At 37.9% G+C, this 66,538-nt stretch overlaps 1 pseudogene; it reads right to left on the reverse strand.

The window, feature by feature from the left end:
• Positions 1-44,843: 44,843 nt before the first annotated feature.
• Positions 44,844-59,444, reverse strand: LOC125164805 (intersectin-1-like; annotated as a pseudogene).
• Between the last annotated feature and the right edge of the window lie 7,094 nt (positions 59,445-66,538).

Here is a 66,538-nt window from a genome sequence, read left to right on the forward strand (position 1 = left end):
ATATATCTGTGTTTTAATTTAGTTCAAAATATTTTGTATTTTCACTTTTGATTTCTGCTTTGACCCATGGGTTATTTAGTAAAGGGTTAGTTTCCATATATTTAGAGACCGTCCAGAGATCTGTTGCTGATTTCTAATCCAATTCTGTTGTGTTCTGTGTGACTTAAACTTTTTTTTAGTTCCTGGCTTTCCCTTCCCTTCACTGTGACCTGGAAATTCTGTGAGAGTAGGATGGACATTGTAAACATTATCTTATTTATTTCCCATTTTTCAGGGAGCACAGTCATTTGTTGTGAAGGTAGGTAAAACTTCTCCTTTACCCTCTTAGGGTCTCCAGCTGGGCCTGAGAATTAAGTTGAATAAGACATAGCAACGGGAGGAAACTATACCAGTTTTACCTTTACATGTACTTGTGAATCTCCAATAGGAAAAGGAAGACCCAAAAAAGAGGTTAGGCTTAAGTGCTCATATACTAGGTTGAACAAAGAGTAGTAATGGGGAAAAAGTAACTAATGTACATGGGGAGGCTAATGGAAGAGTAGGGCCGTTGTAACGAGGTTTGTCTGTACAGATTTCTCTGGGCCTTGGCGCCCTTGGCGCCCTCTCTCATGATAAGAATATTCTTTTCTGCCTAGGATAGGGAGGCATCTTTCCCTTGGGATTTTTAGCTTTCAGGGAGAAAATGCAAAGTCAGCATGCCCTTCTTGCTATCTGCTGTTTTTTCATATGCCTTTAGTTCAAAATAGTCACTATTTCCAAACTAGCATATTGGGGGTAGCATACTCTAAACCCCTCTAGTTCAGACCCCCTGATGTTTAATGTCTTAACTGTTTTTTTATATATTCTGTCCAGATTTTTAGTTGTTTCAGACAGGAGGATAAATATGGTCCCTGTTAGTCTATCTTGTTTAGATGTACAGGTTTACAAGTTAAATATTCTTTTTATGTGCTTTCATTGAAGCTGGTATAGCTGAGTTCCTGATTTAACTCTGTCTCTATAAACAAAACCGTGGCAAAGTTACAGGAAGAATCTATAGGAAGTAGGCAAAACATGTGTTCGGGTGTTGTCTGTCTGGGAGAATCTGGGGTTTAGAAAACAGAGGACAGTGGGATTTTCCACATGAGTAGAATCAAACCACAAAATGTTCAAAAGAAAAAAAAAAGACTAAGCAGACTTCTAAGAACACAATGAGCATTGCGTTGCAGTTGACCATAGAGGCAGAGTGTATAACAGTCAAGCTGAAGTTGAGATGTAGGAACCGTAGGTTTCTAGTGTTTGTGTCGCAATCACAGATGGTGTGACACTGTAAGATATTGTCAAGTGACTTATCTAAGTGTTGTTAGTAAAAATAATATATTGGCCTGGAAATAGATATGTGGACAGCATTCACAAAGGTTCTGATCTAATAATTTTGAGAAAGAACCTTTTTAGAGTGATGTAAAACTAGTTTTGGGAACCACTAGTCTAGATGATCTCTTCAATTACTTTTTGGCTTTAGTGTTATCTATATTAAACATTAATAATGATGATAATAGCTGCTGTTTGCTGGACCCTTGATATACATTGTCTTGGGTACCTTACATACATACCTTCTAATCAAATGGTCTCTCATTTGGATGGAGAGATCTTACTATGGATCTTATTACCTAATTTTCTGAAAGGTGAAATTTCTTTGTTTGCAAAGCCTAGTACTTTGCCTAAGGCCACATATGGAATCCACCTAGAAAATGATCAACTTAGATTTTATTTGCTATATCTAGCATCGAAGCTGTGCTTTCTCTTTTTTTGTCATGGTGCCTACAAAAATACTTTGATCCATATATTCTTGTTTCATTATTATTGGTTGGTTTCAGTCAAATGTATCAATGGTGAAGTATTCTGTAGAGAAAGAGTTTTATAAACCGTATAGAAGAGAAGCATGAATACAAGTGGTCTATAGATTATGGTCAAGTAATTTTAAGATATGGTACTTTATTGAGCCCTTATTTCTACTAAGCTAAGGGCTGTATTACATTATATATTTCAGTGATTTTTTACATATTCTATGGTTTCTTAGTGAAAATTTGTCCATTATTTAGTGATATTATAAATTGAATGCATGTATTGACCTATACCCTTCACCACATCTTGAAAAAAAGAATGATACCTCATCCTTAGGTAACTTATATGCACTCTTTCCTTCAAACCTCTTTTCCCTTCATATCTCTTCTACTTAGGATCCCCTTATTTTTGGAAATGGGTAGTCATGTTATGCAGATTTGAAGAGACTGAATGAGTGTTATACAGATCAGATATAAACAAATAGCCTTTAACCCTATTATTCAGGTAAAGTAGAAAATATTTGTATTTCAGAAGTGCTACCAAGGTTCTAAAGGAGACTACCATTAATAAAAATTTGAAAACAACAACAACACTTTTTTTTAACCCTGGCTAGATTTTTCATGCATGAAGTGCTTTGAGTATTTTAGGGGAATGCTTTGAATTGAGGTCATTGATTTAAATTCTATCCATTCCCTCCCTTTCCTACCCTTTTGCCTTTGTTTCCCCTCTCCCTCTATTTAATGGGAGCTTATCTCAAATTTGAGCTCATCTGAATGGAGTTACAAAGTGAAATTAACCAATTCCCTGGAAAGGAGTGGGGGTAGCAATACTTTAGAAAGCTTGTTAATTTCTCTTTTTCACTCTGCCTCCCTGCTCTGCTCTCAGGCCTCACTTGGAACCCCCGGAGAAGAGAAATTAACAAGCCCCCTGAAGCTGAACCACTACAGCCTTTCAAGGGAATTGGTTAATTTCACTTTGCTGCTCCATTTCGAGCAGCTGGGGGTACTGGTCTTGAGGGAAATAATAGGGACTGGTGTTTGAAATCCCTTTACATTTTTAAGTAAAATTGTACTAAGTTTGCTTATCAAAGTGAAAAATGGTGTTCACCGTATGTCTGCGATACTGGTTTATACACTGGCATGAACTAATAATATTTTTTTTCCTTCATTTTTCGTTTCTTAAGCTCGTTTGAGCTGATCGTCCAGATTCTTTTTGATTCCTAATAGTTACTGTATGGATTGTTTTGTCAATGTAGATGGTTACATTTATGTAAGCAACCAAAACTTTAGATGTTTCTTTTTTCTAGTGTAGTTCTGACAAGAGTACCCTTTACCCCCTTCCTCTTTAAAGAATCTAAAGTACCTTTCTTTGGTCCTCTTGTAGGAGACCCAGGTGTGGTCTCTTAATGCAAAAGCATTCTCCATCAGGCCTGTTTATGGGCTTCACCCACAGGACATCACAAAAAGGGATCAGATGGCCCCTGGTAGCTCTTCAAATTCTCTCATTCCCGAATTCTCTTAACACTTTTGCAACACCAGCAAACTTTTCAATTCACAATCCATTCTTTTCCCAGGTTAATAAATTCATTGAACATTAACCATTTTAAAGCATACTCTTGGGGCATCCCACCACTAACCTCTTTACACCCTTAGTCTTAACCATTTAATTCTTCTCAGTTCTGCTCAAAGATGTTTTAATGATGGAGCTTCATCTTTGGTCATATGGTTACTAAATCGTCTTAGTTCCCACCTGTGAAGAGGTTTCATAAAAATCCTGCTAAGACTCTCAAATGAATTGCTTTTTCTTTCTATGTATGACCCTTCAGTTAGTTCCAGCATAATGAGAACAAACTTGAAATAGGCTTGCAAAAGATAACATTCAAAAACACCACAGCGTTTAAGCCCCTCTCCTGTTACTTACAGGCAGTGCTGACGTTCAGTAGATGCTTCTTTTCTTTTTTTTTTTTTTTAAATTTTTTTTTTCAACGTTTATTTATTTTTGGGACAGAGAGAGACAGAGCATGAATGGGGGAGGGACAGAGAGAGAGGGAGACACAGAATCGGAAACAGGCTCCAGGCTCTGAGCCATCAGCCCAGAGCCTGACGCGGGGCTCGAACTCCCGGACCGCGAGATCGTGACCTGGCTGAAGTCGGACGCTTAACTGACTGCGCCACCCAGGCGCCCCAATAGATGCTTCTTTTCAATATTAATTTACACACATTTCTGTGGATCATCAATTGCTGTTGAGTGCTATTGCATTGTGGACGTATTAAAAAGTATGCCTTTTGAAAATCATAGAAAACTCTGGTCTTGACATCAGAGCCTCTGACAAGTAAATCTGTTCTCATTATCTCACCATCTATCTTGGCTTGTAAAAATCTTGCAGGTTTATGAAGCTTCACTACTTCCCCTTGTTCTTCAACATAAAGCTGCCACTTACTCTAAAACAAGCTTGATAAGATTGTCTTATAGATCCAATTCATTTAAACAGAACACTGCTGCAGACACTAATGTCCTTTTTCTGCAACTCTTCTCTGTCTGAGCTAGGGTATTATGCTCGAGAGTTAGAAGGATGAGGTACAGATGTACTATATGCACAAAATCACCGTTCATTCCTAAAGGGCTAGAGCCTTAAATATCAAGATATTCATTCTAATGTGAATGGAAGAAAAGTGCTGTTTTTGCACTTTCCCAAATGAGGCCATAGTCTTCAACCATCTACTGTACTATCCTTACTAAGTGGACAATAAGAAGAATAATAAACCATGGTTCATTTTAGATGTTAACCCACATCCAAATACCTGAATGACCTTCTCTCAAAGCTGTTTTAAATAAATGGTGTATAAAATACACACCAAGAGAGTCGTAAACGGCCAAGGTGATATTTGAGGCCTTATGGGAGGTACTCATTTCAAAAATTCTATGCTCTGTCACCTCTAATGATCTTTGGCTCTTCATTTAGCTGAGAGTTGGCTTTTTAATGAACAAATGCCGTAACCAGTCTAGATGGCATTCTTATTATGGTCATATATTTTGGAGGGGGTTAGGGAAGAAAATGATATAAGAAGAAGGTGGGAGGGAAGTAAAAGAATCTCTGGGAAATGGAGGGCATCCTTGTCCCCATCAAAGTGATGATACGTGTGGGATGAAGGTGCCTGTGGGGGTGATGCCAGTTCGATGAATGAGGCCTGACATTTTGTACCCCTGAACTTTGGGGAGACTGGATTTACCCGGGCATCTGCTTGACTGCAAGTCTGAGCTAATGGGCACATAGTCCAGCCCATAATCAGGGTGCTTGTATCCTTTCCTGTCAGTTCCAGAAATCTGGATGTCCCCTGGGATTAGAAAACAATACTGGGGCCATCTGAGGTACTCCAGGAAATGCTGGACCAAGTGAATGCCTTCTATAACTTTTGGAATGTCTTGGATGCTTGCAGTTAGGGAAGGAAGGGGGAAAGAATCTGAATCATTTGTCAGATTTCTACTGGTTTTCTTGACCCAGAACTGTCCCCATTGGAGGCATCTCCTGGAGTCGAGGACTCCTTTGTTTTCCAATCTCGATTCAGAGCCTCAGAAACTCTTGGATTACATTGGGATCCTTGTAAGAGTTAACTAGAAATAGTGCAGCCGCATCAAGGGCTTCTAAGTGAAGTAACAAGGAGGGTTGTCACTATTATTACCTCTACCTCAATTGACTTGAGTCATGGAGCAAAGGGATCTTTGATTCTCCTCGGTGATTGATTATGACTTCTTAATGGCCCTATTCATTAAGGAATTATCTCTTCTTTACATTTGAAACAATATATTGGGAATTAAGAACTCTAGTTTATGTTAGCAGCTCTAAGCCCACTTGAAAAATTATATTTGATAAGTCTTTGGGCTTTGAAGGTAGTCACGTACCATTTTAAAACACATTGTGCCAGCGGCCCCAGGGTGGCTCCGTCGGTTAAGTGTCCGACTTCGACTCAGGTCATGATCTCGCAGTTTGTGGGTTTGAGCCCCGCGTCGGGCTCTGGGCTGACAGCTCAGAGCCTGGAGCCTGCTTCAGATTCTGTGTCTCCCTCTCTCTCTGCCCCTCCCCCTGCTCATACTCTGTCTCTCTCTGTCTCTCAAAAATAAATAATAAAATGTTAAAAAATAAACACATTGTGCCAAATGACATGACTCTAATTACACTTGGAAGAATTAGTGACTTTTTATTATCAAACAGAGATATTTGACTTTATACTATATAATGATGCCAGACTAATCATGAAGCACGAATGGCATGTGATAATTGCTTTAGCAAAATTCCATGTGACTTATTTGTCACCTAGGTACAGAGTAGATTTGCATGTATGTTTACAGCATATTAATCACACTTGTTTCCAGCATCTTTTAGAATTCTTCTTTTTTTTTTTTAAATTTGCATAATGTTTTTATTTACTTTAGAGGACCCGATATTAAAGAAAGGTAGCTCACGGGAATTCTTTTCCATATATAGGACTTCAGATAAAAATGGTATTTATCAAGCTAATGTTATATATCTATTTCAGAATCCTGTCATTTTGGTGATTTATAGAAAGAAATGAGTAGATAGCAAATGGTTTAGCCATACACTTTATTTTTTATCCTGCTTTGTGTTTGTAGCCAACGCTATCAGGCAGATGAAATCAGGGGTCTGGCAAAGGTATTGTACAGCGTATCTTTAATTCACAAGTGATGAGGAGGGAAGTTGAAGGAATTTTTTGTGTGCTGAATGGGATTTTTCTGCTGAACAGCACTACATTGTCCGTGAGCAACAGCTCTTGAATATTAAAACAGAACCATTCTGTCTTGTCCTGTTGCCATGGAAGATGAGAAGGTGAATTTGGAAAAGCAAACAGGGAAAGCCTTGAAGAAATGAGATAGATTGTGTATTTGAAGGCAATTTGCCCAGTGGTATCCTTTCTTGCCCAAACTGCGCGCGCGCGCGTGTGTGTGTGTGTGTGTGTGTGTGTGTGTGTGTGTGTGTGTGACGAGCTGGGCAAATAAGCCCTCCTTGCAGTGTTTTGAAGACAGATTAGAGCTGTCATTGTTGTCCTTGAGACAGTGCAGGCCGGGGAGCTATAGCAGGGCGAGACTAGTATGTAACTGTGCACACGTTGGGTCTGTCCTTTCATTGGGGATGGCCAGTACGTTTATTGCATCGTCTTTGGGCCAGAACAAGTGACCTTTTCCATTTATGTGGCCCTGCAGACCTCTGCAGTGCAGTGGTGCTAGAAATATCTGCCCAGGTGTCACATAGATTACCTGCGCTTACATTGCATTGGCCATAGGTAGTCACATGGTCAAGTGTGGTGTAAATGAGGTAGCAGCGGAGTATGCTTTTCCCAAAGAGAAGCACTGCAAGTTACAAGGCAAAAACTGGGGCAAATGTAATCCTCTTTTAGAAAGGGGAGTGGAAATGAGTAATTAGGAAGAATGATGCCATTTTCCTCAATCCTTGTCTGTTTTGAAGGCTTATGGAGGTAATATGGGATGCTTTGGAGGCTGTGGGTCATTCTTCTTAGGACTGGAAGAAAATGGTCTTGCAGTGATGCCCAAACTCTAGTTCATAAGGATCACCTGGACAACTTGTTGAAAATGCAGGTTCTTAATGCCACCTCACCTCCATTTCATCCCCCTCTCACTTCTGACATGGTAGGTTAGCAGTGGGGTCCAGGAGTCTGCATTTTAAGAAGCACCTTAGTGATCTGACACTGGCCCAGATGACCACTGTCTTCGGTCATGTGTTTACCATAAAGTTTGTGGTTGTGAGATAAGAAAAACAGTATTTGGAGAACAAAGGGTTTATATACATTTCTAGTCCTCAGTTTTCAATAGAAGACTTTAGCCTTGTCCAAAAATATGTATATTTTAACATCCCTGTTATTCTTCCCCATTCTCACTTATGGAGCCTAAGAGAATTATAGAAAAAGTAGCAGACATCCAGTTATATCATGACAGAAGATTAATATTATCAAGAGGGAGTTTTATTTGTCTTCTTGTCTTCAGATTCCACTCTGAAGAAGTGGAAACACTAGAAAAAAGTTTTCCTCAGAGGACTATAGGATCACTGACCCATGGGTCCACTTTGATCATTTCAGGGTGGAAGGTTTCCAGAAAAGATAACCTCCCTGGCCTGATTAGATTGGAACTAAGATTCTGCAGAAAGAATAGATAGATATAAAAGGGGACAAGAAAGGATGCCTGGGTGGCTTAGTCAGTTAGGCATCTGACTCGATTTCAGCTCAGGTCATGATCTCAGGGTCATGAGATCAAGCCCATATCAGGCTCTGCACTTGGTGTGGAGCCTGCTTGAGATTCTCTCTCTCCCTTTCTCTGCCCCTCTTCTGCTTGCGTACTCTCTCTCTAAAACCAACCAACCAACCAACCAACCAACCAACCAACCAACCAACCAACAAATAAGGGAAAAGAATAAGGAGAAGAAGGAGAAAAAGATTGAAGAGAAGAAGAAGAAAGTGGGGAGGAGATAGACAAGGGGAGAAGGAATTCCAGGCCCATGGACCCTCTATTTCTCTTAGTATAACCTCTGCTTAGGAAGATTATCCTAGCCTTTCTGGTAATGGACCATACTGGTACTCTATTTGAGATATGATGGGTAGGGGGTAGGCTTGGAGATTCAGAGTGGAACATAATACTACATTTATATCAGGAATTGGGATGGGTTTTGTCCACTATTTTGATTCCATTAATGTCAGGAAGCTGGATGTAATGGGAACTTGTCAGGCCAGTACTATTTTTCTTGAAGTATATCTGAGAGATAACTAAGGAATTGGTTGAGCATCAACCTGTGATCATGCTGGGACTGGGAAGGACTGAGCAGCAGCATTTCTGCTCTGGGGAAAAGGGCAGAAATATCAACTCTCTTGCATTGCAGTCTGGGACTGGAAGTTTTGTTGTCTACTTTTTTCACTTTATAGCCTTTGCATTTTTCCTTGTTGCTATAATCTATTTGAGATTAACATTTATACTATATAATGTTATAATTTAACATTATATCAAGATTAAATTTGTGCAATATTCTACCTAGCTAGTATATTACATTGTTTTAAACCATATCCGCCACTATTTAGGTTGTTGACAGTATTTGATATCAAAAACCTAAAATGAACACTCTCAGGAATGTTTTTCCCCCAGATTTATTTCTTTAGCATGAATGTTTGGTTCATTCCTACTTTTAATGGGAAAATACTTTTTTTTAAAAAAAAAGATGATTTATTTTGAGGTTGGGGAGGGGCATAGAGAGAAAGAGAGACGGGGGGGGGAGAGAGAGAGAGAGAGGAAGGGAGAGACGGAGAGAGAGAAGGGGAGAGAGAGAGAATGAATTCTAAGCAGGCTCTCCTCTTTCCATGCAGAGCCCAATGCAAGGCTCCAACTCATGTACTATGAGATCATGAGCTGAGCTAAAATCAAGAGTGGGGCGCTTAACCAACTGAGGCACTTAGGCACCCTGGGAAAATACTTTTTAAATATGCACATATCCTTTTATTTTTAGCATTTTAATTTACATGGGGCTAGGTTTGTGGTCTTTGCTACTCACATTACCTTCCTTTGCATTTTATCTTTCATTGCGCTTCTCAAGACAGAAAGAGTAAAAAAGAGAGAGGTCTGAGTGAAGTGGGGTCTTGGGACACACCCTGGAAAGCCAAAGCCATTTAAATTTCCTTCACTTAGAGCCATTACCTTACAATAATCCGTTTGGAAATGCAATAAGCAAACCCAAAATAAAAACAAATAATTAAAAGCGAAACCACAACAGATCCAAATTAATGGCTTACTTAGTGTTTTTTTTTTTTCAAGTTAAAAGGGTAGTGACTAAACCTCCAACTGCTGTGGAGGGCTTTGGAGCAGCGGTTCCCAGCCCAGGCATGTGTCACAATTGCACATTTGGACTGCTGTGGAAAAGGAGGAGCACTCAGAGTGGGTTAGGAATTGAGCTTAATCCCAAACCTCCTTTCTCCATATTGTAGCTCACCCACCAGAATCTGGGTATTCTCATTGCAACAGTGCTCATGTGAACATATGTTTTACTGGTTAAAGAAAAATGAAGAACTTTTCTCCCAAAGGATAAAATTGAAAATACTGGCATTCTTTGCTTTGCATATGCATATATGCATATACATATATGCGCATGTATACATATATATATACATGTATATATACATGTGCCTACAAATACATGTATATATATGTGTGTGTGTGTGTATATATATATGTATGTCAGTAACCATGGTTTAGCTAAAGAATGCCAATCCGTCAACGACACAGTTCAAATTTCATTTGCTCCAGTGTATTAACTGCATGAAGTACAAACTGCTGATGGTGTTTTGGCTCCGAAATCTGCGTGTAAATAAGCGACGCACATCACCACCAGCCACCAGTCGCCTCCGTGTGGTTACCATATAGCTGTCTCTCAGTGAACACTCAGACATCAAAGCATGTAGTAGCGTTGCCTCCTTGTCTCCTGGTGGCACACTCACGTGACATTTTACAAAGATGGCTTCTCGAAAGAGGGAATTGCGCACCGTATAAAAGTGCAGCCCAGAAGTGGAAAGCAAGAGTGCAGGATATGACATGAGATGAGAAGATCGCGGCCCAGGCACTGCTGTTTGAGAGCCTCCAGATGGGAGATCGGGGGGCTTACTGCAAGAGACTTTATTCACGTAAATGAGAGTTCTGATGAAGGTGTTGGGCAAAACATTACACACACACACACAAAAAGTCTTGGAGATATTTGTAGGCACTGAAAGAACCAGGAATGAAATTTTGGAAGCTGATCCAGCCTGACAAAGGAGTATGCCAACTGGCCAACATGCAAAAGAGATGCTTCCTTCCTGTCGTTAATTATATGACAAGAAGGCAAGCATTATTCGCTACTATTATATTACTTATACTCTTTGTACATTTTTTAAAAAGAAGTAAAACACTTAAATTTTAAACACGGCTAATGTGTCATATTAACATGTACTGAATCAATATGTCTTACTATCTGTTGTTTTCCTATAAATTTGTAAATGACAGTAAGAAAGCATTTAATGTTTTGCCAAAAAATTGAAAGGCCAAGGCAATCATCATCTTTCCCACTGATTACTAAGATTGCTTTGTACAGTGTCCGTTTCCACAGTGATCCTGACGGTCCTACCCCACTGTGCTTATCCAAAGGACTGCGGTACCTTATTTTTCAGGTGTATAGTAATTTCAAACATTGTCTTGTTTAGTCTTCATGGTAACTTTATGAAGACTGCATTATCATTCACATTTAACACAATGAAAAGGTTTAGAGACATCAAGATATTTGTTTAAATTTACACTTACTGATGTCTGAGCTGAGGACCCACAGTCGTGATCCTGTGTTCTCTCTCCATTACAACACTGCAGAAAATTATTCCCCTGAATTGCCCTTTCTGTTGGCTAACACACTGCCTTACAACGTTTCCCTGGTCCCAGTGGCATCCTTTCTCATCACTTCCCTGTTGCTCAGTCTCAATCAGGACCTTCTCTTTTGGGATTAGTTGCTCTTTTGTTTCAGTGCTATTCGGGGCTCATTATTCTCATTAGTGTTTTTAAAACATCTGACCCATTCTTTTTCCAATGAAACTGATTGTGTGTCATCCTTCAAGGCCAGATTTTTCTTGCTTTCCTAAGTGGTGAGACAATTAGAAATCATAAACTAAAAAAAAAAAAAAAATTTAAAGGGGCGCCTGGGTGGCGCAGTCGGTTAAGCGTCCGACTTCAGCCAGGTCACGATCTCGCGGTCGGTGAGTTCGAGCCCCGCCTCAGGCTCTGGGCTGATGGCTCGGAGCCTGAAGCCTGTTTCTGATTCTGTGTCTCCCTCTCTCTCTGCCCCTCCCCCGTTCATGCTTTGTCTCTCTCTGTCCCCAAAATAAATAAAAACGTTGGGAAAAAAAAAAAAGAAATCATAAACTAATGGAAGAAGACTGCCTACCCCTTTCAGTGACCTGCAGTACAATTCTCAGAGTGATTCTAACTTCTTTGCTTCGTCAGTGATCACCAGTTTTCTCTCCTATGAATTTGTCTTTGCTTTTCATCACTGTATCTAGATCTAGATTCAAGCCCTCAACCTCCCTACTCGCATAATCATTTATTTTACAAACACATATAACATGATGGTCCAGACATGCTTAAGTGCTTTACAAATATTAACTCATTTAAAACCTCTTAACAACTCTATAAGGCAGGTACTATTGTTATTTTCATTTTATAATTGGGAAACTAAGATGCAGTGACTTAAAGTAACTTTCCCAAATTCACACAGCTAGTAAGTAAGTGGTAGAGAGAGGATTTGAAACCAGGTAGTCTAACCCCAGAACCCAAGCTTTTAAGCACTATACTTACTATATTGTATTTCATCCATTATCCGTTCATGCATTCATCAAGCATTCATTGAGTGCATATTGTATCAAACACTGCAGAAGAGGAAAAAGAAGTGTTTTTTTTTTAAAGTAACCACAGAGGGGCACCTGGGTGGCTCAGTCCATTGAGTATTGGGCTCTTGATTTCATCTCAGGTCATTATCCCAAGGTCGAGGATTAAGCCCTGCGTGGGGCTCCGTGCTGAACGTGGAGCCTGTTTAAGATTCTCTCCCCTTGCCCCTCTCCCTCACTCATGCTCTCTCTTTAAAAATAAAAGATAATAATAATAATTAAATAAAAAGCAACAACAGAAATATGTTACAGATTACATGACAAATAAGGGTTACCTTAAGGACACTGAAGGAGCAACTGGTCACATTTAAACAAGGGAGGGATGGGGGACATTTAAAGGAGATGACTCCTGAAATTTGTGTGTGCAGTTATGTGTTAAACAGAACACAGACAGGCATGGCTCAGGGAAGAGTATTTTAAGACAGAAGGGGTATTGATAACAGAGGCATGAAAACATGAAACAAACTGATATGTTAGGACCACTTGTGTATGGTTGAAGCTAGAAGAGAGGGATGTGTCAAAGCAAGACAAAGTTGGAAACATAAGAAAGGGCCAATAGAAGGGACATGAACTTGGTCTGTCAACCCAACTTGAGTGTACATTAGATGAATGGGCTTCTACCTAGAATAACACAATCAGCTTGTCCAGAGCTGAAACCAGGGAATTGTATTGAAAAAAATATTTTAAAAAATTACCAAGTTTATATTTAACTAGTTTGGGAACCACTGTATGTCAGGTCTCTGTGATCTGGCTTCTGTCTTCGGTGTTTTCTAGAGCATTGGATAGTTGAACCTCTGCTATTAACAAGACAAATCCATCCCAATTCATCTCTCCATTGGAAAAACCAGTCTTGATTGTGTAACTCCATCTTAAATTCCTTCTTGAGAGACAGAAGTATCTCTTGGTTCAGTTCTTTACAATTTCACGGTGCAGCCACTGATGAAGAAAAAGAGATTTGGCTCTTCGAAGTTCAACATGGAACAACCCACAATTCTTTCCATATCTCATTGTAAGAGTATACCATGATCTTTGAAAATTTGTTTGCATCAAAGATTGTAAATAATGTATGGACTTTGAGGCTGGCTGGCATTTTTGTTACTGAGGACATCTGCATTCATGGATGGGAGTTAGGGGCACCACTACTCAATGACCAGGTCAGGTCTTCTGACTCCTGGGCTCAGTGCAATCTTCTTCTGCCCCTGTTGCTTCTCACCCCAGGTAGATTCTGGAGTTGCTCCTATGATGCAGTACCTTTTGGGACTCTAAACAGTCACACACACTTTTTCTTTTCTAGGATTCCTTTATCCACCTCCTTTTCACTTGTGAACTCCTGCTAACACTGTAGGTCTAAGCTTAGAAACACTTCCATTGCCAAGTCCTTCCTGACCATCAAAATTGTGGTGCCCATACTCACTACGCCTTTAATAATCTATACTTCACTCTCATAGCAACACTATTTGAAAGCCAACTGAGATTATTTTGCTACTAATCTGAAAACTTCTGAAAGTGAGAATATCTATTTTGTTACTTTTGCATTTCCAGTGCCCACGACAGTCTCTGGGCACTTTAACAGGGTATGAAAGTGTGTTTTGTGACTTAGGCATTAACACATGAGTGAATGACGCATTCTCTCTATGTAATTGCATGAGGACAAGGTTAATTTGTATTATTCTAATAAACACATGGTGCACTTGCATTTAGAGGCACACATTCAGTCCCAAGGAGCTACATCAGTAGAATATTCAGGGTTGCTTTTTGTGATAATATTTGGTATTGAAGACTACATTAAAATTGAGTTGGTATTTGTACAGATATTTTTCAACATTAATCAAACACAGGACAGGGGAAAATACTGCTACAAGTTATGAAATTAAGCAGTTGAGGATTGCTACAAACAAAGTAAACTATAGCAACTCAGGTTTTTGTTCCAGCAGTGATGGGGAGATGTAAAATTGGGGCTGCTGAATCTATTTCCAACTTATCGTCTATCTTCAAGAACTACAAAATGCTAACTTACAAGTGACCTTAAAAATCCTCTGTCCAACTTATTCCAAACAGAATAAGACTTCCTGTGATAATATCTGTGAAGAGTGACCCTCCAGCCACGATTTTAATTCTTCAGGATGAGCTCATCACCTTACAGTCATTAGAAAACTCCAAGTAGGAATAATAACGATATTAATGACCACCTTACCTGAGGTTCTAATCTGGGCTGAGCCCTGTGCTGGAAGTTGAATATACATCATGTCATTTACTTTCACAGCAACCATATGAAGTAGGTGTTATTATCTCTGTTTTACTGAAGGGTAATAACCATGGCAGAGAGAAATTAAAAAAGCAGTCCAAGGTCCATAGCTAGCAGTTACTAGTGATGAGGTTTTCCATTCTTGTATTGACGACTGCGAGAACCAAAGCCTTTCCCATAAGATATTATATAGCTTCTCAAAGAATGTATTTCCTTATATTTAATTGAAATTTCTTATTTCCCTAAGTTTATACATTCATTTTAGTTTTGTCTTCTAGAGCAGGCCAGAAAAGCCTCATCCCTCTTTTTCAGCCCAGTCCTTCAGAGATTTGACAATAGTTATTATATACCCCCTGATACTTTCCTTACTGAGACATCTGTTATGGATTTAATTTTGTTCCTCCAAAATTTGTCTGTTGACATTGTAACCCCAAATATTTCAGAAAGTAACCTTATTTGGTGGTAGGGCGTTTACAGAAGTGATGGAGTTAAAGCGAGGTCACTAATGTGGACCCTAATCAGATATAACTGATGTCCTTATAAAAAGGGAAGTTTAGCACAGACATGTACACAGAGGGAAGGTGATATGAAGAACAGAGACGACACCCTCTGAAAGCTAAGGAGAGAGGCATGGAATAGTTTCTTCATTGTTTTCAGAAAGAACCTGTCCTAACAACACCTTGATTTCAGATATCCAACCTCTAGGTATGAGGTGGCAAGCTTCTCTCATTTAAGCACCCCCAATCTGTGGTGGCACTTTGTTATGGCAGTCCCATCAAACTAATACAACACCTGCAGCTTCCTCAACTATGTTTTCTAGAATTATTATCCTGTGGCCTTTGACCACAATTATTCTAATGTATCAACATCCCACTTGAAATGCGATGCTGCAGTTGAACATTTATTTCAGATATGGTCTGTCATGTGAACAGAAGACAGGGATGGTCAGTTTAATTTTTTTGTTGTTTTGAGTTACTGTTCCTCAATTAATATGGCCTAAGTTGCAGCGACCTTTAAAGTTATTGGCTCACAGTAAGCTTCTGCTTTTCAGACTCAGAAACGAGGCTTTGAAACCCTTGTGGGAGGGAATCTTTTCCCACAGAGTCAGAAGCTGATTCATCATATACAAAGTTTGAGACAAATTCCTACAAAAACCCAACTTTTCTCTTTGATGACACAAAAATGAAATCTGTCTTTTGTAATGTATCTGAGGCCACCAAGCTGAGGCTGATCTAAACAACCACGTGTTTGGAAATAATAAATATAAAACATTTCAGAATAGAGGAAGACATTTAAAACATTTATTCATCTTTGAGAGACAGAGACAGGGTGTGAGTGGGGGAGGAGCAAAGAGGGAGACACAGAATCCGCAGCAGGCGCCAGGCTCTGAGCTGTCAACATAGAGCCCAATGCAGGACTCAAACTCACAGACCATGAGATCATGACCTGAGCTGAAGTTGGACACTTAACCTACTGAACCACCCAGGTGCCCCTAGAGGAAGACATTTTTTGTAAAAGGAATGGTGAGTGAGCAGTAGTGTCTGCCACAACTCAAGTCTAACATGACTTTTTCAGTAAGCATATTAAAAGTAGATGCATAGGGGCACTTGCACCCCAATGTTTATAGCAGCACTTTCAACAATAGCCAAATTATGGGAAGAGCCTAAATGTCCACTAACTGATGAACGGATAAAGAAGATGTGGTTTATATATACAATGGAATACTACTTGGCCATGAGAAAGAATGAAATCTGGCCATTTGTAGCAACGTGGATGGAACTGTAGGGTATTATGCTAAGTGAAATAAGTCAGGCAGAGAAAGAAAGATACCATATGTTTTCACTCCTATGTGGATCCTGAGAAACTTACCAGAAGACCATGGGGGAGGGGAAGGGGGAAAAAAAGTTACAGAGAGGGAAGGAGGCAAACCATAAAAGACTCTTAAATACTTAGAACACACTGAGGGTTGATGGGGGGTGAGGGAGAGGGAAACATGGGTGATGGGCATTGAGGGGGGCACCTGTTGGGATGAGCACTGGGTGTTGTATGGAACACCCAATTGGACAATAAGTTATATTTAATTTATTAATATATTTAATTTATATTTAATATATAAAAGTAGCATTTACAATTCAATATGTATTCAAAAATATCAGAGTGAGGGGCGCCTGGGTGGCGCAGTCGGTTAAGCGTCCGACTTCAGCCAGGTCACGATCTCGCGGTCCGTGAGTTCGAGCCCCGCATCAGGCTCTGGGCTGATGGCTCAGAGCCAGGAGCCTGTTTCCCATTCTGTGTCTCCCTCTCTCTCTGCCCCTCCCCCGTTCATGCTCTGTCTCTCTCTGTCCCAAAAATAAATAAATGTTGAAAAAAAAAATTAAAAAAAAAATATCAGAGTGAAAGTCAAATTGCATTTTTAAGGAGGTATTATTTTTCCAAGCAAATGATTACTGTTGAGGAGGAACATATAAATCACGATGTTGGCCTTCTCTTTATAGGTAATGTTCCTTGAGTTTTTTTTCATAAAAGCAGTAATACATTTTTTTGTCTAATCTGTCCATATTATTAACATACCCACAAAAACATGTTATACAAATTGTTATATGTATATATCTGTCCACTAATAGAGGTGACATTTTCAGTGACATTTTTTTTCTCTTGCAAACCTAGGTAACCTACATGAATACCAAGCGTATGACTTTGCAGTAACACCATGGTCCAAATGGGCTAATGGATCAGATTTCGAATACATTCCTCCATATAAAAACATTGAGAGAATAAATGCTTTAGTTTTACAAGCATATTCACAAATGCACACACAGAGATATAGAGTTGGACATATTTTATTTAAATTTGAAATAATGTGACATGACATGTTATTGAAGTCTCGATGGGCATGCGCTAATGCAAATCTAAGCTTTTTATTTTTCAATTGTCAAGAATTGCATTACTTGAGAGCCATTGTACAAAAGCACATTTGAATTAGTTGTAAACTGAGTTGACGCTATTGCCATAGAGTAATGTTATCTTTTTAAATTTTTTTTTTAATGTTTATTTATTTCTTTTGAGAGAAAGAGAGCATGCGTGTACATGAGCAGGGGAGGGGGAAAGGGAGACAGAGAATCCCAAGAAGGCTCCAGGCTGTTAGTGCAGATCCCAATATGGGGTTCAGTCTCATGAACTGTGAGATCAGGACCTTAGCCGAAGCCAAGAGTCAGACGCTTTAAAGACTGAGCCACCCAGGCATCCCATAAAGCAATATCATCTTATCCCTTACATAGATCCCTTATTGTCTTTGTTGGTGATACAGCAGTGTTCCTATACTTTCCTGTGTGATTTGGAGGGCTTTGTGCTGTTATTTTAACATTCAGCATGACACTTTAAAAGATCTTTTACACTGGGGTGCCTGGGCGGCTCAGTCGGTTGAACGTCCAACTTCAGCTCAGATCATGATCTCAGAGCTCATGAGTTCAAGCCCCACGTCGGGCTCTGTGCTGACAGCTCAGAGCCTGGAGCCTGCTTCTGCTTCTGTTTCCCTCTCTCTCTGTCTGCCCCTAACCCACTCGCATTCTGTCTCTGTCTCTCTCAAAAATAAATAAACATTAAAAAAAAAGATCTTTTACACCTTATAATAATGTCATACTAGTATTTACTAAATATTAAAGCTTATGCTTTTAACACTGAAAAACACTCTTGAATATCAATAATGCTGGAAAGGAAAACAGATATAAAATAAGGCATGCAGAAGTCTGAGGCAGGGAGCCTTCCAAAAGGACCTTCAGTGATCCCTGCCTTCTAGTATTCATAGCCTTGTGTAATCTCCTCCTGTTGAACGTGGGCCAGATCTAGCAACTCACTTTTAATTAATGTAATATGGCAAAATAATTGAAGTGTCACTGCTAAACTTGTTACAGAAGACTGACTTATAGAGTCTTGCTGGCTCTGTCTTTATCTCAGTCTCCTTTTCCAGTTCTTGCTTACTTGTTTTGATGAAGCGAGCTGTTATGTTATGAGCTGTTCTGTGGAGAGACCCCTGTGGCAAGGAACTGAGAGTAGACTTTGGCCAAAGGCCAGTGAGGAAGTGAGGCCGTCGGTCCAAGAACCCACTAAGTTCTGAGCCCAACAACCATGTTCTAAGTGAGTATGAAAGTAGATCTTTTGCCAGTTGAATATTGAGATAATTACAATTCCCTGATACCGCCAATGCATCTTGATTGGGAGAGGCCCCTAATACAGAGATCTTGCTAAGCCCTGCCCAGATTCCCAGGCAACAGAAACTGTAAGATAATAAATGTTGTTGTTTTAAGCCACTGTCTCTGGGGGCAATTTGTTATGCAGTGATAAATAACTGATTCAATGGACAAATAACCACCATGTTCTGTTCTGTTGTGTATACAGGGGAAGAGACTCTGTGTGATTTGAGAGATAATGCTGAGAAGGAAAAGAAGTATGAAATTAAACACATTACTGGCTTTAGTTAACCCTTTCCCTCTTTTACATTTATTCCTATGGGGAAATTGATCTTTTGGGGCCAAAATTAATATTGAATTGAGTGGATTTGGAGTTATATGCTATATTCGAGAAAACTTTCCCCTTTTAAGTGACTTAATTCTATATATTTTAATTGTCTTGCTAAGGTTACAGAATCTTACTGTTCTGCATAATCTAAAATGGCACTTTTGAGAGAACTTCTAGATATTGAAAAGTCTGGCCCTTCAACTATTAGTGATTATAACTGCATTCGTTCTCCAAATAAATATATCTGTAAACTATTGAAATAAACAACGAAATACACTACCAAAGCTCAGTGTGCAGACATAGGACTCAGGAAGGCTGACTGCCTTCAGACTCAAACACTCTCTGGAGTGTTTGATGGAAAAGCATGGTGGTTTTGGTGAAGTCAATAGTTTTTTGTTTTGTTTTGTTTTTATTTTGGTTTTCAGTTTTCAGCCTCCAGCCTCATGTTTCTTTCATTGAGGAGTCTGACTTCCTTTTGAGGCTGCATCCACACTTTCAGGGTAGTTGGATGCCAGAATCAGCCATCTTTTGCCACTTTCACAGAAATAGTTCTTGGTAACTTGAGGTGAGAGAGTTACTGTATCTGTAAGGAATGAGATGCTTCATTCTGTCTGTCTTTAAAATCAGGCCTTTCAGATGTTTAATTCATACATTAGCACTCTGAGGTCAGGATTATTATCCCTACTTAGAGGTTCTGGAGACCAAGGGAAAAAGGTGGAGTAATTTATCCTGGGTCACAGGAGGGATCAGTGTCTGAGCTAGGATTACAGTTCAGAAAGCCTCGGATTCCAAGACCTGTGCTCCGACTATACTTATTTCAAGCCGACTTGGCCTACTTAAGTAAGTCCTGCCTCCCTCACTCCTGCCCCCAGAGCTCTCTGTTGAGTATTTGAACTCTGTCAGCAAATGTGAAAGAGGTCCACGCTCTAGAAAATATACCAGACAGTGGGCTTCATTATAGTTTAACAGGCAGTTTCTCTTCCAAAAATGTTTTTCACATTGGGAAATTAAAAAAAAATTTTTTTTTCCATGAAGAGGTATTAAAACAATGTAGTCAGCCTTCATTAGTCTTCATCTTGTGCATCAGAACTCTAATTTAGGAGTAGGAGACACCAACAAAGGAAGCTGTGTAACAACGGCAGGTATAATATCAACAGAACTTTGCTTGAGGAACATATGCTGGTGTCGGGCTTTCCATTAGAATACTTCCCAGTAAAGGCCACTACATTTACCACTTACATTCATTTTTGGTTTCCAGAGTTATTTGAGATACATACTTTAGGAGAGGATGCAAAGAGCAGTGTGTGTGTGTGTGTGTGTGTGTGTGTGTGTGTGTGTGTGTGTCTGTGCGCGCACAGGGTGGGGGTGTGGCATTATGGTAATATTATTAAAAGTAATAAAGTCCCTGGGCAGGTGGCAGAGAAAGGGAGCTCAGAAGAAATACTTTAAGAGTACTGGGCTTGCAAGCGGAATACCTGGGTTTGCCTCTGCTTTTTTGCCAGCTCTGTGAACCTGAGCAAATCACTTAAGCTCTCTGAATGTACAAAGAAAACCAAACAGCTCTTTCTCATTGGAGAGGTCAGCATGATAGGAAAGATATATGAATTACATCGTGTGATAGCTAGTAATATGTGCTCTACTAGTGTTATGAACAAAGTCCCCAGGGAGCATTGAGGTAGGAACATTTGGGCCCAATCTTGATTTTCACTGCACACTGTACAGAAAAGATTTCAGTGGGACTGTTACCAGTCTGTGGTATAATACTGCTCAGCTTATGTGGGAAAGGATTAGTCCTAGATGACTAGACCATTTCAGTGTCCAGACAACTTGAGGAAAGTTATAGGAGATAAAGAGGGAAAGGACAAGGGGGGCAGTATAGGACCAGGTTAACAAGTCTAGACTGTCCTGTGAGAAGAAGGGAGCTATTCGCAAATACAGCTATTCATTCACTCACTGAAACTTATAATTCAGGCACCATGATGGATACCCAGTGGAGACACAAAGCACTCCCAGACAGAGTACCAACTTGGACCCCTCCGTGTGGGTGGCAGAATGGTTTGAAGGATGGACAACTAAGCAGGCAGTTACAGAGTAGTACGAAGCATCAGGAAAGATCAATGCGCAGGAGCACAGAGGAAGAGAGACACAGTATGTAACCTGGCGTGGGATGGTAAGCAAAGACTTCCTGGCAGAGGAGGTGAGTTGAATCTGACTAAAGAAGTAAAAGGAAGGGAGGAAACAAGAAGGGAAGGAAATTTGGAGCGTATAAAACTGTATATACAGAGTCAAAAGACATGTAAATGAGATTCCGTCTTTAGATTTTTCATTGAGATCTGTGGAAATATTATTTTTCCAACTCACTTCAGCATCGTGGAAAACATAAGTCACCACAGGCCTATGCTGCACGCCGAGGGGTGCCAGGAAAGGACAGATTCACAGAGAGCAATAAGCAGCAATCCTTCCTGAGCTGGAGAGACACCCTCAGAATTCAGACCGCATGTTGTTATGTCCAGGATTTTTCACCACTTAGCATCAGGACGCTTGAATATTCATTTGCTAGATTAAGTTCTAATGACATCTGCCTCTTTCAATGGATTTCCTGGTCAAGAAATAATTTTACTATTCTTCTCAAATTAAACGTAATTTGAGAAACTAAGATGTTGAGAAAGGGGCTCAAGAGAGCTGACACTGAGGGGAAGAGATGATGGTGAAGGGGACTGGCTGGCAACTGAAAGGTAGGCAGACATGTTTACCTATTATAATATAGTCTCTCCCTCTCTCTCTCTCTCTCTCTCTCTCTCTCACTCTCTGACTCCATTTAAAAAAAAATAAGTGAAGGCACTCAAAGAAGCCTTTGATTCATATTTCATAGTTCATAGTTAATTAAGAAAAATGCATTTTATCTCCAACATTTATTCCTCTCAATATTATGTTTTCCAAAATTTTCTACTCTTTATGTTTTTACAAAATCATTTCACGCTTTTTTTTTCTAGAGTTATAATTACTTTGAGGAAAGCATGTATTATTTATAAAACAAGTAACATTACAACAGAGAAAAGCTTATAAATCTATAAATCACTGTTATTGATAGTGAAAGAATGTATTGTCTTAGCTAATAAAGCATTTGGAAGAGGTATTGGTTTATGATCAAGTCTTAAGCCAAAAATGAAAGTTCAGTTGTCTAGATTAAGTAACTGGCAATTATGTGTGTGTGTATTATCCAAATTCCTTATTGAAAATCTTAAAATATTAAATAGTGATATTTCTATGGCAGATGATGATAAAAATATAAATCCATCCCGATAAAATTCACATCCATTAACATTTATACATACTCTATTTTTTCTTCCTTTGCTTTATACATGAATATTAAATATTTTTGATGAATATACTTCTTTTAGAGGGCTCTTTAAGATAAAACAAATAATACTTTTAGTTATAACCTTAATTTTAATAATTTTTAGGAAGTTCAAGATAGTTTATGTTTTTCTGTATAAGCACACAGTTAATAATAAAAATGTATTCATTGTAATAGTTTATGGATCTAAAATGGGATAAAATGTTACCTTTTTAAAAATAAGGGTTCTGTGATTTCATGATTTGGTAAGAGGGCTACTTCTCTAGATAAGACTTTCAGAACCCACAGGACAAATACAGTCAGTTTATATAAGGAACAGAAAGGGAATGAATGATACAGTAATTCATGACCAGTGCCTTTTTGTAATTATCACAACCTAATTAAATCTATCTAAATATTCTGGCCATAATGGAGAAAAGTCTATCATTTGGTTACTTGATTTAAGAAAAGGAACTGTGACCTACTTGGAAAAATTGAAATGAGAAGTTTAAAAAACCAAAGCTTTAAAATCTTCAGGAAGTGGGAACTTTTTAAAAACACTGTATTGGAAAGAGAAATGGGCGGCATATATCCAATAGTCTGAACTATTTAATAAAATCCGTTTTCTGGCTAAGTTGTAAAGTAAAAAATAATCGCTCCTTAAAAAAAAAAAAAGAGAAAGGGGTATGATGGATCAGCTAATTGAGGATAGAAGAAACCACAAAAGGTGACAGAGCATATACATCAGAAACCAAATGAATCTGTATTTCCTTACATTTCATGTGATTGTTTTTGTGGAGGATACAAAAAAAGTAGAAGGCACATCCCCCGGGCTAGGGGAGTTTATTATCAACTTGGGAAAATAAGATATACAATGGAAAACAATGAAGCAATAGGGGTTTCAAAACATGATAGTGACATTTAACTTCTAGCTGCTAAAAGAAAGTTGCTATTCATAAGGGCATCAGATGGACTTCCTGGAAGAGGCAGGATTTAAGGACAGATTTTAATGTGAAGTGGTTGGATTGATCAAAAGGAAAGGCAATAACATTTGAATGTCAGGATCAGAAAATAAATCAAAGGGGAAAAAAGAGAAAGAGGCACACCAAGAAACAGACTTAACCATAAAGAACAAACTGATGGTTACCAGAAGGGAGGTGGGCAGGGGGATGGGTGAAAAATGTGATAGGGGAGGAGGAGGGCACTTGTGATGAGCGCTGGGTGATGTATGGAAGTATTGAATCACTGTATTATACACCTGAAAATAATATGACATTGTATGTTAAGTAACTGTAATTTAAGTAAAAAAAATAATGAACTTACAACCAAAAAAAGAAAGATGAAAACATGCCCAAAGCAGGACAATATATAGAAAACCAGCAGATCCGTAGTCAGTTTATGAACATGTGCTGAGTGTAGTATGTGCCCAGCTCAGTGTTAGCTACAGCGGAGAAATGTAAGAATAACTTCTGCATTTAAGAGGTTCAGTTTCTTGTGTAAGAGATAAGAATGACATGTGAAGATATTTGTATCATCTTACAGTATGATATAAACTTGGGCTGTATGTTAATTTGTGTGGCACAACTTTGCACTTCATGGAGTTTAGGAAATGGAGAAAGAACCAGAATAGGAGCCAATGGCTTTGGGAAGGAAATGTGATGACCCAGAGCTTTGAAAGATGGCTAGAGTTCGAATAGGTCACAGAGTAGTGAGGACATTTCCCGAAATTAGGTAAATTTGTTATTTTGCAGCTCTTCTGAAGAGAGCTTATATATATAGTGGATCTGAATTCAATTCTGTTTGAATAGATAACTTCTTTCTGACAAGTTGATGCCAAACTTGTATGTCCTGTGTTTCTCATTCATTTTCTTTCTAATCATAATAGATGATACTGGTTGCCTATTTGACCCTTGTGATGAGGAAATTTCTAAAATCTAAGACTTACTTGTATTGTTAAACTCAGAGAGAAATCATTGACTATAATAAGCATTGGGTCCTTTTTCTAATACTTAAGTATTAAAATTCTTTAGTAAAAACAAACCTGCTTAAGACAATTTATTTTACTATTTATTATTATTATTATTATTATTATTATTATTATTATTGTCATCACCAGCATCATTATAACCTTAAAAATGTGTTTTCTGAACTGAGGCAAAGAGAGGATTTGGGGCTCTAAATAGACACTCAATTGGCCCTTCTCTTTTTATCTCTACCTTCACACCCATTTTCAGAAATTCTACCAATTCTTAAATGTTTTGAGGTCTTCTCCAGGATAACTGGGCTCCCTCTCATCTAGTTCTTAAAGTTAACGATTTTCCTAGGAACTCATCTTTTCTATGCAAAGCAAGCAATCCCAGTCTGTAGCTCCATCCACCTCCTATCAAATGCCCACACACCAAGACCAATATTTGCCTTGCCCTAAATCAACCCAGGGCGTCTGAGGAAGTAGTTAAGGTAACATGAATCATAAGTGTAGGGACCTGATCCAATAGAATTTGTGTCTTTATAAGAAGAGACCTCAGAGGGTTTGATCCCTCTCTTTCCACGCACAAGAATGAAGAAAGCCATGTGAGAACACAAAGAGAAGGCAGTTTTTGCAACCAATGAACAGAGTTCTTACCAGGAACTGTATTGGCTGACCCCTTCTCATACTCCACAATTGTTAGAAATAAATCTTAATCTTTAAGCTAAAAAAATGCATTTGCAGTAAAATTTGGTTGTAATAATTAGGGAATGTGAACAGAAACTAATGAATATTTTCAACAAAATCTGAAATACAAACACATTTATTCAGTCTAAAAAGCATGTATTACGTTACTTGTGGTTATAGCACACCAGAAGATGCTCTTGGGAGAAAGTGAGATTGGGGTCACTGAGGCCATAGATGATAAACTTATTGGTTCATGACTAAACTAACATTCCATTCCTAAGAAAATCTCAGGTCCTGGAAAGTGTTTGGCTTTCTGTTACTTCTAGCAGAAGACAGTGGAAAAAAAAAAAAAAGAAAGAAACGCATTACATTAAGATACCCTGTAACATGTCTTCAGGCATGTGTGACTTCATTTTAGGGCAAAGTGAACATATTTCATGACGAGGGTTAGAACTGCTAGTGCGAGGTTAAAAATTATGGGAAGAAATTATAGCCCTTCTCTCCAACCCCAGGTAGAGCTGGAGCAGGGGGACAGGCCGGTGAGATGGCTGAGTTCATGAGTGATGGTGAAAGCCTGTTTCTCTCCCTTTGTCACCGCTTGATTGGCTGGGAGTGCTGGACAATAACTGGATTTCCTTCTGAATCAGACTTGGACTTGGAAAGTACTATGATCCTTTGTTCTCCCAACTGTTGACAAGCTGCTAAATATTATGGGGCACTGATAAAAGGTTATATAAATAACCATAACATTATTTTAGATATAGCCAGTTACAAAGCATCAAGGAAGCCTTCATATTCTAGATAGATAGATAAATAGATAGATAGATTTAGGACCCATAATTGAAAAAAAAATTGATAGGCTTTGGGATTGGAAAGATCAGGAGCCAAATTCCGAATCCACCACATTTGACTTTAAGTTAGTGGTTTGGCCTCTCTTAGCCTGAAACTTCTGAACTATTAATTGATATTAATAAGCCTGAGCTCACAGGCTTGTTTAGAGAATTATATCAGATAACCAATGTGACCATCTACCTTGGTGAATCGCTCAGTAATTATTGGTTCCCTGCGTTCATTCAACAAAGGATAGGTCGTCAAAACTCGGGACTGTCAGCAGGACCCGGAGGTTACTGTCATCAAATGGTAGCCTAAGAATCTTATATGATAAGAATGACCTCTGAAAGAGATTGTATTTCACTACTTCTCCTGCTCATTTTTTTTTTGTAAATCACACACTTCTACCAACACCTTTCAATACTTCAGTGAAAGGTGAAAAGTTGTAATTAAATAGGAGGAGTTATACTTTTAGAATTAAGCATGGGTAAAGCTTGTAAGAGCACAGATGGATGAGCGTGAGGAAGCCTGTTTGCTAAGTGGCTCACTACGTGAGCTTTGGGGAGATGGCTCTCTCATCATTTTGAACAGTTGGTGATTTCCCCTTCAAAGCAGGATCTTCAAGGGGAACCGAATATAACCTCTGTCTAATTCCACTCGGTATTTCATTTCTCTTTTGTTTGCAAGGTATTAATTATTAAATGTGGTTCATATTGATAATTATACCACATCTTATTTATTAATGACTCACTATTAAGCTTAAACTTAATATCTCCAGAGGTTCTCAGGTCTCTATTTTTGCAGGTCATTGCTCCTTTTCTCTTTGCAGGACTGAGAGCTGAGAAGGTTTCAAGCTTTGGGGCTTAAGGTAAATGGGTCTTGATGGTGTGATTACCGACGACACAGTTCATTACCACTAATAGAGTCACCCATGCAGCCAAAGAGAGAAAAGAGGGACTGCAAAATAGTGAACTAATAGGCAATAAATTATTATACCAGGAGAAGGCAATCATACGTAAGGACAGTCAGTGACCAGATCCCAATAGAAGAGTATATACCTTTTATTTTGTTTGAAGCATGTGTCTCCTTTAGGTTCTTTTTCAGAAGGACAGACCTCATTTTCAAGCTAAAAAGTTTGCTTTCATTTCTTCTTTTTATCAGTGGCAAGAGATACAAAATAAGGCAAAAATTACATTTACTCCTCGTAACGTTGCTTCCTATTGGCTTCATTTCCTTGTAGGGCTTCTTCCAAATTGAAAAATTATACTTGATTCCTTACATTCAAGATTTCAGTGACACAGATTGAAACTTACGAGAGGATAAAAATTCACTGGCTTGTCCCATATGGGAAAAGATATATCCTAACTTGCATACATTCTTAATATGGATTTGAGAGAGAAATTTAATTAACAGCAACAAAACCCCATAAACTACAGTGTCTTTGAGACCTCGGTCCCTCTCAATGAGGAATCTCTCCCTCAGAACCCTCAGAGCCACATTCCCCCTGATCAGACAAGCTTTTCTGCCCCTAGATCCCGAGAGCTCTGTAGCAATTTGTCTTCCTGCTCCCAGAGCTCCCTTCTTTTGGACTCTATTCCCAACAACTCCAAAGTAACCCCTTCTTGATTTTTTTTTTATCTCAAGTAGCAGAAATTCTTAATGAGCCTTTTCTGATTCATGAGAAAGAGAGCTCACCTGTTGCTCCAGAGCTCAACTGAGATGCTGTAGCTCCTATCCGTCACTGAAAATAGAAAACCAACACTTTTCATCCAGGTAACTATATTTTCCAGCTTCTCACTTGCCCTTAGCCAATAGTCATCTCCACTCATCCAAGGCAAACCACACTCATGAGGGCTCCAGTTTGAACATCTTGGGCTACACACATATATCACTCTGTTGTTGGGGGATGCTAATTGGCTTGGGCAGGAATGGGAGTGTGTATGTCCTTTTGTATTTTTGTGTAAGACTTGGAATATATACATTTTAAAACCTTTTATTTTAGAATGGTTTCAGATTTACAGAAAAGTTGTAAAAAATAGTAGAGTGTTCCTATTTATCCTTTTCCCAGTTTTCCGTGCTACTAACATTTTACATTACTGCGGTACATTTGTCATAACTAAAAGGTCAATATTAATATATTATTATTAACTCAACTCCTGCACTTTATTTGAATTTCACCAGTTTTTCTCTAGTGTGTCTTCTGTTTCAGGATGTGCTTTGTATTTGGTTGTCATGCCGCCCCAGCTTTCTGTGTGACAGTTTCTCTGACTTTCTCTGTGTGGGAGAACCTAGACATCTCTGAGGAGTACTTTTCAGGTATTTTGTATAGTGTCTCAGTTTAGATTTGTCTGAGGTTTTTCTTATGATTAGACCAGGGTCACACGTTTTTGGAGGAAGAGCATGGAGGTGATGTGGCATTCTCTTCAGCACGTATAAGTACGCACACTATGAGCATGACTTATTGATGATGTACACCCTGATCACCTGGCTGAGAAAGTATTGTCAGGTGTCACCACCGTAAGTTTACTCCTCCTCTACCCTCCCTTTTCCATACTCTATTCTTTGCAAGGCAGTAAGAGGAGCCCGTACTCAAGGTTAGGGACTTAAGTTCCACCTCCTGGAGAGGGGAATATCTACATAAATTTTTCTGAATTCTTCTGTAACAAAGAGTTTTCACTCCCCTCACCTATTTATTTATTTATTTACTCAACTTTTTTTTTTATCGGCATCATTATGTTTTATTCGCTGTCGAGTGCCTGAGAAATGTTGGCATGTAGTAGCGGCTCAGTTAATCATCTTTTTGTTCTTCTTTTTCCAAGGTTTTATTTAAATCCCAGCTAGTTAACATACAGTGCAATATTAGTTTAGGTGTACCATTTAGGTGGCCAAATTAGTCACTTACATACAACACCCGGTGCTCGTCAGGACAACATAGCGTCGGAAGAAATGCGAATGTTCCCTGACAGCTTCAACGTTAAATCAGTGCACAAATCCTAATCCCTCTAGTGTGTGTGTGTGTGTGTGTGTGTGTGTGTGTGTGTGTGTGTGTTTTGTGTTTTTTGGTTTTTACATCTATAAAAATGGGAAAGAAAATTTGCTCTGTGGAATTGTTGTAGGATAGTGGTTAATGCAAGTACAGGTCCTGAGACATAGAAAGTGCTCAGGTAGTAGTGGTTATTCTTACCTTCTAGAAACGTTTATTATCCACCTCAGAAGTTAGTTTATGAGAACAAAATTCTCAACCATCGTTGTGGGCTACGTATATAATTCAGATCTCTTCCTTTTAAGAACCTGGGAATCAAATTATAGATTAATGTACAGTTTATACTTGCAAAATACTTAAACTTTTCTCTAATGGAAAAATAAATTCAGTATTTGTAATGTTCTGTTGATTCATTTAATTTTTCCACTTTGTAAAGATTTGATCCATAGAATTTTTTTGTTCCCTTATAGATTGAATGCTAGACTAAAATTGTAAATAGCTTTCTTTTGGTGATATTAAAAAAAAGCCTTTTCCTCCTTATATTCGAACAATAAAATTGTAAAGATTCACTAAAAGGATTGTGCAGAAATAGTGTTTACTATGTTTAAACACAAGGTTTTCTGTTTGTTTGCAGTAATTCTGGTTGTGGTTTTGCAATGAATTAATGTTAAAGCTATTAGAGAACAGGCGGGTTCCTTTGGCCCCTGTGGTCTTTTCATTTATTGAAGGTTTATTAATTAAGCTATCACTCCATATGGACGATGCTTCAGCATATAGCAGTGGATAAAACAGAAAATGATCCTGCTTGCGTGACAATGGACAACAAAAATTTTAAAAGTATATATATCGTATATTAGGTGATGGCAAGTGCTATGGAGGAAGGCTAAGAGAAACAAGAGATGTTGGGTAGAGGAAGGGAATGTAATTTACTCTTTTATATTGGAAGAGCATGCACAGTGTGGTATTTAAGCAAAGGCTTGAAGGCAGTGAGGGAATGAGCCATCCTGATCTCAGGGAGAAAAGCGTTCCACACAGAAGTTGGAGCCAATGCAAAGGCTCTGAGGTGGGAGAGAAAAATGAAAACTGAAGAGAAAAATGAAGTATTTTAGGAACAGCAAGGAAACTAGTCCGCATTAGAGCAGACCTTTGGATATGGATATTTAGTATTCATGACCAAACGAAAAGAGTTAAATTTAATGTTTATTCATTTTGGAGAGAGAGAGAAACAGAGTGTAAGCTGGGGAGGGGCAGAGAGACAGGGAGACACAGAATCCGAAGCAGGCTCCAGGTTCTGAGCTTTCAGCACAGAGCGCAACCTGGGGCTCAAACCCACAAACTTTGAGATCACGACCTGAGCCGAAATCTGCCGCTCGACCAACTGAGCCACCCAGGCGCACCTGAAACAGTCAAATTTGAAAACTCATGGTTTAAAAATAAGTCAGAGATAAAAATAAAACGGAAGTGGAGGTATGTCATCAGGTACTTTAATCTTCAAAACCTGTATTTATTCTGCCAATGTGCCTTCTTGCCTAACCAAATAGGCATACTAGAATATCGAGTTCCTTGTGAGCTGCCATCCTCATTGCTTTTGCTTAGGGTGAGATAAGAGTTGATTAGAGTCTTAAGCTTATGAAGAGTTTGTAAGGGCCGTTTCTTTTCCCATTTTGTTCATGCGCTCTTGTCGGCCATAGCCTTCTCCCAATATGCTGCACAGATTCCCTTGCCTTAATCAGATGACCCGAGACTAGGTCAATTTTCAGTATCAGAAACAATGATACGAATGCTAATATGCTCTCAAGAAATAGACTCTTCACTATTTATGAAAATAATAAGAAAAAAAAGACTGACGGTCATCAGTCACTTCTGTCCACATTTGGAATAAATTCAGTGCTCTAAATGTTTTGATAGTAAAACAATTTAAATTTGTTTTCTCAAAGCATTCACATGTGAAAAGTATAAGCATCTTAGATAAAATCAGACACGTTTCCTTTATTCCCAATTCAGAGTTCACAGAGGCCTTTGTTTCCATTGGAGCAGACAGATTTCAACTGTGAGGGAATATTGTTTTGTACTTTGTGGCAGGCAGACAATGTTTAGATGGGTTATGCCTGCTGGGAGCCCTACTGTCTTCCCTGTGGATTTCAGACACCCAGAGGGGTGGCTTCTTTGTGGATTCTAATCACTCTGTTTGGATTGGAACAGTATGGCCCGTGTCTGTGTGTGTGTGTGTGTGTGTGTAATTTAATTTTAATTTAGGTCAATAGTTTTTGTTGGCTTTAGGGTGAGAAGACTTCTTATGTTTTCAGAAATACTGATAGTTAAAAATGACATTGGGTTGCTGGCTAGGTGAGAACTAGGTCAACTTGTTTTTTTTAATCTAAAATATTGCTTTTAAAGATAATTCTGTCGCATCAATCAAGTTTCATATGTTTTCCAGGTAATTTCTAAACACGGAAATACGAAAAGTTAATAAATTTTGAAAAAGAGAAACAGCTGTCCTAAAGCAAATATTTTTCAATAAAAGATAGTTTTTACCTTTTCCTAAAACGCAAATATTCTACTATTGCATGTTTTTGCATGTGGTTTGCAAGAAAATGGCTCTCTGGGGGTACAAAAGGCTGTGACTTGTAGCACTTACTGATTTCCATGTTGGAGATACTCCCAGTATGGCCGATTTCAAACTACCCACAACTTAACAACTAGCTCACAAAATTCCTGAAAATTTAGCAGTCAGATCTAGAGAATCCCTAAGAGTGGGTTGCAGCACACCTATACAATACTTATTCTTCCTCTCTGAAATGAATGTGGGACCTACCTTGGTTAATTTTAGAACTGTTCAAATGTTCTTTCAGCTTGTTTTTGTGACTCATCTGGTCTTGGTCAGTTTTGGTGGGTTTAGCAAGGATGGGTCATGTTCTTCTGTTGGGAGCTAAATGGAGTAATGGAACAGTTGTGACCTTTGGAATGTCCAATAACTTGTTCAATTAATTGCCCTTGGTCTAAGCGCACAGGTGACATCTTGATATCATAGATGATAGAAGAACTCTAATTCTTCCTCTGACTTCCAAGAAATTTCCTCTTTCACAAGGCCTACACTCATAGCATCAGTGTAGGACAGTTTCAGTTAAACAGAAAAACAAACATTAACTAACTTTGGAATGCACATGCAGTATTTTCTCAATCTGAATATGCCGTCGTTTGCAAAATATACCTTTGACTTATTAAGGATTTTTGTGGAAAATAAGCTACATTAAATATGCCTATCAATTATAAAATCCATTCTCTTTCAGACAGTGTGTGTGTGTGTGTGCGTGTGTGTGTGCACGAAAATGAAGAGTATATAACTTGGAATTAAGGAAACGTGGGTGGTAATGTTATATAGATAATTTTGAAAGCTTCGGTGTGGTGGGAGAAGTATTCCAGGATTGTGCTTTTTCAATGGAGTGATAGACGATGTTGGAACTCTTATGTCACAACATTTGTGGGTAATGTGTGGACTCTGAACTTTTCTGCTATCTCCTCTCAGAAATGAGCTTTCCAACAGTTTTCCTGTTCTTATCTTTCTTTAAAAATGGCTTGTACCCTTTCATTTTAATCGCTGAACAAAGCTGATGCTCTAAATTACAATCTCATGAACAAATGACAAACGAAGGCGCTGACGTGGCCCTTATTATATTATCATCTGGACCAGAACCATGTGATTATATGCCAGAAATTGGCATTATTACCTTTAAGGTAAATCAGCAGCTGAAGAATTTATACTGGAAAATCTGTATTCTCTTCCTCTTTTTTTTTTTTTTTTTGGTTATTGGATTTTTGTGTGACGTGATTTAAATGCCAAGATTTTTACCTGACTTTCTCTGTCTCTACCTTTTGATATCACTATACCTATTGATTGAACAATTAATCAGTTGATCTATTATAGTATTTAAGGAGAATGAAAGAATGGAATTATACGTTGAAAGTCCAAAACATAAAAACATTATTTTCTCTCTTTTATGTGCTGATATCTTGTCCATTAAGGATATAATAAACAATTACTTATTCAGTATTCTTTTTCTTTTCTTTTTTTTTTTTTGCTACTGATCTTTTTCTTAGCCAAGAGCCTTATTTTGTTCATTCTCTAAGTTTTCTGCTTATTGGATGGGGTGCAGAGTATATTAGGTACATATAATACTGGCATAGCAAGGATTTATTTAAAGGAAAACAAGGTAAAATTTAGATTAGATTCAACTAATTTTTTTGACAATTTTCAAATTTATGAAGGCAAGGGATAGGCATTACATGGTGAACACATTACTAATTAATTCAGTAAGCAAGGCAGACCCAGGGTTAAAAAGATCCATAGGAGGAGAAACTTTCCTCTAAGATCTTAATGTGTTGTGGGAAATGTACTAAAAATACAGATTTCGCAGCTCCCCTCAGACCAAAAATATCAGAATCTCCAGAGGGTGAGCCTGAGCATATCTTTTCAATAAACCCACATAGTTTTTTAGTGATTTTATGGTACAGTCTGGTTGAGAAACCTCTGGTCCATATTGTATATGATCCACAGAAGAAGTAAAAAATTAGCATTAGGGATATCTATTTTCTGTTTATCTAAGAGGCAAATGTATTCCCCTCCCTTAAATTATTTTTCTCCAGGTTTCTCCCTCTCTTGAGGTTTTGCTACAGAAAAAGTTCTTTCCGCTGTTAACTCCATTCACAACCATTCTGAACACCCACTCCCTGACGCACTTCTCACCGCCCTCCCCCGGTCCTAACTGGGGAAACTCTTTTCAGTTGGAGAAATGCAACTAGACAAAAGTAATTTATTTAGCCCTCAGCCAATTCTATATTGCTTCTTATGTTGAAACAAAGATCTTCATTTTTATTCAGTCTTCCTGCTGCTTCTGAAATTCTTTTTCTCCTTAATTTAATGAGCCCCTTCTCTACAATATGCTAAGCATGGTACAGGAGAAATATAAAGATAAATATGTGTGCTTACATTCCACTGGGGGAGGCCAATGTGATTTGAATAAGTATAACATGAGGCAAAAATCAGATTTGTAATGATAAGCTGAAAGTTTGCAAGTCCTCAAGGCTTCCTGGGTGCTTTTTCTTTTATGCCCCAATAAAACAATTCAAGACCCCGGCCCACACACCGTGGGAAGTTCAGTGTCATTTATAGTGTTTCTAAGATTCCTGCCTGCTGTGCACCTGCCCTCTCCTAGCAGATGCCCACCTGCAGTCTTCAACAGCTCTAATCTGGATCACTTCTGCCTGTTTCTTTCTAAGTGTGGATATTTTTCCTTTATTCCTCAAAAGAATCACTAACACAAGGGTGTTGTGTTGGGTAACCGAAAATCTAGAAACAATGGAAGTTCATTGTAGTACAGAATAAGAGTCTACCTGAAGTTGAATATCAGATGCTATTGCAAAATTATTTACTTTGGTCCGACATTCCTGGTGTATGGAAATCACTCGCTCATTAGGTTATTTCTTTGCAACCCTGACTTCTCACATACTGCTGAGGTTCACCCTGATGCTAACAAAAATCTACCTTCTGTCTCTTATTTCCTAAACATTAAGGGAAAGTTTCCAAGTCACTAGGTAGAATCAAAAGTTGATGATACTTGGCCATAGAGAATAAATTTGCCTATTTTAATTTCAACCTCTCTCCTCCACATCATTTTGAGAGCCAATCTGGGTACAACCAATGGGCCCCGACAAGTGTTTTACAAACTAAGCAGTCTTCCTTCAACCTCACTTGTAACAGTAATGACCTTACTTCCATTTCCATTTTATTATAGAGATATAAACCAAATGCTATAGGGATGCATAGCTTTTGGAATGATACCTAAAACACATGAGAAAGAGATAGGGGGTGAGAGGAGAGAGAGGGAGAGACAGGCAGAAAGACAAAGAGAGAAAGCTTTTTAGTGGTCCCTAGACATCTTTGTTCACCATATCCCTAAATGCAAACATAGTTCTGGCACAGAATTGTCATTTGTTATATGTTTGTAGAATGAATAATTAAATGATAAAAAATGTGTCTCGTTGTTCCAGCCATTAAATATGAATGCCAAATCATTTTGAAGTCTAGGAGACATGGAGCACCTGGGTGGGCTGAGAAAGGATATGTGGTGGGGTGTGGTCATCTACTTTAGCAGGCAATTAATTTTTCAACATAATTAGTTATTTAATTGACCATTCACGTAGTGTTCATGCATTTGGATTCCTAATTAATCTCCATTTTACTTAAAACATTTTATTTCTGTACCCCCATTTGTAATTTAACAGTATGTGGCCTTGAATTTTGATGTGTATTTATCACTAAGTGCGCACACACACACACACACACACACACACACACACACACACTTACGCGAAGGACTAGACAAAGTTAGCCATGTTGGACTTTCAGGGAAATTAGATGGATCTCATTCCACAGAATTTGTTAAAAATCATGGATTATTCAAATTTTTAACTTCTTTTTCTACATCAAGAGTCACCAAACTTCTTCTATAAAGGACCAGATAGTAATTATTTTAGTCTCTGCAGGCCTTATAGTCTCTGTCCCAACCACTTGATATGTAAATTAGGGACAATGTTGTGTTCCACTAAAGCTGTACTTACAAAAATAGGCAGTGGGATGAATTTGCCACATGGGTCATATTTTGCCAGCCCCTGCCCTAGACCCTTTTATAGGATTTAGACTCACCTCTTGCCTAATCATGAGGGCTCTTGCTTTTAACTTTGTCTTCCTCTATGCACAAGTTCTTTCTTCCATCTTTAGATATATATGATCTTTTGATCTTGAAAAATTGTTGTTGTTGTTGTTGTTGTTTTGGTTAAGACTATGCTGTTCCAACCAAGATATCATCTTGCCTATCTCCTTCCATGTCTGAAACCTTGCTCTTCCATCATCTATTATTCCTTCATTGTTTCAGATACGAGTAGCCCAGAATCCACTGGAAGCCAGCAACGTTGTTTTTATGTTCCTCTTATACCTAGCACAATAAAAATTCCCATAGTTCTCTCTTTAAACAGATTTTAAAGTAAATCTTTTGATTGAGGTATAACATACGTACAGAAATATGTACAAGTCAGAAGTATACAACTTGAAAATTTTTCAGAGTTATTTTTGTTTCGTTTTAAACATTTTCCTTATCCAAATACTTTAGAACAGTCATAGTGGTTAGGAGCACAGACTTGGGAGCCAGATTGTTGGGTTCAAAACCCAGATCTACCTACCACTCACTGAGTTGATGATGTGTGGCAAATTATTTGATCTTTTCGTGCCTTGGTTTCCTCACCTGTAGTATAGGAAATGGCGCTATTATCTATTTCAGATGGTTTTCCCACCCCCTAGCTTTATTTAGGTATAACTGACATATAACATATAACATATAAACATTTTGTTTAAGGTGTAAAGCATGTTGATTTGATACTCTTATATATTGCCAAATGATTACCAGAGTAGCAGTAAGTTAATGCATCCATCACCTCACATAATTACCATTTCTTTTTTTGTGGTGAGAATATGTAAGATCTACTCTCTTAACAACTTTCAAATATATAATAGAGTATTATTAACTATAGTTACCATGCTGTACATTAGATCCCCAGAACTTATTCATCTTATAACTAGAATTTTGTTCCGTTTGATCAACATCTTTCCGTTTCCTCTACCCCCAAGCCTCTGGTAACCACCTTTCTACTCTAACCATCCTTCTACTGTCTAGGAGTTTGGCTTTTTCAGATTCCACATATAAGTGAGACCATACAGTATTTGTCTTTCTCCAGCTGGCTTCTTTTACGGAGCATAATGCACCTAGGTGTATCAATGTTGTCACAAATGGCAAATTTACCTTTTTTTTTTGTCACGGCTGAATAGTATTCCATTGTCTACATATATACCACATCTTCTTTATCTATCATCCCTGGATGGTTATGTAGGTTGTTACTGTATCTTGGCTATTGTGAATGATGTTGCAGTGAACATGGATATTCATATATCTGTTTGATATCCTAATTTTATTCCCTTTGTATATGCACCCAGAAGTAGAAATGTTGGATTACATGGTAGTTCTATTGTCAATTTTTTGAGGACACTTCATACTTTTTTCCATAATGACCATACCAATTCACATGCTCACCAACAGCCTACAAGTGTTCCTTTTTCCAACACATCCTCACCAGCACTTGTTATCTTTTGTCTTTTGGTAATAACCATTCTAGCAGGTGTGAGGTGATATTTCATCATGGTTTTCATTTGTATTTCCCTGATAATTAATAAATTTGAGCATCTTTTCATGTCCCTGTTGATCACTTGTATATCTTCTCTTGAAAAATATCTATTCAGTTCCTCAGCTTGTTTTTTAATGAGATTATTTGTCATTTTGCTATTGAGTTGTATGAGTTCATTATATATTTTGGATTTAAACCCCCTTATCAGACATATGATTTGAAAATATTTTCTACCATTCTGTAGATTGCCTTTCCATTCTGTTGATTGTTTCTTTTGCTGTGCAAAAGCAGAATTATTTTCTTTTTTAGTCTGATGTAGTTTCACATATTTATTTTTGTTTTTGTTGCTTATGCTTTTGGTGTAATATCCAAAGAAATGTTTCCAAGACTAATGTTAAGGAGTTTTCTCCCTGTGTTTTCTTCTAGAAATTTTACAGTTTTAACTCTTATGTTTAGGTTTTTAATTAATGTCAAAGTAATTTTTGTGAATAATATAAGGTAGGGGTCAGTTTCATTCTTCTACCTGTGATTATCCAGTTTTTCTAACACCATGTATTGAAGAGATTATCTTTTTCTCAACAAGTATTCTTGGTTCTCTTGTCAAATATTAGTTGATCTGTATGTGCAAGCTTATTTCTGGGCTCTCAGCCCTGTTCAGTTCGCCTATGTATCTATTTTTATGCCAGTACCACATTACTTTGATTACTATTGGTTTAAAGTATGGTTTGAAATCAGGAAGTATGATGCCTCCAGTGTTGGTCTTTTTCAAGACTGTTTTGGCTATTTGGGTTTTTTTGTGGTTCCATACAAAATTTCATTGGAATTTTGATAAGGATTATATTGAATCTATAGATTGATTGCTTTGGGGAGTATGGTCATTTAACAACATTAATTGTTTTCAAAGTTTCAAAAGTTTTCAGTATATAGAACTCTCACCTCATTGATTACATTTATTCCTAATTATTTTATTTTTCTAAGCTATTATAAATGAATCTGTTTTCTTTATTTCTTTTCCAGATATTTTATTGTTAGTGTATATAAATACAACTGTTTTCTGTATGTCAATTTTGTTTCCAGCAACTTTAATGAATTTGTTGCTTAGTTCTAACAGTTTAGGTGGAGTCTGTGGGATTTTCTAAGTATAAAATCATATCTGCCATCAGACACACTTTTACTTCCTCCTTTCTAATTCGAATGCCTGTTATTTCTTTTTCTTGCCTGATGGCTCTAGCTAGAACTTACAGTTGTATGTTGAATAGGAATGGTGAGAATGGACACTCTTGTTCCTGATCCTAGAGAAAAAGCTTTCAGTCTTTCACCATTGAGTGTGATGTTAGCTGTGGTCTTGTCATGTATCATTTTTATTATTTTGAGGTACATTTCTTCTATGCCCAATTTGTTGAAAGTTTTTATCATGAAAGGATGTTGTATTCTGACAAATGCTTTTTCTGCATATATTGAGATGATTATATGATTGCTATCTTTCATTCTATTAACTGTGTATTTCATTTATTGATTTGCCTATGACAAACCATCATTCATCCCTGGGATAAATCCCACTTGATCATGGTGTATGATCCTTTTCATGTGCTCTTGAATTTGGTTTGATAATATTTTAGGGGGAGTTTTTGAATCTATATATTTCAAGAATACTGGCCTTTGGTTTTCTTATAGTGATCTTATCTGGTTTGAGTATCAGGATAATGCTGGCTTCTTGAAATGAGTCGAGAGTGTTCCCCCCACTCCAACCTTTGGAAGACTTTGAGAAGGATTGGTTCTGGGCTTTTCTTTGATAGGATATTTTTAATTGCTGCTTCAATCTCCTTACTTGTTATTGGTCTCTTCATATTTTCTATTTATTTGTGATTCAGCCTTGGAAAATTCCATGTTTCCAGATTTATCCATTGCTTTTAGATTATCCAATTTGTTAGAGTATAATTGTTGACAATAGTCTCTTATAATTCTTTGTTTTTCTGTGTTTTTAGTTTTAATGTCTTCTCTTTCATTTCTTATTTTAAATATTTGTATTTTCTTTCTTATTCTCTAGTCTATCCAAAGTTTTGTTGTCAATTTTGTTTATCTTTTCAAAAACCTAGCACTTAGTTTTGTTGATTTTTTTTCTATTGTCTTCCTGGTCTTTATTTCATTTATTTCTGCTCTGATCTTTGTTACTTCTGTCCTTCTACTAACTTTGGGCTTAGTTTGTTTTTCTTCTTCTAGTTCCTTGATATGTAATGCTAAGTTATGTATTTGAAATCTTTCTTTTTTCTAAATTGTAGGAATGTATTGCTATAAACTTCCCATGTATAATTACTTTTGCTGAATTCTATAAACTTTGGTATATTGTGTTTTCATTTTAATTTATGTCAAGATTTTTTTTATCAAGATTTTTTCGAATTCCCTTTTGATGGCAAATCTGTTTTTCAAGAATATTTTGTCTCATTTACACATATTTTGAACTTTCCAGCTGTCCTCCCATTATTGATTTCTATTTTCAAACCATTGAAATTGGAAAGAAATACTTAATTTTATTTTAATGTTCTTTCATTTGTGAAGCTTTGTTTTGTAGCCTATTGTATGATCTATCCTGGAGAATGTTCTGTATGCACTTTAGAAGAATGTTTATTCTGATGCTGTTGGATGAATGTTTTGCATATGTCAGGACCATTTGGTCTAAAACATGGTTCAATTCCAATATTTTTTATTGACTTTCTGTCAGGATGATTTTCCATTGTTGAATATGGGTATTGAAATCCCCAACTATCATTATATTGTTATCTGTTTCTCACTTCATATCCTTTAGTATTTGTTTAATACATTTAGGTACTTCAGTGTTGGGTGCATATGTATTTATGATTGTTTTATCTTCTCGATGAATTAACCCTTTTATCATTATCTTTTTTTATTCTAGTTGCATTATTTGGCTTAATGTCCTTTTTGTTTGATACAAGTATAGCTACCCCACTCTCTTTTGTCCCCATTTGCATGGAATATCTTTTTCCATCACTTTACTTTGAATCTATGTGTGTCTTTAAAGCTGAAGTTAATGTCTTGTAGACAACATTTTGTTGAGTCTTGTTTTTTATTCATCCAGACACCCTATGCCTTTTTCTTTTTAAAAGAGCACACAACACATGAGCAGGGGAGGTGCAGGGGAGAGAGGGAAAGGGAGAGAAATAGGGAGGGGGGACAGAGAGAGAGAGAGAGAGAGAGAGAGAGAGAGAGAGAGAGAAATCTTCAGCAGGCTCCATACCCAACGTGGAGCCTGACTCAAAGCTCCATCTCACAACCATGAGATCATGACCTGAGCTGAAATCAAGAGTTGGACACTCTTGATTTACCTTTGTAAATTTACAACTGTAAATTGTGAATACCTCACAATTTACCTTTTTTTATATTGTGTATTCATTAACAAATTATCGTAGCTATAGTTACAATAGCTTGTACTTTTATTCTTATATAGTTAGGTGGTTAACACACTACCATATGGTGGTATTAGAGCATTCTGAATTTGATAATATACTTAGTTTTATCGTGTATATTTTGTACTTTAATATATAATTTGTTTACTTGCCTTCTCCTTTTGAAAGTACTCATTTCCTGAATGGCCTTGCTAACACGACTGTACTAAACTGCAAGGGAAGCAAGGAAAGGTCTTTTTACTGGATGGCAAGTGCACAGCTAAAAATTGGAGTTCTATTATTAATAATGAGGAAGGGCATGAATTTTGAGAAGCAGACAATGGTCTCTGCCCACAGGCCTTATTTCTATGCTCCTTATTTTAAATAATAAAATGGGGCACTAGTGTAAATTTGCTGTTATAATTTAAGTTGGGGGGATTGCTGAAATAAGACTATTTTTTTAAGTCTCAGTTAAGTGCAGCAAGTGTTTAGTGAGCATCATATTGTGTAAGGTCCTGGGAATGTAAACAAGATATTGTCTCCTGCCTATGTAGTGCTTACAAGGCACTGGGGGAATAAATAAATATACAGTTTTAGGATGACGTGTTAAGTGCAATGATACAGATATAAGTGTATCTCTATGTACATGCTGATTCATGGATTTATTTATATGAAAAAAATTTTCAGTGACGTACATTTCAATTTTGTTATTCTTTCATAAGTTGCCCTCTTTAAAAGGATAAAACTACATGAAAAGAAGTTTAAAAAATAGTGCAGAGATATATAGATTAGTTTTTATAACATTTCTCTTGACATTTAAACACTTATTTATTATTAAAGTTGATCTCTATGGCTTTTCTTACACTTGATTGAAGAAATGTCTTTTCACATCTCTCTTGGCAAGTCTCAGAGTAATTCATGCTTTAGATTATCAACAGTAATCATTGTAAATGATTAGGTTTCCTGTTCCTAAGAATTTGTTAAACAATGAAATGACCCCTCAATTTTAGCATTCACACCTAATAAAGAGATTTCACATATTTTCTTTGTGTTTGGCATATTGATATCTTGTTAAAATCACTAAATAGTTTCAACTATTGGTGATGATATATACTTTCTTCAAGTCTCATTAAAATATAATTTAAGGTTTCAGATTTCATCACAAAATTTTTGTATATCAGTGATTCCATATCAAGCAAGCAATCAAGATTTGCTCAGTTAACTTAATCAGATAATTTAAAAGGGATTCCTCTTATAACTTGCTGCCTTGAATCTGAACCAGAATGGATATTATGACTAGCAGGTTCTTTGCGCATATATATTACTTAGTATATAGAAGTCATGTTTCTGAAAAAGGAAAGACATTCACACGCAGCTTTCAGTATTTATATATTCTATGTGACCATTTTGGAAATCAGAAAAATAAAAAATACTGGAAAAATTTTATAAGTATAATTACAAAGTTTCTTTTTGCTAGAGTGAGCTGTAGTAAACCTTTTTTTTTTTCATCAGAGGAGTCCTAAATTACAGAAACTGTGGAACAGTCTATAGTCTTACTAATAGTTACATATTTAAAATGTAAATCTTGAAATGTAATTCTTAACTTAAGAACCATATTAAAATGATAAATTTCTTGGGATGCCTGAGTGGTTCAGTGGGTTACATGTCTGACTCTTGCTTTCTGCTCAGGTCATGATCTCGCGGTTTGTGAGATTGAGCCCCATATCTAGCTTTGTGCTGACAGTGTGGAGCCTGCTTGGGATTCTCTCTCTCTCTCTCTCTCTCTCTCTCTCTCTCTCTGTCCCTCTCCTCCTTCTCTCCCTCTCAAAATAAATAAATATTACAAAAATAAATTTATTTTTGTTTTTGGAGTTAATATTTTTCTCTACCAAAAGCATATTATAATTATTATTTTGCTTTATTTTTAAACTTTTATATGAAGTATAACAAATTTATACAATGTAAACTATGTATATTTATATATATATTGCAAAGTGAATATGCCTGGGTAACTGACACCAAGGTCAACACATAGAACACTGTCAGCACTCAGAAGCCTGCCTTATGACTCTTCAATCAGTATTTTATTCTTCTGTCTTAAAGATAACTGCTATTCTGACTTCTGACATTATAACATAATTTTGTCTGTTTTTGAACTTTATATGTATAAATCATATCTGTGTTTGGCTGCCTCCCTTTAATATTATGTGTGTAAGATTAATCCATATTATTTTGATATAACTAGAAGTCATTCATTTTTATGATTTATAGTATACCAATGCATCGTAACAATTGGAGACTGTAGAAATGTATGACTGTAACAATTCTTAGCTGTTATCTTTGCAAATATTACCTCACCTCATTACCTCTTTCTTCTCCAATTACACATATAATAGACCATGTAATTTTTTTTTTACCATGTCCCTATGTCTTCTATATTCTCTTCTGTATATTCCATTTGTTTTTCCATGCTTTCAGATGCTTATTTTCTTTATAGCTTGCCTCATCGTTTACTAATTCTTTCTTCAGTTGTGTCTAATTTGCTGTTAAATCTATCCAGTACTTTTGCATTTTGGTTTTGTATCTTTCAGTTAGAGTTTCTATTGGTTATTATTTTTTTAATACTTTCTAGTTTTCTGCAGTATTCTTATTCTTGTCTTTTGGTTTCTCGAACTTAAGCAACATATTCATTTTTAAAGTCTCTTTTGCTTATCTGCTTATCTCTGAAGATCTGTTTCTACTGTTTATTGTTTGTTTTTCATCAAGTTAATCCATCTCTTCATGTGCTTATTTGTGATTGAGAATTGGATATTGGTGTGAAAATTTGTAAAAATAATTTGATGCTTAAGGCACAATTATCTTTACTCAGAGATGATTTGCCTTGACTTCTGTCAGGTGGATAAGAATCCTGTTGATACTAGATTATTTAAACATGCTTATTTCATTTGAAGGTAGCTGCAGCCCTTATGAGGGCTGGCACGTTTCCTATTTACTCTTTTAAACCATAGCTTGTAGGTTCCTAATCTAGAGCTTGAGAGATTTTACTGGGACCTTTTGTTTTAAAATCTTTTCTTTTTACTTCCTGTCTTTTTTTTTTCCCTCCACGTACAAGGCAGGTTTTTGCATTTCTCAAAGTTGTGTGCAAGGACGGAGGTGGCCGGAATGTGACCCCCCTGGAGTCCTGCCTTAGTCCCTCCCTGCCCCATCCTCAGTGCCTCTGCATCTGTGCATGGATGGAGCCCTGGATCCTGAACTCCTGAGTCCCCTGCTTCATCTGTACCTCCAGCAGCTGGAGCTTCTACTTCTCGGTCTTCAGCTCCTCCCAGATGTCGGCCAGCTTCCTCTCTAGCTGCACTCCCTGTCTGCTCCCACACTTCCTTAAAGACTGCATCTCATCCTGTAGCCTCATTATATCACCTATCATGTTCGCTGTCCCTGAGATTTTGCGGGACCAAGGAAAGTAGGGTGGGAGTGTCTTCGAGGTCTGGAGTTGACTTGATGGGATGAGGAGTCTTTCGAGTAGGATACCTGCTCTCTCTGGGGCACTTCCTCTTTGGGGAGTACAGCCTCTTTCGAGGTAGCCTCATGCTCCCAGGTGCCTTGGAGAGGAGGGTTGTAGCCTTCTCAAGGGCAGGCATGGACCCTGGATTGGATTTAGACTGGAAGGGGGGGCTGTCCCTCTGTTGGAGATGGTGCATCATCATGCAGAGGTGGGGCTCCTCTGGCATGTGGACTTCTTGGGATTGAGTCTTATTGGCTACAAGAGACTTGAACTTTGGCAGGGCTTGCTCCAGAAAGAAGTGATGGAACTGAGTGTTGTCTCTGGTGAAGGTCTCTTCAGAGAGCACCTGCTCAGGGGTCGAGACCTTTTCTAGGGTAGAGATCTTGTCACCAAGAAGGGCCATCTTTAGGCTAGGGGCTTCATCCTCAGGTGGGACTTCTGGGACAGGGGCCTCATCCCCAGAAATGACACTGTCTGAGCTGGGGGCACTTGTCCAGTCAGGCTCTCCTCCAGGGTGGGGTTGTTTGGGGCTAGAACCTTGAACTCCAGAGTTAGGGCCTCCTCTGAGATGGGGACCTTATCTGCAGTCAGGGTTTCCTCTGGGGTGGGGCCCTTATCTGGAGACAGAGTCTTCTCTGGGGTGGGGGTTTTATTCACAGGAGGGGCCTTTGCTAGCCTGCTCTGCCCTTTCTCGTGATTGGTTGCAGAGCACTGCCAGGAAGCCTGGGTTTTCAATCCCTTTCTGCCAGGGTGGCCTGGACCCCCCTGAGGAAGCTGCCACTGGAGCCTGAATCTGGGATGGGCACTCCTAACTGGCTCCACCGGGTGTCTCAGATGGTTTGGCTGTGCTGTGCTCAGTGGGGGGCTGTCACCAGCTTCCTGACTGTAGGGAGGGCTGTTCTGAGTAGCATCTTCTTTGATTCCTTAGTAGGAGCTGATTCCTGAGATACCATTTTCCTTAACCTCCATGGTCTTCCTCAGTACTTTTACCTCATCCTTCTTCCACAGCACCAACTCCTCCGGGGCCTCAGGCTGGTAGTTAGACAGGACCCTGTAGGTCTCAGTGCGGAAGACTGTCTGCAGGTAGTCTAGAGGGCTGTCATAGGTCAGGCTGCTCAGCTTGGGAGGCCTACTGGAGACCAGGGCTGACTGAAGGCATGTCTGGGTTCCTGAGGCTTAGGAGCCCACTGTCCAGCAACTCCACAAAGTTGGATGGGAAGGCTGCCAGCTGCTTGTTCTTATTTCCCAGCCACCAGTCACCCCCATTCCCCTTTATCACTTCCACCATCTCCTCAATTTGCAGCTTTAGCTCATCTGCCTGCTCCAGGTTGTAGTTGAAGTTCACTTTGCAGCATCATTGGGGACCTCGAGATTCGGCCGGGCAACCTCAGCTGTATGCAGAGTGAGGGTACCTCCCTGGTGCTGGGCTGAGTCTCTGGGATCTCCTGCCCAAGCGCTCAGGGGAAGAGGCCACAAGATCCTTCTGCTCTCCGGGCAGCCAGCCCGGAGCGGGCCCTTTGCACACCTGCCAGTCCAGGTCCCCGGGGGTGCCAGACTCAGCTTGTTCTCCTTCTGCACGTGGTATCCAGCCAGGACCAGCACCTCCGTGGCTTCCAGGTCACACCCCAGGGCAGACTAGGAGAATGGTGCTGTCCTTCAGGTAGCCGCGTACTCCCAGGACCTTTAAGTCCAAGACTTATCCCCTTTTGTTTCACAAAGATGTCAAAAGCTCTGCTCAGCTCCTAGAGCTGATTGACGAGAATTCTGAAATCAGTGGATTTTCCTTGGAGAAAAGAGAATGTGAATGCCAGGCCGACCTTTTGCATTCTATTCAACTGAATGAGATACAGCGGTGTAATGGGTTTTCAGAATGATGCCAATTCCTAATCTCTCATGTAATGGTGTTCAGACCTTCATACTACCATAAAGGAGATAGATAGATTTAGGAAGATTCAGGTAACAGAATATGGCAAAATTTTACACTAAACTGAATTTTTCTCACATATTATCCCTACCATCCCTGCTAATTTACCTGGCTCCAAGCTATTCATCCATCTCTACATTTATTCATTTGTTTACAGACAAACACATGGATACATGTGTTTATTGTGTCTTATTTTAAAGGTGCAACATTTCATATTGATAATGACAGAATATTCTGAATGTTCTAGGGAGCAATTTAGCCAGTGACACTGCTACTAACTCAGCAAATATCAATTATCAACAATCAAGATGATAATCTTTAAATTCAAATTCTATAGATGTATGTCATTTAAAAAATTATTAGGAGGGGCGCCTGGGTGGCGCAGTCGGTTGAGCGTCCGACTTCAGCCAGGTCACGATCTCGCGGTCCGGGAGTTCGAGCCCCGCGTCAGGCTCTGGGCTGATGGCTCGGAGCCTGGAGCCTGTTTCCGATTCTGTGTCTCCCTCTCTCTCTGCCCCTCCCCCGTTCATGCTCTGTCTCTCTTTGTCCCAAAAATAAATAAAAAACGTTGGAAAAAAATAAAAAAAAAAATAAAAAAATAAGAAATTATTAGGAATTTTTAAATTAGGAATTTTTAAATTTAGGAATTACTTTGTTTTGAAAATAATTTTTGGTAAACTATAATGTTAGAGAGTTTGGTACGTAAGCAAGTTTCAGGATATTTTTAATATTGAGTTTAGTGAATTAAGAAATGAATGGAAAACTAGTAGGACTAATGCAAAGTGCTTAATTACTACTTTCCTCTCAATAAAAAATTACAGTGGTGCCTCAGAAGTAAAAAAAAATGACAAATTTTTTATATAAAAATTAAAATTTTCTATGTGGAAAAAGACACAATAAAACATCAAAATATAAAAATTATTTGAGGGAAAATATTTATAAGACATATGGTAGAATAAGTACAAATATCTCTAAATATTAAAAGCTCCTACCAATTAAGAATGAAATGAAAGGGAAAGCTATTCAGTACAAAAACGGAACAAAAGACAAAATCAGGCCTCCACAGGAATAGAAATGCAAATGGAAAAGAAATATAGGAAGAGATGCTTAATTTGAGTGAAATTCAATTAAAAGATCAATGAGATTCCATTTTCAACCATAAGTTTGTTGATAATCAGAAGATTGAAACATCCAGTTATTTAGATAACTGATGCATATTTTCATGTACTGTCTGTGAGTCAAATTACCACAACTCTTGGAATGTAATCTGGCTCTTGAATTTAATCTATAATATCTATTAAAATTAAACATTTTTAATGCTTTTTATTTTGAGAGAGACAGAGAACGAGCAAGGGAGGGTCAGAGAGAGAGGGAGACACAGAATCTGAAGCAGGTTCCAGGCTCTCAGCTCTCAGCACAGAGCCTTATGCAGGGCTTGAACCCTCGAACCGTAAGATCATGACCTGAACCAAAGTCGTATGCCTAACTGACTGAGCCACCCAGGCGCCCCTATTAAAATTAAGAGTATACATGTAACACAGCAGTGTGTTTTGTAGAATCTATCTGAAAAACATAAGCCGTAAATATTTTGTGTATACAAAAAAGACATGTGAATCAACATTGTGTTCTGTGATAAAAATTGAAAACAATCTAAAATATTCCTCAATAGAGAAATGTTGAAGAAATTATGCTGTGCTACTGTCCAAACTATGGAATGTTATGCGGCTAGTGACAATACTGACATCCGTGAAACATTAGTAAAAGGAAAACAGACTCAAGAAAAGACTCATTTGTATAGTGAAAGTTCATACTTGTGTAAAAACAACAGTAACACCCTCTGATACTTAGGAACACACATTGATTAGTTTATGTTAACATACAAAAATGTTAATAAGAACATATGCCAAGCTATTAATATTGGTATCTTAATGGAGACAATGATTGGAGAAGACAAGATTTGTCATTTTTTTCTTTTACCATATTTATGTTATTCTCTATTTAAAATGAACATGTGCTGCTTTTGTAATTTGAAAATAAATTCTCATAAAGGATAGCGATAATAAACACAACATATGTGAAGGCAAAAATGTCCAAGTAATCAGAGATTTTGTAGTATGTGGTGAGTAATGCTAAGTTTTCTCTTTTAAGGATAAGACTATTCAAATAGAGTCATATGTGTTTATTAATAATGATTGATATTCATTATTTTATAATACAAATGTAAATCAAACTATTTTTCTAAAAATTAAGCACTGATATTTATATCACATGTTTAAAAGAGCTGTTGTTGTATTGCTGGTTTTTGAAAGTTTGCAGATCTATCTCAGACTAAGCTTTATACTACTCCTTAAAGTCTTGAATAAAAATACCTTTTTGTTAATAGCGCCATGAATATTTATTAGAATATTCTCAAATCATTCCATCTAATTCATTTGTAAAATTCCTACTTTTATTGTACCACTCTTTATGTTAAAAAATAAAAACTAATCTCTTAACATAAACAGTAAATTCTCTGAGAACAGCTGCGCAGAGAGAACTCAACAAATATTGAGTGATTGATTAGAATACTTAACTAAAATGGTACAGATTAGTTTTATTTTTAAATTTATAATAGTTCAGAAGTTTAAAAGGAATAATCATAATGAAGAATAGAGAATATAGTTAGGGTAAAATAACATTAAACAAGTTGTATATTCTGTGCAAACAACACCACTTTCATGTTCTTTTAGAAGCTGAATTTGTTAATTTCCTTTTGGAAAGTGTGGCATGAAATTGTGGAGAAGTTAATTTCCAAATTCAATTATTTTTCTTAACTCTAACTTATTTAATATTGTTTGCAAACCTGGGTGATTTTATATTCCCTTGTCATGTATATTAGTTTTCTGTGACTGTTGTAACAAATTACCGTACTTGGTAGCTTAAAACAATACAAGTTTATCATCTTAGTCTCATTGTTTGGACCTCTAGAGGTCAGAAGTCCAATGTAGGTCACACTGGGCTACAATCAAGATGAGGTCAGGGCCGAGTTCCTTTCTGGAGGCTCTTGGAGACCATGCCCGACATTGCTTGGCTCGGGCCCCTTCTGTCTTCAAAGCTGGCAATGGCTATGCAGGTCTTTTTCACATTGTGTAATTCTGACACTTGACTCTTCTGCTTCCCTCTTCCACGTTTAAGGACCCCTTGTGATTAATTGGGCCCTTCTGGATGATCCAGAATAACCCCCCCTATTTTATTTTTAAAAACTTTTTTAATGCTTATTTATTTTTGAGAGAGAGAGAGAGAGAGAGAGAGAGAGACAGAGCATGAGTGGGGGGAGGGGCAGAGAAAGAGGGAGATACAGAATCTGAAGCAGGCTCCAGGCTCTGAGCTGTCAGCACAGAGCCCGATTTACAGGGCTCAAACTCACAAGCTGTGAGATCATGACTGCCCCCTGCCGAAGTTGGATGCTCAACGGACTGAGCCACCCAGGTGCCTCAATCCCTCTATTTTTTTTTTTTCAGACATCTAATTAGTTTGTTTATTTATTTATTTATTTATTTATTTATTCATTCATTCATTCATTCATTCATTCATTCATTCAATATATGAAATTTATTGTCAAATTGGCTTCCATACAACACCCAGTGCTCATCCCAAAAGTCAGCTGATCAACAACCTTAATTCCATCTGCACAGGTAATTCCCCTTTGCCATGTAAAGTAACATAGTCACAAGTGCTGAGGATTAGGACCTAGAACTCTCTTGGGGGTCCATTATTCTGCCTACCACATCATTTTGTTGCTTACAGAACTATAGATTGAAATGGAATAGAGTGAGTCAGAGAGATGATAACATTTTTAAGAGATCGCACGATCTAAAACAGCAGTTCATATGTTATTATTATTATCATTATTTTTAATTGCACCTTCAAGGGAGAAAAGCATGTTCTTGATAGTGAAATACAAATAAAAACAAGAGCTGATTATTCGCAAAGGTATTAAATACGCTCTGAGATGCAGGAGTTCTAAAATTCACTTTGAAATTTTGACATCAGAAATATGCAGAGTCCCAAACTCTTAAAATTACTGATCCTGGTAATTATTTCTGAATTATTGCCCCTTTTTAAGCTCTTTATATTTTAAAATTTTCTTTTACTCTCTATACTTAAAAAACGGATGTATTTGCCCTTCAAATAAAAGGGTGATTTCATTAAAAATGAACAACTACTTTCTCTGAAGTACATTTTGTTGGCAAAGCATTGTTACAAACCTATGTCTCTGAGTCCAGAGTCTTACTCATTTTCTCCTCTGATCAATGCTCGCTTCTGCTCCAAGTACACTGAGCTAGCTATGGTAGACTTCCGTAGGCAACACGTACACATGGCTATGTACTCTCAAAGAAGGAGATGTTAAGCATACCCTTGCCCCAGGTTTTCTCTTGCAGGAAGTAAATAGATGAAAACTTCCACTGATTAAATTCACAAATAGGCATGCTGTGCTTGGACTCCCTTTACACTCTTCGGAGGTCTTAGGAGTCTCGTTTATACCGCCCTTGGGAGCAGTAAGAAGAATGAGGGGGAGAGCACATGAAACTCATAGACCTTGCACCTGTTATAGCGGTCTTTAAATCACCTGCTTTGTCTCTGTTTCATTTTCCTAATTTGAAAAATAGGGAGATTAATGACTTGTACTTCCAGTTATCTTCCAGTTCCAAAATTTCATGATTGAAAGATCTCTTTTTTGAAGACTAAATTCTACTTAGTCTAGAAATTGACAGTTATGGTCATAGTTATCTAAATAATTCTTCTCACTATGACTCTGTCATACTTACTTATTGTCAGTGGGAATGACTACTGTCTTCTCAAAAGCCAATTAAGGGGTGTTCTTTCCCTGGTAAGAAAATCCTAAGCACACAGGATATCCCTTAACATGTTTTGAGCCATGGTCTTCTTGAAGTTTTACGGACGCTAGTCTGTGCCCTCGATTCCCTTAGCTGGCCCTGTCTGTCTTGGCACTGGGGGCAACTATACCTACTACCACTCACTAGAAGGATCTCTGCCCTGCCGGTCTTTAAGGACAAAATCTGCTCTCTCAGTGAAGCTCACTGCCTGTTTGCTTTTCCAGAAAGGAAAACTGGTACATCCTGCCTTTAGGGCAATATGGGTCTCTGTGTGAGAAAATAAGTAAGGGAAAGTTTTCAGCTTCTTCCTCAGAATTCTTTGTATATGTTTTACTCAGTGTCAGTAAATAGCTTTTATCTCACTAAAATACACACACACACACACACACACACACACACACACACACACACAAAAGCAAAAACAAAGCAGAAACTTTCCACTGTCCATGGAAAGAAACAAGGGGGCTTTTCTTTGTACTGGTGCTTTCCCAGTGTGGGAACCTTGGAGGGAAATTTCTTCTTCATCAGCTTTCTTGAAAGGTGGGGAGAAGGGAATCTTCCTTACTGCGAAGCCCTGTATCTACTTCTCACGTTCGTGTTGGCTTTCTCCAAGACTTTAAATTCTTTTATTTCTGCAGGTTCTGAGGATTGATTTTTGCCTTCCTTTTCTGTATAAAACAGTCGCTACTCACTTTGTGCTTAGAGGATCCTTTCTTCCCGAATTTGACTGATAAGTGGAATGCAAATATGCTTTATAGTAATCGCACATTTATTTGCTCATTTATTCTTTTTTTTCTTGACTTTTAACTTACCTCCCTAACTCCTTTGAGCCATTTGCTCTCTCACCACGTTCCCACTCAATGGACTTCTATTCATACCTCAAATATGTCATGCTCCTTTTGACCTTGAATCCTACCTTGCACTGTTTCAACTGTCTGGGTTGCTCTTCCCGTTTGCTATTTGCAAGGCTGACTTCTTATCCTAAATGCTACCTTCTCAGAAAGGGCTTCTCTGACAAGCTTGTGGAAGACAATGTATCTCTATCCCTACGAGTTAGGCCTTCTGTATTATCTTTCACTTTCAGGTAGAATCCTATCAGTTCATAAGATCTACCAAGTTGGCCTCTGATACCTGAGCACTCACTCATAGAAGCAGGGTCTGCCTGTCTGATTTACTGAGTCTCAAGCCATGGAAATCATCACCAAATAGCCCTGCCACAGATCTTGGTGACTGTAAAATCTTTTTATCTCTTCCCTCTTTCCCTCTTCCCAAATAAGCTTCATTAACTTCAGGAGAAGAGTAGGCTCACATCTAAACAACCTATTCTAACTAGGGCTCCAAAGTGTCCTCCCCGTGGGACAAGTTCAGAATTACTTATATTTTTATGTCTTCCTGGTTACCACAAAAGACTGGACTGCACACTTTTCTGTCCCTTCTATGAAATGAGATTGTGTTTCTGGTGGTGTGCCCATTTTAGGGAGGGATGCCAGGTTGTGAGATGTAGGACATTCTTACAGAGATATTCTTTCTTTAGGAAGAGGTTCATTCAGTCTTTTTAAAAAATACTGAGCATCTGAGGTGGGATTTAAGGATCACTTTCTATACATCCTTCTTTATAAGAGTTCCTGGACACCGCAGAGGAATCAGCATGGCCAGCAAACTCTATCAAAGCTGCATTCATGTTATTCCACTTGAACCTCCAGCCAAGTACTTTAGGTCTGCACAGGGGCTTTTAAGAAGGGATTGGAAAGTCCCCATTTTCATCACCATCTCAGCTATCTGGTATTTTCCAAGCCTGCACTGATGTCTGAGAACCCACATAAAAACTCTTACATCTGTTTTCACAGCCAGCCATTATTTCAAAAACACATTGTATCTATTTCTAGGGATGATAGTCGTTAGTCTGTGTGTAGATAGACAGTCTTCACAGTAGAATTAATGACAACCCAAGGTTGTATTTGGACATTTTATCAAGCTCTTGAATTTAATTTTCTTGTTGGGCAAACCTGAAATTGGTGGGGTGGGGCCCAAAAACATGAATATGTGTTACTTTTCTCCTTGTCACCATTTAAAGAGATTTATGTAGACTCTAGAACTTTCTCCATTTGATAGAAAAAAAGGCTAGTATGGTCCAGAATAGTTTAGCATTTCAATCTCATTTCTGATCTAAAAGTCTCCTTTTGTCCTCCCCTTACTGATCAGCCTTAAAAAAATGATGTTTGGGGTAGGGGTGGGAAAGCTCTAATCCTGAGACCCTGTCTCCTCGTCTTAGATTGGGCTGTCAGATTTATCAAAAACAAAACTAGACACAAAAGAAAAATAGTTAGATTTGAGTTTTGGATAAACAAATTATTTTTATTATAAGTATAATCCAAGTATTTCATAGTACACAGTTATGCTCATTGTTGTTACTGTTTATCTGAAATTCAAATTGATCTGGGCATCATGTATTTTATCTGGTATCCCTACTCTTAATCACCTCTGGATCCTCCAGAGTGTTGGAGCTTGGAAAGGAGGAAAGGAAAGAGAAAAATATCTTTTGTGTAACTGAGCACATAATAAGCAATTTCTTCTTTTTTTTTAAAATTTTTTTTTTCAACGTTTATTTTTATTTTTGGGACAGAGAGAGACAGAGCATGAACGGGGGAGGGGCAGAGAGAGAGGGAGACACAGAATCGGAAACAGGCTCCAGGCTCTGAGCCATCAGCCCAGAGCCCGATGCGGGGCTCGAACTCCCGGACCGCGAGATCGTGACCTGGCTGAAGTCGGACGCTTAACCGACTGCGCCACCCAGGCGCCCCTAAGCAATTTCTTCTTGATTGATTCTCGGGGTTCTGCTTTGCTTCTGCGAGTGACAGAAGCTCAAATCGGGGTCCTCTCCTACGGCACATGCATCCTCTTAGGAAGCTCTGCTGGTGACCTCCCAGAGCTCAATTCCCTGCTGCAGGGAATGTGTTCCTGTGTGAGCTCTTCTGAGTCGTCTGAGGAACCCCTTCTGGCAGGAGACCCAGAAGCATAGAAGGAAGATCAGCAAGGCCACTGACAAACTGGAAATTCAAAGTTATTCAAAGATCCATTTCCCCTTTTTACTGATAACCACTCAAAGAGATTAGCTTTCTTGAAGACCCCCTCACGTGGTTTTGGTAGACATTAGTTTAAGTGACAGTAGGAAATAGATATCACGTTCAAAATGGTCAAATGAGAAGCAGTTTACAAAACTTGAAAAGAGACAAACTGTTTACTTTCTATTTAAGGTTGAATGATATTTCATTGTATGTATAGACTACATTTTGTTTATCCATTCATCTATCAATGGGCATGGATTGCTTCTATGTTTTAGCTGTCATAAACAACGTGTTAGGAATGTGGGCATACAGATGTCTCTTTGAGGCCTTGCTTTCCATTGTTTTGAGTATATACTTAGAAGTGGAATTGGTAGGTCATATGGTAATTGTATTTTTATTTTTATTTATGTATTTTTTTAAGTGTATTTATTTTGAGAAAGGGAGACAGAGAGAGCAGGGGAGGGCCGGAAGGAGAGAATCTCAAGCAGGCTCTGCACTGGCAGTGTGGAGCCCAACAATGGGCTCGAACCCATCGACCGTGAGATTATGACCTGAGTCAAAATCAAGAGTCAGACACCTAACTAACTGAACCACCCAGGTGCCCCTGTATTTTAACTTTTTTAAGAAACCACCATGGGGCGCCTGGGTGGCGCAGTCTGTTAAGCGTCCGACTTCAACCGGGTCACGATCTCGCGGTCCGTGAGTTCGAGCCCCGCGTCGGGCTCTGGGCTGATGGCTCAGAGCCTGGAGCCTGTTTCCGATTCTGTGTCTCCCTCTCTCTCTCTGCCCCTCCCCCGTTCATGCTCTGTCTCTCTCTGTCCCAAAAATAAATAAACGTTGAAAAAAAAATTAAAAAAAAAAAGAAACCGTCATACTGTTTTCCACAGTGGCTGCACCATTTTGCATTCGAACAACAGTGCACACATTCCAATTTCTCCACATCTCCACCTGTACCTTTTTTTTTTTCTTTGTCATAGCCACTTTAATGGGTTGTGAGGTAATAGCTCATTGTGGTTTTTGATTTGCATGATCTTACTGATTTCTGATGTTCAAGGGCTTTTCATGTGCTTGTTTGGTCATCTGCGTGTCTTCTTTGGAGAAATGTCTATTCAAAACAGCCTTTTGCTGTTTTATAAGTTGAAGTGTCTGTTTTTGTTGGTGAGTTTTTATAGTTTTCCATATATTCTGGATATTAATCCCTAATCAGATAAATGATTTATAAATATTTTACCCCATTCTATGAATTGTCTTTTTAGAGACAGAAAGTTAAATGATGGTTGCCAGGAGTCGGGGGGAAGGAAAATGGGGAGTTATTGTTTCATGGGTATTGGGTTTCAGTTTTTCCAGATGTGAAGTGTTTTAGAAATGGATGATGGCAATGGTTGTATAATGGATACAAATGAAACTGATACCACTGAAATGTGTACTTAAAAGTGGTTAAGGTAGTCAATGTTGTACATTTCACCACACACACACAAAATTAGAAAAAAGAACTCACCTGGGAAAGCCTAAGGATGAGAAAATAAAAGCTTGTTATAAAATGATCAAAGTAAAACAATAAATTTCACTCATTCATGAAAAAAATGAATGTTTAAAAAGATACAGGAAGGATATAAGAAAACCAAAAGGGAAAATTCAATACCCTTGAACTCTTACAGTCACTTTGATGAGGGAGCAAAAGGCAAGCTGTCACCCCTCAAACCCCCACCTTCCCCACCAAGTGGGTTAGGTGTGATATTTCTCAGGCACTCCTGGCTGCCCAAGAACAAAGGAAAGGGAAAAACAAATGGTTAACTGATAGAGACCAAAGTCATACAGGACATTAGTCTCCATCAGTTTGCAACTGTTTTAATGATTTACAAGAAAAAAGGCAATATCCAGAAACCTATAGACTCAGTTTCGTGGAGCCTTAACATCACCCTCCCCTCCATGGTGATGTGGGGAACAAAGGCAAGAAAAAAATATAGAGAAAACGAAATTTCTTTATAACCTTCTGCCATTGACAAGTACTTGAGGGAGGGGATTAGAACTTTTTTTCCAGAAACTCCCTACTGTTTTTAAAAGTTAATGCTTTGCTAGAGGGAAAAATATCTTAGCCTGACAATAGCTAGGCCTCTAGTATCTTAGGAGTCCTCTTTAGCATATGAAAGTCCTTTTGGAAACCTCCCTTTTGTCTTTACCGCCCCCTTCCCCAACCAACTCCCTGCCCCCTTCCCCAACCAACTCCATGGTATATAATCAGCCACTCCTCACAACCCCAGTGCAGCTCTTTCTGCCCATGGGGTCCTGTCCCCATGCTTTAATAAAGTAATCTTTTTGCACCAAAGACCTCTCAAGAATTCATTCTTGGCCAACGGCTTTGGACCCCACCACCACTCCCAAACTGCAACAACTATCCCTAAGACTGAAATACTAGGGAGAAAGTGGTTACTGAAGCTGGAGGCAGAGCTGTGTAGAGAAGGTAACCAACATGAGTTGTGTCCTTCACTGCTAGGAACAGCCAGCTTTTGGTAACACCATAACTCTCCTTCCTCTTTCCCATCTCCTGTTCATTCTCCATAAGAGTGGCATTCTCCATAAGAGGGCATGAGCACCCATTGATGCACCCATACTGGTCAGCCTGTCTGGGCGGGATTGTGGGTGCTGGGGGTGAGGTGGAGAAGGGTTGGAAGGTGGACCTGAAGTGGAGGAGAAAAGCACATTATATTCTCTCCTTAGATTAATGACTCTTGATTCTTGCTCATTCTCTTTGAACTTTTTAGTCTGATTTTACCTAAGCCTGGAAGGGTATATAATGTTTGCAGCAGCAGACAGAACCTTCAGTAGGCACATGGAGATGTGTATGAGGGCAGTCTCGACAATGTGTGCTATTTAGCACCAATAGTCCTCAGCTTTGGTGTTAGTAGAAATCTCAAACTATTGGAAGAGCCTTATTCAACAGCCTGATTCAGGTATAAATTAAATCAATATATTATTAATACACCACCTGGAGGAAGATAGAAGTTTTGTGGAGTCTGAAGTTTATTCAATTTTGTAGAAACTCTTTGAGAAAAGGATACAAAAGTATGAATGCAGATTTAGCTATGAAAGAAACTATTGATATAGAATTCAAAACCCACATCACATTTGAAAAAGTTGACTAATGATGAAGATATCACAAAATCTCCACACCTCTAAGATATTATTTTCTTCTCCTCTTGGGCTGATACTCTTTGAATACTTCTTTACATAAGAAATATAGTATTTTCGATACAGAAAGCTAATTCAGCCCTTCCTCTGAGATAGTTGATTAAAATTTGTGTTTAGAGATATTTTCACCACTTACAATTGCTACCACCATGCCAGGTTTTAGAATTTAAGAAAACCACCATAGTGCATTTATAATTGTATCCAGAAAGCATATTCTTGACACAAGTCAATTCTTTGACTAGATATCAATGTGAATCAAATTCTCTGTTTACAGTTCTAACTCATCTAACGATTAGGATATTTTCCACAGTCCACCTTCTGGCTGTGTACATTTCACATTGTCTTCTCTACCCATATGCTCTGGTTCCAGGTGCTATAGCGTTTGCTCACATTGTGACTTGACCTTTGGACTTGTATGCTTGTGTTATGAAACTGGGTGTGTCTACACAACAGTGTGTTCCTTAAAGCCTCTCCCAGCTGACAATAACCTAAGGCATACATGCCTGCGAACCAAAGAAATATATCTCATTAAACTTCATTAAGCTTGCTATAAATGTATTCCTGACTTAACTTCTACTTCACTATCTCAAACGTGCCTGTAATGACTCCAACTTCAGAGCAGGCTGAGATGGAAAGAAATGGTAGTCTTTAATGGTTAGGGTTAAATATCTTATTTTTGCTGAATTTCCAAAAATTCATGACCGTGTGAACACTTCTTTAGATGCTCTTAGCACGTTGAGGGCCCCCAAAGCTTAAACCTCATTTGCTTCATGCTAAACCCATCTGTTTCCCAACCCTTTCATCCTGGAGTGCTCAAAATACTTCCTGGGTGGTTGGATATGGTGAGTTCTCCTGTCATGCTCAGATCCTCTTATGAAATCCGGCATCTTGTGCTGTCTTCAGCCTTTCTAAGATAAGATCTCTCAGGGACTTAACATCTGTGAATGTTGGGCCCTTTTGCGCCCCCGTTCCTAGTCCCACAGGCTTTAGTAGGTATTTAGAAAGACAAAGTTGCAAGTTTCATTTTTACTCCGGCTCTCAGGTAAACCTTACAGGTATAACTTGATACCTAGGGATGATGTACCATATACTGCAAATATTTGAGTCCCAGGCTTCTATTAGCCAGACACATGATTAATACAGGAAACCTCAGGACGACTGGGACCAGAAAGCTTCAGACTGTCTCTCTGTTAACTTGAAAACCATCAGCGGTGCCCTGAGAATAGTATTGGCCAATATTGTTTATGTATTGCACATCTCGATATTAGTTTCATTTTTAGTTATCTAGATAAAGTCTACATCTAGATGAAGCCTGAGATCTTGAAATCATTTTTGGACTACTGGTAATTTTACTGTCAAGGCATTTGAACGAGCTGGTAACGCTTATAATTTTAAGCGAGGCCAGCATCTGAGGAAATTCAGATTGAAATTCTTGTTTCTTTATTCTGCCCAATTGTGGGTAGGATACCAAAGTCAAAAAGACATTTCTTTGATTCTGGGAATAATATGTTCCTCATCCTATTGAATTCTGCTGCTCATTTTGCACTTGTCAGTTTGTAGTTTATTTTTATTTATTTATTTAATTTTTATAAAACTTTTTTAATGTTTGTTTATTTTTGAGAGACAGAGACAGAGGACAAGCCAGGAAGGGGCAGAGAGAGGGGGAGGCACAGGCTCCAGGCTCTGAGCTGTCAGCACAGAGCCCGACATGGGGCTCAAACCCACAGAGCGTGAGATCATGACCTGAGCCGAAGTCAGACGCTTAACCCACTGAGCCACCCAGGCGCCTCTAAATTTATAAATAGTGATAGCATACATATATGCAGATGTGTGCTACATATATGATATGCATATAAAATATTTCTTTTTTTTTCCAGGCATGTAAACGAAACCAATATCATGTCCCTACTAGCGGTGAATGGTCTTCCCCTACAACTGGCCGTACTAGTGTTCAGATATTTAAAACAGAGATCAAGATGGGGTTGCTAAGACTTCAACTATAATTTGGGGCACATATACATATAAAATGAGTGTTTGATGACTTCCCGAGCAGGTTAAGTTCAGGCTTTTTTCTTTCATTGTCATGAGGAAAGAATAAATACAGTGCTAGATGAAAGCAGGGAGGGAAATTGCAATGCAGGAGATGCTTAAGGAGTACAATAATAACTCACTTACCTACAATATATGGTTGTTGTGACATCCCAATCAGGCGGAGTACATTAAAACATTTTGGAAAATGTAAAATGCTGTAGCCAAACATAATTATGTTTGTGTTTTACAATTATATTTCTCCCTATTTAAATATAAATATTGACCCAATAATCTGTGCATAGCAGGAGTTCTTATTTTAAAAACTCACAAAGGTTTAAATGGATTAAAACATTTCTTGGAGGCCTCCATGGTTCTAATTATTCCCATTAAGTTGAACGTAGTTTTCTAAAAATAGTTCACTTTAGAACCATGCAGATTTTAGCAAATAGTATGTTTGAAGACTGTTATTACTGGGGATAAAAATTAAGACCAATAAAGAATACTCATAAATAGGCTTGAATAAATCCAGTGGAATAAAATGCAAGATAAGATTTACTTCAATATAGTGTTACCTTAAGTTTCACCTCCCCTCCCACCCTTACCTGCCCGTTTGTTACGGTATTGACAGTGATATTTTCCTATAAATTTCCACTAAAACTTTTTTTCTCCACAATGGAGACATGGATCACAGATGTTGGTAGTTCCTGGTTACCTTTTCCTTCCAAACTTTACTTTGATATTCTGGATGAATTCCCCAGGACTAATATCAGGACAAAGAAGGAGACAAAACTCCATTTCTGATTATCATATATGCCTGTTTGTGGTTCGTAAATCTACAAATGATCAACCTTTGTGTTTAGCTTACAAGCTCTGACTAATACACACAATATGTTAATCTTTAGTTTGCCACATAATTAATACATATTGAAATGTGGATGGATAAATATAAACAATAAATATCTACATATATTTGTACATATAAATTTTTAAACATTGGACCATAAAAGACTAGACCTCTATTTTCCTATTTTATGAGGCTAGTCCAGTTGTAACAATAAGGTGCAGTTTATAAACAGCATTTTATTTATGAGATTATTTGAATTGTGAAGGAATAATCCCTTTGCTTAAAATTATTGAGGTCTAACACCTGTAAATACTTTTTAAACCATAAAAAAATATAACAAAGTTGCTCTCACAACTGAAGATCAAGGGCACATGTCAAACTAAAAAACAGATGTAACATCTGATTTTTAATTCTAGCAAGACACAGTCCATATTTCAGTTTATGTCTTTTCTGATTGATTCAGCAGGCCTGACACTGAACAGCATACAATGTCCCCAGCTTGATGAGGTGTGACCTGTCCTAAGGTCACTGAGTAGCTGTAAAAAAACTTGCACATGTGTTCCCAAGCATTGGGCTTCAAAAGTGGACAGTGTTACTTGGAAATATATTCAAAAATAATGTTTCCAATTGCTATGCACTTTTAAGGTTTACTTTGCTGAAAAGAATATTCTTTGGAATAAATAGCAATATTAGGGATAGAACCAAGAAACATTCATAATAGGAAATATTGAATTACTGTAGTGCAGCAATGATTTTTACATTTCATTAATGAAACAATAATTCCTTTGCTTTAAAATAGACAGTTGAATTAGATAATTGCGTCATTCTCTCTCTAGCTCTAAAAGTCTGTAAGTAAACAATAAAGATCAATACGGAAGAAAGAAAAGCAGTAAGCCAAATGGAGGCTTTCTTCTTATACTTTGTGACTTCGATCTTTGTTCTGGCTCTCCCTTTCAAATCATGTTTTCATTCAATATAATAAGTATCCTAAACGGGAATCATCAAGCTTAAACCAAGCAAAAATTTAGTGATGAGATAAACCAGGAAATATCCAGAAAGGGAGCTGATGTGTTTATAGTTATATCATCTTTGTTCATTCTACTTTGAATATGAAGTTATTTGTATGTCACTAGCAAATTCCTTAGCAAAATGACCTCTGAATCTGTTTTAAAGTGGTTGAAAGGAAAAGCAAAAAAAAAAAAATAATAATAATAATTTGATTTCCACTCTCCCTGATATTTTCACTTCCATTAAAAAAAGTGTTTAAAAGCTATTGTTTTTGACAGCCATCGCAGAGGCAGATAACCATGGCTACTGTCTCGCTCAGCCGTCAGACTTCAGAACTCAGGAGCGTCTGGTTGAATAAATCTCCAGCATTATCCGAAATGAATTATTTGCAATAAGTCATTTTTCTTCCCTAGCATCTTGGTCTTCAGTGTTGAATATCTTTGCTGTCTGAATATGTTTTCTAAAAGCACTGATAAGCAGAACTGATACGGGTGGAGATCATTATAAAGAAACATAGCCTTCATAAAAACTGTGCCAATATCCATGCTTGGAAATGGGTATGATTTACTCTGATACATTTGTGTTTGCTTTCTGGTATGTCTCCTATCTCATGCAGTATTTCTAAATTGAAAGTAGAGGGGCGCCTGGGTGGCGCAGTCGGTTAAGCGTCCGACTTCAGCCAGGTCACGATCTCGCGGTCCGTGAGTTCGGGCCCCACGTCAGGCTCTGGGCTGATGGCTCAGAGCCTGGAGCCTGTTTCCGATTCTGTGTCTCCCTCTCTCTCTGCCCCTCCCCCGTTCATGCTCTGTCTCTCTCTGTCCCCAAAATAAATAAATGTTGAAAAAAAAATTAAAAAAAAAATAAATTGAAAGTAGAAAATAGAGCCCCCCAGAAGCAAAGGGGAGGTCAATTTGGTAGGAAAATTTGCATCCTAATAATAGAATAAAACACTCCTGTGTCTCTGGAATGTCCTTAATTTTTGTAATCACTTAAAGAAATATATAATTTTTTTAAAAATACCCGATGGAAAGTTCTGTGCAACATTTGTACATTATCAGTTTTTTCCCTAAAGTTTTCTTAATATGGAGGTTATTTTTCTATAGAGATCAAGGAAATGCTTATAAAAACATGCTGAATGTTTTATTACAAATTATGAAACTGCTTAGAGTAGCATAGCATGAAATATAATTTTATCTTGAGTGTAGCACTGTAGCATTAATTTTCAATTATGAAAGTTCAATTATAAAGTATGAACATCATAGATATTAAATATGCCGTCTGGTAACAAAGTTCAATCATTCTCATGAATAATATTTTACCGATCTTTTGAAAGTTATGTGGAATATATAGAGATTTTTGATAGAATTTAGAAACAAGTCAGGATTGTGTCAACCCGCCCATTTTGTAGATGAGAAAATTGAGATGGAGACAAGATAAATCATTTTCCTGATATCCCATTAGTCCTTGGTGTAGAATGAGCAGCAGGGCTATTCTTCAGCAATCGTACTCACTCTCTACTGTAGGAATCCTTCTAGGATGTAGGACTGACATAGTAATATGCACAAAATGTAAATCCAGTATTGGGAAATTTTTACCTAACTTTGTATTGAAAATGTGTGTAATATTTCACAGTCACTGTGATGTAACGTAAGTGAAATATCTTATGATTCTAATGAAGGTTTTGATTCATGGCACAATACTTTCTAAATACTGAGGTGATTTATTATTTGAACACTGTGCATTCCTTGAGTCATTGCACGCTCTACTTCAGTTATTAGACACACAATATACGATATATTAATGGCTAGAATGTACACTTTTGCTTTTGAACTTCAGACCTATTCAATGGAGAGAAAAGTAGTTTTCACAATTGTACAATATTTAGTATATTTAGGAATTTGGATATTGTGATCAAATTTTTAAAATAATTTTCCTTGATAAGAGTATCGTTTTGGAACATGTTGGCCAAATTGCAGCTTCCTAATGCTGGCATCCTTAGAAGCTTACATCTATAATAAATTGGGACTTTGTAGAGAATAACAACTTAGACTTCAGATACAGTTTCTACTTCCTAAGAATCCAATAGAGAGAATAATAGAGGTGTTTCCAAGCATACTTCTCAATACAAAGGGGAAAAATGAAGAATATTAAGAGGTCAGGGATTATATAGATAGGTTAGAGATTGAAAAAAGATGAAATAAGCTTCAGAAAGCTTCAGAAATAGGTAGATATTGAAACAAATAATTAGACATAAGACGCAATATGCTTCCCTGGAAATCGTTCCAAAAGTGAGAAATAGCTTGTGCACAGAGAGACTCAAAGGTCTGTCTGAAGCAAGGAAACATGCTATCAGAGAGGGTATGAAATGGAGGTTAGTGAAAAGTAATATCAAGCGAATAGAACTGTAGGGGAAGGGAATTGGATGTTAAAGATATGGGTGTCCTCTCTTCCACTCATGATTTCTAATTTCATACAATTCACACTAAGCACAGAATTGTGGACAAGAACATGGATTCTGGAAGCTTTATAACCTTAGGGGTTCTCTCTAACTTTAAAATGTGAATAATAATTCCGCTCACCAAATAGCACTTTTTGAAATCTTATTATGAGCCAAGATCTAAACACTTTACATATATCAACTCAATAGCCCTCAAGATAACCCCTCGAGATAAGTTCTAATGCTCTTGTTAGGAGGATTAAGTAGACAATTAAATGCCAAGCACTTAAGTGAAGGTAGCAAAATTGCCAAAAAATTAGCAATTAGGATCATCTTAGTGAGATGGTCCTCAAATTAAAATGAACATATGTTTAATCCAAATCTAGTAAGTCATTGTGGGTGGTGATATCACCAATGCCAAAAGAGTAAATTAACAGTTACAGCTGGAATTGTTTGTGAATTTAAGCCTCATTATAGTATCTGAAGGTTAAAGTAAATCACCTATCCATGTTGTGATGCTTCACATTTGTAGGTCAACTATTTTTACTTGTTCTTTGTGTTTCAGGAGGTACCGATTTTCACTGCACACAGATATGCCTTGAAAATGGGTTTCTAATGAGTACATTTTTGGTTTTGACTAGTTGGTTCTGTTCAAAATAAATGTAACTTATAATAAAACCTATTAACATTCTGGTGGAATTTACTTGATCCCTTAAGTATTTCCACCTCTTGGGGGTGCCTGGGTGGCTCAGTTGGTTGAGCGTCTCACTCTTGATTTTGGCTCAGGTCATGATCCCAGGGTAGTGAGATCAAGCCCCGAGTCAGGCTCTGCATTGGCAGTGGAGCCTGCTTAAGATTCTCTCTCTCTCTGTCTCTCTCTCTTTCTCTCTCTCTCTCTGCCCCTCTCCTCTGTTCACGTGCCCTCTCTCTCTCTCAAAAAAAATTTCCACCCCTTGTCCACAGTAGTTTTGAATGTCTTTTCACACTGTGTCAAGGCCAATCAGAAAATCTCAATCTTCATAACAGAACTCTGCAGAAACAGTTTGGGCCAACATTCTCCAACATTTGGAACAGGTGCTGATTCTAAGAGACTGGAAGTTAATGACTTCAGTTGAAGGTACGACTTGCTTCCACATCTCCCTGGTCTGTAACACAGAGGAATTAGAGTTAAGTAAGACTGGTATAGTGATTCTACTATAACGTACATGTGAACTGGTTTCTGTATCAATTGCAAATGACGAAAAGGGCAATTCCTCCTGAATAGTCACTCTGGATAAGAAATAAATTAGTCTTGGGGCGCCTGGGTGGCGCAGTCAGTTAAGCGTCCGACTTCAGCCAGGTCACGATCTCACGGTCCGGGAGTTCGAGCCCCGCGTCAGGCTCTGGGCTGATGGCTCAGAGCCTGGAGCCTGTTTCCGATTCTGTGTCTCCCTCTTTCTCTGCCTCTTCCCTGTTCATGCTCTGTCTCTCTCTGCCTCCAAAAAAATAAATAAACGTTGAAAAAAAAATTAAAAAAAAAAAAAAGAAAGAAATTAGTCTTTCATATTAGATTTTGTGGTTTTTGATGTATAATTGTTACCTTGAAGTCTTTAGTTTTTCTAGTTTTCACTTATTTGTATATTATAATATAGTCAACTAAACAGTTATTAAGCAACAAGTACAGTATGAAGAACATGATAAAGTGATTTGCCAATTAGGCACATGATTACTATCCTCAGTAAAACTATAATCGGGCAAATATTAGGGGTATATTTTAGATTTTTTTAAACAGGGGAATGATATGAATCCCAAGCTACAAAAATCCTTGGAGATTGTTGGAAGTGATTTATGCAATATAGTAAAATCAACATGATGGTCTCTTTCTGTTATGATTAGGTTGCAACTTTTTAAGAGAGAACTATTAAAGATAATATTCTAAGCTGAAGAGCATATTATAAAAGTGGAGAAGTTGAGCTTTGATACTTTTCAGAAAGCCAAGAAAGGAAGAAGTTGGAATAAATTTTAGAAAATGTTTGTGAGGCCAAAATAATGATGTCAATAAAAATGCAGGAATAGAATATAGGCTGTGCTCTTATAAACTAGTAACCTTCTTGGCTGGGCTTCAAGTAATGCTGTTTCTGATTGAGCATTTTTTTCTTTAACATCATACAGTATGCACATTGATTTGTCAAAATAATGAACCCCTCCAAAATCCACTGATGGCAATTCAACTCTAACTCTGAGAGCACTATATGAGACCTGGTATTCATCCTGATGAGTTTTTTCCCCCTCACACAGGATGTTTTCTCCATTTTTATTTTAATTTCTTTTTTAGTACAGAGAATCGATGTTGACTCAAATGGGCTTTTTTCCTATCCTTCTTTTGTTTTCACTCTTGTCTAGATTCTCTTGAGACTGGCTTTCTGCCAGTTGTTGACTCAATAACTTAGTCAATTTCATAAGTCAGTTTCTACCTGGATCCAACTTAAATTTTAAGTGGATATACTGATGATTCTTATGCTATCCCTTTAACACAGAAGTGATGACTGCCTTCTACAGTGATAAAGAGAATGTTTTGCTGCAAAGCTATATTTGGAGTTTGCACATATTATAAAAACATAAAAACAAGGCATTCGTCTTTATGGGAAATTGTGCAGAATAGAAATACTTTCACACATATTTCAAATACTAATCTGTCTCTGAGGATTCAAGAAAATAATGCTGTTTCAAACTTCAAGACTCTTTGAAATAATGCCCAGTCTTCTGTTGAAGAGGCCATATAGCAGAGTTCCAGGGACATAGACTTTGGAGTGAAACATCTCTAAGTTCAGACCACTCCTCATGGGACTTTCTAACCACCTGTCAGGTTCCTTTAGTCTCTACTCCCTCATTGGTAAAGTAGAGATTATAGTATATCCCCTGTAAAGTCATTGTGAGCGTCAAAGGGGATACACGTGATTAAACAGAGTAGGACATTAACAGCAGGAGACGACAGTTCTGAGGGAGAAGAAAAATTTATCAAATTACAATGAGCAGTTTGCAGCTCTTTTAATTAGAGAAGATATTCCAGTCATGTTTGGTCTTGCTTTGTGATAATTGAGAAGTAAAGTATATAATCTAAGTACATATAAAAATTTTTGGAAGCCCACAAACTACCTGCTTCTGCCAAGGAGGATAGCAGAGGGGGGCATACTA

This window comes from Prionailurus viverrinus, chromosome B1 (genome assembly GCF_022837055.1).
Source record: "Prionailurus viverrinus isolate Anna chromosome B1, UM_Priviv_1.0, whole genome shotgun sequence".
Lineage (NCBI taxonomy): Eukaryota > Metazoa > Chordata > Mammalia > Carnivora > Felidae > Prionailurus > Prionailurus viverrinus.